The sequence below is a fragment of the Gymnoscopelus braueri genome (genome assembly GCF_963280865.1).
Source record: "Gymnoscopelus braueri genome assembly, chromosome: 6".
NCBI lineage: Eukaryota > Metazoa > Chordata > Actinopteri > Myctophiformes > Myctophidae > Gymnoscopelus > Gymnoscopelus braueri.
Window position 1 is genome coordinate 44,651,054 of NC_137607.1, and position 60,948 is coordinate 44,712,001.

A 60,948-nucleotide genomic window follows, 5' to 3' on the forward strand; every position below is an offset into this window, starting at 1 on the left:
TCCTATTTTTCTTTTTCAATATAGGCGAAAAAAAAAAAAAAAAAAAGAAAAAGGGAAAGTTCATACTTTTTTTAAATATTGGGAAAATAGCAGATCTACAAGCTCACAACACATTGCGATACGACAAGTTATGTGCTTGTAGAACGGCTATTTTCACTATTTTTGCATGACACTCTCATACGACTAAGTTTAAAATAGGGCATACATTTATGAGAAAAAAACATTAAAAGGTGAAATATGGAGGTTTCAGCCCCACAGCAACGATATAAGAGATATAAACACCATGTTCCACAAGTGCATTTCCTGGATGAGAGGGGACCCTAATTATTTTCAGACCCATCCTTTGCAGTGTTATATCACAGATGCTTGGCAAATCTTGTCCAGAGATTTTAGATTTATCATCAACTTTTACTCCCGTATTACGTTATTTCCTGTCATCGGCTGAGCAATTTCCATTCCACACAGTTGTGGAAGAATGTGAGAACACTCTATCACGGCTCTGTGAAAATCACACATCCCTGCCTTTGATACCTTAAAACTTCTTGAGTTGTGGGTGACCCGATAGCCAAGTAGTTAGGGTGCATACCTGGGTACAAAATGCCAATCAAGTCCCCGGTCACTGTCGCTTTTCAATTGTGCTTTCTGCACAATATGGCTCACATTTAAGAGAAGAAGACAATTGTAGTCCCCTGGAATTTGAAGCTTTTTTTTCTCTCTCGACAGCTTGATCATTTTGTTTTTGCACAAGTCTACAACCTTCTCCTTGGTTTTTTATAAGTTTTGGGCTACGTTGATATGAGCACACCACTCAACTAGTGAGGAGACTTCTACTGAGCTGTTTCATCATTACAGGAGATCAGACCCTTCACATCTGCAAATTTGAAGATTTTGTGAATCAGAATGAGACATGCAGTCATTAGTAAAGAATACAGGAGAGGCGACAGTCAGATAGCGCAACACTGGGAAGCACCAGTGGGCATGCCATTGACTATGATAACTTATTTTAACTGCTTCTGATGTATTGGTCAAAAAGTCAGAGATCAAGTTACAGTTCCATGAGTTGTTTATGCAGCCTTGCTGAAATAATTGTATTACAATTATTAGAACAAAAACCAATAAATAGGACTTGTGCCTCAAGGTGCAGCAGGATGGATTTCAAAATGATACAGCATCTTCTATAACCTATATTTCCCCGTAAGGAAATTGAAACGGATTAAGCATCACACAAAGATAATTGAACGCTAGTTTCTCATACATATTCAAAGTCAACGCCACAGGTCTGTAATCATTTAGGTAGGTAGGGAGGTACTGTAGCTAGGTTGGTAGGTATAGGTAGGCATAGAAAAACTACCTATCTATCCCTACCTATTAGGTAGGGTAGCGCATTCATAACCAAGGGGAAATTGAGGCATTGCATCTGCTCTTATCATCAAAAAAACGAAGAAGAAGAGAGAGACATCTAATCAAAACATTATAATAAACATCTAAAATAGGCATTTAAGAAATAGACAACCTGCAGTACACTATTCAAAGACAGTCCAAAAACTAAAACCATTCCAGTGGATTGATTTTAACATCCCCCAGCCTGATCATGCCAGTTGCATAGCATTATTGCGGCAGGCAGATGTTTTCTTTTTTTAACAGCCACATTAATACAATTACAAAATCAGCCTACTATCACCTTAAGAATATCAAGGCTTAAAGGACTTATGTCTCAGCAAGGTGCCCCTAAAATCAATCAGATGACTGTACTTGATTCAATCAGAATGCTGCTAAAGTCCGCCTTATCAATACCAAGAAAGCGGATCGTATCACTCGAGTTCTTTATAGTGGCTCCCTGTCTGTCAAATAATTTATTTAAAAAATACCACTGTTGGTTTTATAAAGCATTGAATGGTTTAGGGCCAAAATATACAGTATTTCTGATCTTGTGCTATATAATGTACCATCCATACCTCTGAGGTGGTCTGGGACAGGTCTGCTTCATGTCCCTATAATCAGAACAAAATTACGTAGAGAAGCAGTGTTCAGTTTTTATGCATCTGGAACAAACTCCCAGAAAACTGTGTCTGAAAAAACTCTTAGTTCTTTTAAATCAACTATGTTTTATTGAGTTTGTTTTTATCAGTCTTCTTCACTGTAGTTTTACTCTATTTTGTACTTATTTTTATGTTTTATATTAAAACATCCTTTTGTGTTTATTTAGCTCTGTGCCTTCATGCTTAATGTTTTGTGTAAAACACTTTGAATTGCCTTGCTGTTGAAATGTGCTATAAACTTGAATAAACTTGCCTTCCTTTGCCTATAAAATATCAATGTATTGTACAGTTCTGTCATTTTAGCAGATCCACAGACGTACCATCAAATCTACAGTAGAATTCATTTAGTTTGTTACGGAACAAGGGGTCATCAGCTTTGAGATAAGTGGGAAACCAAACTCAGTACGTGTGTACTGTTTGCCTGTAATTAAGAGTGCCTAGAGTGCTTTTTCTCCTGAAAATGAAAAACATCTTCCACCCCCGACAATGGTACAGGCAGGGTATATCTCCACTTCGGCCAGGAACTTCGTCTCAGTGTCAGGCAACAGGCGGCCTGTGGGCCAAAATTGGCAACACCCGCGATATCTGGCCCGGCAAATCCTTTTGTAAATAATTTACAATATGTGACAGTCCCACATACAGGCTAGTGATTTTCAAAGTGGGGTCTGGGACCCCCAGCGGTCCTTGAGGGGCTTCCAGGTGGTCCCTAGTTACATTACTGATAGTTTGGAACTAAATGGACCCTTTAAGGTCTGTAACCGAGAGTATACTAAATTACATTTTCTTAATTGCAGGCAGACAGTGTGAACACTTAAGTTTGGTTTCTCTCTAAAATTGGCTTTTGCCTTCTTAACTGCCTGTTCAAACGTACACTTTGCAATTTTGTGTTGGTCTACGTCCCCACTGTGAAATGCTTTCTTTCACCAAGTATAGCATTTAAATTTCCCTGCTAAACCATGGTTTGTTGTTGTTTCCTCCAGGCCGAAAGCCTGTTTTTTACAACTCCTACAAAACTCACACAAATCGGTACACATTATCTCTGAAGTTATGTGATCAAGATGTATTTGTCAGGTTTTTCAGATTCCATTCAATTTGGCTATGACTGCCTTCCAAAGTTTCGGGCCCTGAGTAGGCCTGGCGAAGACCTGTGCTCCGAGGAGCACATTTTTCTAGTTGTTACTGTCACTATCTTGTAATGTAGAGGATGCATATACAGTACTTTAAACTAAATGGATACTGTATATGAGGTCACAGTATCTGAATGTTCATCTAAATCGAGACCTGTATACTTATTCTGCAAAAAAATTACAAATATTTTATGTGATTATTCAAACGGTAGTTTGAATAATCAACGGTAGTTTGAATAATAACCAAAGAACAAGATTTTTGAGCAGGATCTCCTTGTTGGCCAGTAGGAATACACTGAGGACACTAGCTCTGGAGCACTCAACCAATGTCATTTTGACTATGCATGCACCTCATGGTAGGCCTACTCTAGCATCACAAAGACATTAAAAATCACACCCTGTGTGAAGTGGGCGGTGTCTTGCTAGCTAATCACAATACTGAATGGAGTCGATCAATCATGTACAAAGGATAAATACATTTATTGAAACACTCTTTATGATGGACGAAACCATAACTCGAAAAAAACAAAGTTTTGGTTTTTTTCGAGTTATGGTTGCTTATATAGGGCTATGCACATGTGTCATGTGACACTGGCCAATCACAGTCCTGAATAGGCTGTGATTGGCCAATCACAGCGCAGGATAATTCTACTAATTTCCTGGGCCCAGATCTCAGCGCAGGAAAATGTACATTTTTCCAAATCTCACTTATAGGGGCGGTTTCACCGCCCAAAAACAAAGCTTCAGATCTCTGAAACAAACTGGTCAGGTTACTACTTGGCCTCACACCTAGAACTCACCTATTCACATATTATTTTATGTCTTTAAATGTCTTGATGAATTGAATACACAGGACCACAATAGAAACAAGCCCTTAGGGCTTTTTGTGCTTTTTGTGTTATCCTTTTAGCATCATTGTATAATCGTACGACTGTACTAATTGCAACCTGTTAATAAAGTATTCAATCAATCCATCAAACTACTGTAACCCTTGGTTGTGGTAAGGGATGATACTACCAAGACAGGATAATCAAATAGGATTGAAATATACGTTATGTGATGAAAGAGCATCCTAAACCTTCATTTCTTTACCACAGTCTTGAGACGTCAAAGGGCACCTGTTTTACTCTTTTTGCTGATTTGCCAGCCGCTTGTGTTAGTGTTATCCTTAAGATTTCATATGATTTTCTTTGTCTGAAGACAATAATAGTAAAACTCTTGTCTACATGCCGTGACATTCAAAACCAGCCAAATAAGGTGCGTGGCTTCAAAATGTATCCCAGCTGTATTTCATTCCAACTGGGATTCTGCTGGGCTGATCTACCAGTAAATCATTAGGATTCTCACTGTGTTTTCTATCTGGCCGTTCTGTTCTCTCAAACCCACTGTGCTTCTAAAAGCCTAAATGACATGCCTAAAGCATTTTGGGTCTTTGGTTGGGAACATTTGGTTACATACACACACGATACCAGTCAGACAGAGCTCCGTCCTTCATACTGAGTGCATCTGTAATTCCCATCTTCCCATTACCTTGTGGATATTGAGCGTTCCTGTAATTTGGTGGTGTGGTGTTGAAAATGACCGCTGTGTCTGTTGCCATGAGTCATGAGTGGTTTTTTTTGTCACTGATTGCTGTAATTGACTTCCCTCTCTGCCCCCAAAAATGAAAGAAGCTCCTTACAGTAATTTGCCCATAACGTGTGTGTGTGTGTGTGTGTGTGTGTGTGTGTGTGTGTGTGTGTGTGTGTGTGTGTGTGTGTGTGTGTGTGTGTGTGTGTGTGTGTGTGTGTGTGTATGTGTGTGTGTGTGTGTGTGTGTGTGTGTGTGTGTGTGTGTGTGTGTGTCACACACACGCGTGTGCGCGCTCACGTGTGTGAGTATCTGTGTACAACAGAACTGTGTTTGGTATCTTATGGGAGAATGTGGACAAAACAAATGCTATTTTGTTATTCTCTCCAATCCCTTGAAGGCAGAAATCCAATTTTGGGGGGAGTAAATAAGTTGTATGACTGACAGAGATGATAAGTGGAGGAGATGAAAGTGAAAAAAGACTGAATAACATACTGAATAAAAGACTCAATAACCAACTTGTCACTTGTTGACAGTTCAAGTAACTTTATTTTCAAGATGAACACCAATCAACCAAGGAACAAAGGTTTGCAACTGTATTAACTGTTAACCTTACATTCCTTTCCTAGCTTCTCTCCCCAGGGCTATTGTGTATTATAGGTTTATTGAGCCTATAATGTGAGACATATGGAGGCAAGGACCTTATGCAGAAAATAAAAGAAAGTATTAAATGCTCGTGCTTTTTATTGATTCCGTTTTCTGTCTTCTTTCTCTTTCATAATATCTTCCTTGTGGGTTCACTCACTAACTGGAACTCTCCCAAGTGAGCTGTTTTGCATCCGCACACAGCGCTTCCCGTCCCCAAGAGTCCTTCCCCCCTTGTCTTCCGGGCAGAGATGAAGAATAGTGGCGGGTGTACCAATATTCTTTTCACAGTTATCCTAGAAAATATGTTACAAAATATGCCAGTGGCTTTCTCGCTGTTCAATAGAAAGATACGGCCATGGCCATAATCTCTGAAATGTAACACATCTTAAACTAAGACACCACCATGTGAAGCTTCACACACGACTTAAAAATGTTTAGTTCAATCTATAAATTCAAGAAAATGTTTAAAGATAATATAGTAGATAAATATAAAACTTCATTATAATCCATAAAATATTATTACTATGTGAAACGTCCACATTTTTGTCTTTGTTTTTGTCTTGTAGTGTATTTTGCACAAGCGTGACAATATAGCTGAAAGGAAGTAGAAAGGTCCAGACCAGTAATGTTCCCCAAGTCGATTTATTGGATAAAACAGAGTACAGAACACAGGAGTCAGCCCTGCTGCTACATGGTGTGGCCGGAACAGAACAGAGGAGCAAGAAGAAGGGACGGTTTCTATGTCCTCACAGTATTTATATGCAGACTTCACATGTGTGTCTATGTACTTGCATACATTGCCTTCGTGTGCGTTGGATGTGCACGGAGCTAGGTGTGTGTGCTGTGTGTGTGTGTGTGTGTGTGTGTGTGTGTGTGTGTGTGTGTGTGTGTGTGTGTGTGTGTGTGTGTGTGTGTGTGTGTGCTTAAGTAGTTTGGTGTGTGTGTGTGTGTGTGTTCATTGTGCAGAAGAACAACACCCCAAGATCCTAGAGGTCAGCTAAGGTCAGATGCCCTCTGGGAAGCATCCTTTGTACTGGACAGGTTCTCTGGAATGTGCGCTGTAGACCACTCAGTATCCAAACTTATGTCTCTGTGTGTGTGTGTTCAAATCTGGCTCTGTAAGTCCATAAATGTGTATCATGATACCGCAGTCTTTTGTATCGATGTTTTGCCATTGTTTCTGTTTTATGTATGTTATAAGGTAAAAAGGGTAGGCGTAGGCTTCAGCCTACACCTTTTTCGGTCCATGTGTTGTTTTTGTACTGTTAGTTGTGACTGACTCATGTACATGGTTTAAGACCGAAATAAAACCATTCATTCATTCACACTCATGACTAAGCTATAATAAAATGACATGTGCCTCAACATTTACGGGAACCACTAACCAAATAACAGGATGCACAATATCTTGAGAGCACATGGAAACAGTGATAGACTGCTGATGCAAATCCAAGACATCTGGCTCTAATCTCTAATTAAACATCATCAACTTTTTTATTTACCATATTTTATGTTTTATTTCTCCGACTGCAAAGTTACACTCTAATGTTAAAACCGTTTCTATGCCCCTAAGAGATGCGACAGGCCTGTGTTCATGTCCATGATGTAGATTACATTTTATAAAATATTTGTTTTTATTGTAAAGAGGAAGGCCAAAGAGGAGGTTTATGGATGTGGTGAGAGACAAAATGCAGGTGACATTCACCGAGGAATACGCAGAAAACAGAACCAGGTGGAAACTGATGATCCGCTGTGGTGACTCCGATGGGATTTAGCCGAAACAAAAAAGAATTATAATGAAAACTGTATTTAGGAACTTTTGGTTTCTTATCTAAGTTTGTTAAAGATTAGAATGGCATCAGAATTAGCCTCAGAGACAGACTTTACAAAATCTGGCATAATACTAAACAGTGACTTTTTACTTGGGTTTATAGAACTAGTGTTCGACTGGATTTTTACTAATAATGTTGTTGTTTAACCTTTCAAATCAGTAGTAAAGACAGTGATGGTTAATAATACAAATGTTGCAAAATTACACAGATTGTGGTGGGCCCAGTGACCACAACGTCTACCGATTTACAAGCTCAAGGCATAGTGATGTGAGGTGTTGTGAGTGAGCTTGTACATCTGCTATTTTCAAAAAGATTGACACATTTTGAAAGCTTGTGAAATGGGACATTTTGCATAATGAGTAGCTACTTACTGAACTGGTACTTTATATATTAATGCCAATACTTGTGTAGGCTACTTTTCCTCAAGTGAATTGTCTGAGTAGGCCTACTTCTTCCACCACTGGATTCACACTACTGTTACTGCACTTTTAGTGATAGCCCTCTATTATTGCAAACCTTGTTCCGTCACCTAAGCTGGAAAGGACAGATTTGAGTCTCATTGTGATTCCATGTTTTGTTTATTCTGTTTAAACAATAAGGCTCTTTGTTTAGAATGTAGAGCTATCTACCATCTATTTGTTTGTTTGTCTATCTGTCTAGTCCAAGAGTCTGATTCAATCAATTCTTGCTCATCCATTGTTGTCCCACTCGTCTGTAAAATGGTAAATAGACAACATGAACAGAACAGAACAGAACACAGACTCCAGTCCAGAGAGCAGTGGTGGAAAGTAAGTACATTTACTCAAGTACTGTCCTTATAACTAAAAGTACAATTTTGAGGAACTTTTTACTTTACTGGAGTATTTCCCATTTTCAACTTTTACTTACTACATCTCTGAGGAAAATATTGTAATTTTACTCCACTACCTTTATTTGAAAACTTTGTTACTAGTTACTTTGTAGATTTAGAGTTTTTATTACTAAACATCTAAACATACATTAACCACTTAAGTTCTGTAACTATTTCGGCTATTGGAAAATAGCAGATCTACACTAGGCAGCTTGTAGATTGGGTATTTTCAAAATATTTGTATACATTTTGAAAACTTGAAATGGGACATTCTGCATAATTTACTTTGACTTTCGGTAGGCTTATATTTTGATGCCAATCATGCCAATACACTTTTACTCAAGTAAAAAAAAAACATTGTGGTATTGATACTTTTACTTAAGTAACAATGTTATGTGAGTACTTTTTACACCACTGCCAGAGAGCATCCAACAGCACCGAGTGGACAGGAGTCATTGACGTGTGCAGACTTGCAGTTGTTTGAGTCGATGAGAGCCGATTCATGAATCATTTCCGATTCATGAGCGCTCAGTAGCACAAGCCTACTCCACAACAGACTCGTTCGTTCATTATTTTTCGCCGAACACTAAAAGAGGAGGGGGAAGCGAATTAAGTGACTTTTTGCGGTGGTAAATGGTAGACAGTTGTGTAGACAGCTGTTTCTTATGCTTACATTGTCAACTTGGATGCAGGCTGCTTGTCATCATCACTCTGTCCACTGATGTGACGATGCGTCACCGCGCTGACAGAGGACACTTCTGGAGATGGATTGGAACTAATTATTAAGGTGCGTAAAGTATCCTACGCGGCTACGCCGCTTTGCACAAAGACAGTTAACTGTATCATTGTTTTGTGGAGGAAGAACTTACGCTGTGCTACGGCGAAGGCGAGCAATGTAGGCTACTATAGACCCAGTATGTGTTTACTAACATTGAGACTGGATGCACAGGCGATTGTTTCATGCAATCAATTCTCAACCTGTTGTTTTGGGGTGCACCCCAACCCCCTTCTGTGTGTTGGCTAGTGAGGTGAGTCCTAGGGGTGCGTTCGAAAATACAGCACTGAGCGCACTGGCCAATACAAACTAATAGGCGAGTGTGCTCCGGTGCGTCATTTTCGAACGCGCCCCTAGTGAGACCTGACAGAATGGGTTTCATTTGGAGCCAGTATGACGTTTGGAGCCAGTGTGACGTCGTCTTAAGGGTTCTATTGATACATTTAATTAATTGTATATATTTGCGTATGCATATGAATCCTATAAGTATAGTCCGTTTGATTCTGTGTATTTTTTTCTATCCTGCCAAGTTTCCACGAAAGTTGGATTATTTGGCTTTTTTGTGTTCTTAAAGTTTGTTTGTTTATATGTATTTATTATTATCTCTCATCAACTACATTACGCGCAACTTAAGCCTAGTTAATTTCTTCAGAATTCAGATGAACGCGACGGACACCTGTTATTGATTAACACCGCTGTGCAGCTGTGTATGGCCTTGATGTAAGGTGAGGCGAGAAAGTGAGAGTGAGAGTGAACACACACATTCTGCAGACTGCAGACACAAAATGACACATGACTCCCAAACTGTCATACTAAGCAGACTACAGTGGTTTCAAACATTGCTTATGTTAGGGACCCCAAATTGATAGCCTATTCGTCCTTGTACCCCCATCTGAAAAAAAATTGTGCCAGGACTCTCATAAAAGAAGATTTGTGTTTTGTTTTTTTAATGATCATTACTTACTTATTTTTTGTTAAAGACTTTTCAAAATATTTCAAAAATAGCCGATCTACAAACTCAAGGCTATTTTAGATTTTGAATAGCCGAAATATAAAATAGGGATAAAGTGGTTAAACTGATATATTAACCAATTTCGCTGGAGACCCACTGGAATTCCCTCAAAGACCCCTGGGGGTCCTTGGACCCCACTTCTAGAACCACTGGACTACAGTAGGCTACAGCAAAGCATGACTCACCTTATGACATTACAATAGACATTTCATTTAGGCCATAGGCTGGAATTGGCATAATGATAGAATAATTGCAGAACTTTCAGACTGCAAGCAAAGTAAAGTAATCTTTACATCGTCCAGTAGTTAAGAAGTAACTGAAGTGGACACTGGACAAGCACTTTGTGGGAAGTTCTAAGGAACAGCTCTGTTTGAACTGTGATAATGGATTACAGGCAGATGACCTGGCTCTGCCTGGGTTCCCTGGAATGTTAACAATGAAATCATGTTGGCTATAAACATGTCAAGACAGCTGATTCAAATTAATTCCAAACACGAATGTGTATATTTAAGCGTGTCAAGTGCAGGTTGTCCTGTGTAGCCCATGGATGGATAGTAGTGGCCATAAAGTTGCTGTAAGTTTTGTTGAAATAAGTGTTACGTGTACATATTCTAATCATTGCTAGTATAGAAGTATAGTACTCTATACTGAACAAACACTATAGTATAGTAGTATAGAGTATTTGTTCAGTAACAGTGGTCTCCCTGTCTCGCCAGCTCTATATTTCAGCCAGGTCAGGATACCAGTTTCATCCAATCCGGAAAGAGAGTGCTCATACAGGACTCAGGATAAACAAGTGAAATTGGAAGTGATGAAACAAATAAATAGGCAGACAAAATTGGAACTAGAACACAAGCTGATAAATTAACTTTGTAAAAACCCAGATGCTTTTACAAAGAAAAATACCACATTTGTTCCATTCCTTTTATAACTCAGTGGGTACATTTTTTTAAAGGGATGCTTGAACTATTCATTCACATTAATTTACTTAAACCAAGCTCACAACGTGTAAATATACGACGTGTTGTGAATGTGTAAATTGGATTTTCGGCAGGCGATAGAATGCAGATCAGGCTTTATAACAGCAGATGCAGAGCTCTCAGCATGGAACATTATAAACTACTACACTACACCCTCCTTAGCTCTCCCCCACTCCTCTCAATTAAGTTCTGTGGTTCCCCATTACTTTGAATAAGAAACCAAGTACAGTAGGATAGGCTTGCAGATGATGGACATTGACGTATTGATTTGAGCTGATAACTGGGTTCTTCAGCCTAATGACACACTCACCAGGTCATGGTGGGCACATGGCGGCTGGCGCCGGCACTCTAGTCTGTCTCATATCCGTGCTCTCTCTCTCCCTCCTTGGGGGAGGTCAGTCACATAACCTGATAACTGTCAAGAGGATGAGGATGTGAGAGGAGGAGGATGCAATAAGAGCTTGTCTCCCTCCTTTCCTTCACTTAAATGTACATTAATCACTGTACATTCGCTAAGACGTTAGAAGTTTCACTGTACAGAACCACCAGTGAATCTGTCTAATTACACCAAATGTTCACTCAATAAGAACCTCCACATATGTCTTTATTGACACTCCACACTAGGGGTGTTGGAAAAAAATCTATTCATGTAAAAATCACGATTCTGATTATCAAAGATTCATAATCGATTCACAATTTCAAAAAATCTATTAAAACAATTATTTTATTTGATATATATTTTTTTTTTACTGATGAAAGTTACAGGAGTTCTTCCTGTATGGTGTGTGATCTGAAATGTGAGTTTACCGTAATCACAGTAAACATTATTATGTCCTCAATCATATTCAAGGGCTTAAGGGGGAAAACAAAACTAACTCCAGTCACTTTCAGTTCAGCACAGCAGAGGGGAGGTGTGTGTGTCCAGGGGATGCTCGTTAATGTTGCTTTTATCAAGGCAATTATGTTGTGTTTCTGCATGAAATAGAACTACACCTAATCTAAGATACCATCAAAGCCAAGAATTTTTACAAGCGACCCTCTCTGGTATTATAAAAACAATTGTTTGAGCTGTTGGAAATAACTTGGCTTCACTTGGTCGTTAAAGTCCAGATGACAACAATATGACTTGGAATTAGATTGTTAATCGTATCGTGACCCCAAGAATCGGAATCGAATAGTGAGATAGCAGATGATTCACACCCACTCCACTACCAGGCAGTACTGCAGTAGCTCCTGGGAAGAAACAGTAGAGCTACTGTACGATACACACCCATTTTTAAATCCCTGCATTCGCTGCCTGTTTGTTTTAGAATACATTTTAAGATACTTTTATTGGTTTTTCAACCACTAAATAAATCCTTTCTGTGACGCGCATTGAGTTGCATTGTGTGAAATCTGCTATAAAGTTTGGTTGATTACATTTAGTTTAGTTTGACTCGCTTCCACAGATGAATGTTGTTAAAATAGCAGATAAGCTCGTTGTGACCTTGTAGATCGGCTATTTTCGCCGCTTTCTTATATTATTTGACAATTTGGCCAACGTTTTTTTATTATTTTTATTATAGTATAAAGGTCATAACATTTCGCTGTCATCTGGGGACCCTAAAACAAATCGAGTGGGGACCCCCTGGGGGTCCTGACCCACAGGTTGAGAACCACTGCTCTACGGGGGATCGCATCGCATCGCAAGCCCTTCAATTTAATATATGTATTTTTCATTTTCAAAAACCTTCTAGCTCATAATACGTCACGATGCGATGCGTTTGAAGCTTGTAGATTGGCTATTTTCACTATTTGTCATACATTGAAGTTTATAGGACATGAGTGTTTTTAAACACCTCTTTCATTAATCAAACATATTAATCTTGAGTCACAGCCATAGAGTTGTTTTAGAAGTATAATGGTACTCTATCAGAGCTTCATTGCTGCTTAACTTAACACAGCCAAGGACACCATTGTCCCTGTGACTGATTACATTATACTGATGAGAGGCATTCCAGCAAGATAGATAATCCAAATGAAATATCCATTCACCATTTAAAAGACATTACACTTCACAGGCTTTTTTTCCCAATGTAATTTAATTTCCAACGTGCTGTGGAGATACAGGCTTATCCTTCTATACCATGGTGGATTTACTTTGCACATGAGACATTTTCAACTTCTTGCCTTGACTTCCTGTGTCAGTACTGTCGACCAAACTCCATTTCCTGACTAGATAGGATGCCCCCCCCCCTCCTCTCTCTCTCTCAAATACAATTTCAATTTGAAAACTAGAAGAAAACTATGTACAAATTTCACATCAGCTAATAATTCAAAGCATCAGCAGGTTGAACTTCTTTTACGTTTTGAATTATTAAGATGAATCAGCGATTTCAGCAACTGACATGCACGCACAGACATGGTTCAGGTCAGGGTTTTATATGGAAACTTATGACTCGTAGAAACGGGTCGCAGTCTGTGCAAAATGGCAGTGTCCGTGGAATGCTTTAAAAATATCTATACAGTGACGTTTCTAAAATAGGATGCGTCCCATGGATGCAACGATGATGAGTTGAATGTGTGTCCTTTCTTAATAATATGCATCACGGAAGCATAATGTTCAACATCACTGCTCTCTGTCCCCCAACCTCCCTCTCTCTCTAAGCCCCCCTTGGTATATCTGCCTCCCACTCTCTTTCTTGAACTCACTCAGCATCTCTCTCTTTCTGTGTGTGTGTGTCTGTCTGTCTGTCTGTCTGTCTGGCTGTCCGTCCATCCGTCCGTCCGTCCGTCTGTCTGTGTGTGTCTCTCTCTCTCTCTCTCTCCCTCTCTCTGTTTATTTGTACAAGTGTGCAAATATTAGCATACTGATCATTGTCCCACATGTGCTTTGATATGGTATCGAAAACTGACTTTTACTTCCATTACTTTCAGCTATCATTGATTGAGTTTAAGACTGTAAATAGTAATTATTTTATTTTAAGATTGGTTAGACTTGTAATTACTGCTGACTATTGAATCCGCAAGTTGAAAATTCAACACAGCAGTTTTGCCACGATTGATTCCACATGAAGTCAAAGTTGTCATTGTCTGATTTAACTTATAACAGACTCACATCTTGTGTCCCTGTTCCACAGCATAATGTTGTTTCCTTCTAGGGTTCCAGTTTAATTTATCTCGTCTCGTGTATATCCTTGTCCGTTGCTGGTCCAACAACAATTCGCCTCAAAAGGCTTTTTACAGATTGCAGGCAAATCCTTTCTCAAATCTGTAATGTCGCAGAGTAATGTGACTAATGCTTAACTTATGCTCTGTTGTATGACAGTGTCGCTGGCTGAAAATAGTTTATCAGTCTACAGTGTCCGAGTTTCCGGACTTAATCACATTTCAAACCACCTAGGAATGTGGTTCAGATCTGATTTCCATGTGTTTTTGCTGTTTAGACTTGATAAAAACCAATATGATTCCAATCTGTATAGGCCAAAAATCTGATTTACACTGCCTGCCAGTCTGAACATATATAGCCTAAATCTTACTGTTCTTTCCCCAGGGAGAAACGACCAGACAGAGGAAAGGTGGTCAAGCTCGTCCAACTTCCAATCTTTTTTCCATAAGTTTCTGAAGTGAAAACCCACCAGCCAGCAGCAGTCACCATGAACGTCTCTGACCTCCCACTGGCCAACGAGACCACCCCGCACTGCTTCTCCATCAACAGCCCCCCCTTCCGCTACAACCACACCATCACCTCGGCCTACTTCTCGTCCGTGTTCACCACGCTGGGCCTGAGCTCCAACCTCATCGCCTTTGTCGTCCTCATCAAGTCGTACCAGCGCACGCAGAGCCGCTCGCGCTCCTCCTTCCTCATCTTCCTCTGCGGCCTGGTGGTGACCGACTTCATGGGCCTGATGGTGACCGGCTCCATCGTGGTGTCCTTCCACGTCACCCACTTCAACTGGCGCCAGCTGGACCCGCACTGCCACTTCTGCAACTTCATGGGCATGACATTGGTCTTCTACGGCCTGTCCCCGCTGCTGCTGGGCGCCGCCATGGCCGTGGAGCGCTTCGTGGGCATCAACTGCCCCTTTTCCCGGTCCGCCGCCAGCGCGCCCAAGCGCCGTGCCGTCCGCATGGTGCTGACGGTGTGGGCACTGGCCGGCTGCGTGGCGCTGCTGCCCCTGGTGGCCCGCGTGGGGAGCTACCACATGCAGCTGCCTGGCTCCTGGTGCTTCCTGAACATCAGCGCCCAGGGTGGCGACAAGGCCTTCTCACTGCTGTTCTCGCTGGTGGGCCTGCTGTCCATCGGCGTGTCCTTCGTGCTGAACACGGTCAGCGTGATCACGCTGGTCAAGGTGTGCTGCGGCCAGGACAGCGGCCAGCGGAGACGCGACTACGAGGTGGAGATGATGGTGCAACTCATCCTGATCATGGTGATCGCCTCCATTTGCTGGTGCCCCCTGCTGGTGAGTTGTGTGTGGTATATGCATTTGTGTTATATGCACTAATAGTCTGATATATATATGCACTCGTTGACTTCTGTATTATGCACTAGTTAATTTTCTAGATATGTGTAGAGTCTGTAGACAGTATTGTGTATGAGCAAGCATATGAATGAGTTTATGCATGTTTATGGCTATTTGTAACTTTATGTAACCATGCAGGCAAGGCTAGATTAAGAACAAATCCTTATTTACAACTGTGGCCTGGCAAAAGACAAGTGGGGCTAAAAGAAAACAACAATCATGTTAAAACAATACAAACAGCACAATATAAAACAACCTAATGTACAGAACATTAAAATGCAGGCGAAAAAGCTAACACATTACCGCAGAGCCGAAAAGCCAACATTAAAGACAGGGCTGTTACAGTCTGAGGACAGCAGCATTTGTGTATGGTTATTTATTGGTATGCATGTATCCCAGGTACCTCGGAGCAGTCCAAGATGTGTGTTGCACAGCACTGAGCAGTGTCGTGGCGCGCATGTGCATCTGTGTGGGAGACACAATGAGCATGCATTCTGAGTCAAACAAGTTAAATATAAAGTCAGTAGTAAATTAAATATGACTGCCTGCTGCCAGGTTCAGCAGAATAGCTGCCGTGCTGATTGACAAGAAACACAATGCCAGGGGCTTGTTAGTAAGCTGCCACAAGCCAGCACTGTCCAGGAAGTACTGTTGGCCTTGTTTCAGCGTGCGTGTGTGTGTGCGTGTGTGCGTGTGTGCGTGTGTGCGTGTGTGCGTGTGTGTGTGTGTGTGTGTGTGCGAGCATGTGCTATGCAAGCGTTTGTATTTGTTTGTATAGCAATTATTGTACTTGCATGTGTGTGGGATCTCAGATATGTGTAGCTGTGACCGTGTAAGCATTGTGTTTATGCGCGCTTGTGTGTGTGTGTGCGCATGCTTTTGTATATTTGCTTGTATGCTATTTATTTATGCTTGCATGTGTGTGATCTCTGATATGTGCGACTGTGACCTCGTAAGTATTGTGTGTGTGTGTGTGTGTGTGTGTGTGTGTGTGTGTGTGTGTGTGTGTGTGTGTGTGTGCGTGTGTGTGCGTGCATGTGTGCGCGTGTGTGTGTGTGTGTGTGTGTGTGTGTGTGTGTGTGTGTGTGTGTGTGTGTGTGTGTGTGTGTGTGTGTGTGTTTGTGTGTGTGTTACTGGATGATAAGGCCTCTGGGAGAGCAGACCATCTCCGGCTGCAGTCAGGCAGAGGGGGGATATCCGCTCTCCCTCTCATCCTCCCTGCTCCATCTCTCTGATCGCTCTTTCTCTTTCTCCCTTATGGGTCTTTATGCTGCATGGACTTTGATTCAATATTAAAACAACAAAACAGTAAATTAGCAATATGGTCATTTGATCTGATCTAACCCCCAAATAAACAATGTTAATGTTAAGAACAGTAAAGAATGGTAAGAATGGTATATACTGTAAGTATGCACAAGTGTAACACACTTTGGGGTGCATATTTCCACCACATAACTCGATGAAAATGCTGATGTTGATTCAGCATTTCAATAGGTAGAACATATTACGTCTGATATGGCTAAAACATAGTGCGTGCTTTGAATAAATCTGTCCCTCAAGATAAAGAAAAGATACATGCAAACTCTCCAGATTATTGTAAATGAGTTCTTAATTATCTTACCTGGTTAGCCACTTAAACCCTTTATACTTGGTTGACCGCTGTCCCCCAGGGCTCTGTACTTGGTCCCCTCCTTTTTCCCCTCTACAGTCGACACCAAATCACTTCGTCGAACATTGCCGATCTACAAGCGCATTATGGTGTGAGCTTGTTGATCAGCTATTTTCGGCCAATGTTTGTCTATTATCGACACATGTTTGTCTGTTTTGACATGCCCAGAATAGGGATGCGAGGGTTCATGTGGTTAAATAAAGGCAAAATAAATAAATAAAATAGGAATGTAGCCGCATTCTAAGACATTTTTGTGTTCATGACAGCCTTTAAGTGCTAGGTCTAGCTCTATTTATGAGCAAATAAACACCACTTTTTACATTCAAGTGGCTTCCCACCCACTATGTGACCTTTGGGGTGCCCCATCTCCTCACTGTTAGTCTGGTGGATACCTAAATATGTCCGTAAAAATGACAGATGTAAAATATTGTTCATCTAAACGGTGGCCTTTGACTGGCTGAATTCTGTGATGTTATAATGAGCCACTTTCCCGTAAAGGGTAGAAAATGACATTGATTACTGGTCTTATCATCACTTCATGCCTCATTTCTTCTTAGCAATGCAGTCTCCAGTTTAGCTGAACAGTGAACACAGATCACCCTTGTGCACATACACAAGACAACTAAAGCCTCTTAATGTCGAGCTGAAATGGCATTTTGTGAGCATCTAACTTTAATGAGACATAACGTTGGTTGGGAGGTGTTGAGAACAGTTGAGCTCAACTGGCTTCAGAATCATTGATTTGACAGTAAAAACTATCAAACTAGGCAGTCCTGATCAAATAAATAATGAATCAAGATTATGTCATTCCCTATATTTCTCACCTCAAATGTTTTCAGAAACATTTTATTGTACTGTTTATCTGTAAAAAGGAGATTGTTTGTAACGTGGCCAGCATGTTGGATACAGATCACTGCTGTAACTGTGTACAGCACTGCCCTCTGTTGTCTGTAGCATAATGAATCTTAGCTCTGTGTGGAAGATTGAAGCTTCACAGCTCAGTAAAGCCTCATTTATACTGTGTAAAGCTCGCTTGTTGATCTGCTATTGTCACTTCTTGAAACATTTTGATATAAAAACATATTTAAATAATTATAATAATATCTCAAATTCATATAGCGCTTTTCTAAGTACCCAAAGACGCTTTCCATGGGGGGGAGGAGAAAACACCAAAATAATATATATTGTTCATTAGATATAATTATTATTATTATGTAGGAATGCATATTTACTCTTTTATCCATGAACTATAAAAAGGTGTCCACGACTCAAAATGTCACGACCCTGTGTTTGGGGAGACACTGGTGTGAGACCCAACCCTCTCAGACAGATCTTTGTCTCATCTTTTGGTCATTTGTAACATCTCACACATTGTGTCTCATCTTCTGGTCATTTGGAACATCTCACACATTGTGAGTCACTTGGATCACACCTCCTGAAATGTCTAGCTGCTCACCACCACCACACATCATTGTCTCTCACAGTTGATTGGTTGACTATAAATGCCCAGAGTCATGAGTGATGAGCTCATGACTTTTTCAGTATGGTCCGGGTATCCCCAGGGGTCCAGGGGTCCTTGACAGTGTTTCAGTGGATCCCCAGCCAAGTGAAGAAGTGTAATGTCACTACTCACTATAATTCAATTCACTTGAAATTATTATGCAAAACATTCATGATTCTAGCAACATCACCACTTCAAATCTATTTTTCATGTAGCCCGTTTATGAACAATTAGACTATCAGTAGTAATTAAACAAAAACATATTTTCAGATCAGATTCCCTACAGTGTCATTTGAGACGGGGGTGCATGGCCTAATACATTTGGGCTCTGTGACCTGAAAAAGTTTGAAAACATCTGAACTAATTTTAACACCAATAACCTACTGTAAATCGTGACAGCTCTTGACTCCAGCCAGGACCATCTCTCCTTTTCCTGGGAAATGTAGATATTTCTATCCCATTGATATTTCTATTCCACAATCTCAGAATGCTATATAGAGTCTGGAACTACACCTCCCGAAATCCGAGACAGGAAGCTGCCATCTGTTCATCTTTTCCGTTCACGAAAATATCTTAAAATATCTTAAAATTAAAAATTTAATTTCTGCTAAGCAGCCAGGTGTATATATGCTTAGATGATTTAATAAATTTGCACGACTGTTAAGACAAAACGGAAGTGGGGAGGAGGCATCACATCCGCTTTATCGCTGGATCATTTTCAGAGCTTCTGTGCGCCAGACTGTATGACGGAAGCATTAGAAAATAGTGGGAGGCAAAAGTCTGGCTCGTGAGACTAGTCTGATGATGAATGGTCACTGTGTTTTCACTTTTGCAGACAAAAGCATCTACCATCTACCTTATATTATTACCCATTCAATCCGGGAACGCATCTGTGTCATTTTTTTCTTTGGCTATTCAAAAATAGCAGATATACAAGTTCATAGTGCTGCGCTATGAGCTTGTAGATCTGCTATTTTTGACAGATCTTGAAAATGTTTGCAAATCTTTGAATATATATATATATATATATATATTGAAAGCGAACATTTGTAACTCAAATCTTTGCTCCTGGGGGTCCCTGGAACAAAACATATTGAGATGGGGGTCTGCGACCTAATACATATCTAAAACTGTTTTCTAAATCCTAACAGTATGTTGCTATGTCAGTGGTGCTCCAACTTTTCCATGTCAAGGACCCCCAAAATTATATGTATTTGGCTGCGGACCCCCATTGCAAAATATGTTGTTCCATTGACCCCCCCCCCCCCCAGAAGCACAGATTGGAGTTTGTTTAAAACATATTCAAAGATTTGCACACATTTTCCAAGATTTTTTAAAAAATAGCCAAAGAAATCTAAAATGACACAGATGCGTTCCTGGTCTTAATGGGTTAAACAGGTCTCTCTTGTTCCAAATAATGTTTGAATACAATTTTCCAATGATGTCAAGTGGGAGCAGTCTGGTCGTGTCAGGGACGAGGATCGTTGTGGTTGACTCAATGTCCTGCGTGCTGTATGTAAGGATAAGGATAAATCCTTTAACAGGTCCGTTCATGAAAGTCCTTGCGGTCTTGTTTCCAATGAGGGCCTGTGAGCAATTAGGGGTTAAGAGTCTTGCTCAGGGACAAATTTCATTTAATCGACACATTTGCTGGCCTGGCCTGGAATCGTACCTGGGGCAACCAGGGCCTCTGGCTCCCTAGGCGGGCTCACTAACCACTCAGCTATGACCGCCCCTATATGTGACATTTCAAAACGGGTCATAACCTATTCCTTCCACCACAGGTTACCAACTCATACGGGACCATCGGCTGCTGGGCGCGGGCACTCAGGGCATCACTTGACTGCCTTGTTTTCAAGTGGTGTAAAACAGTGGTTCTCAATATTTTCAGGCCGCGACCCCCCCCCCCCCCCCCCCCCCCCCCCCACAATAATCATATTTGAACTGGGGACCCCCCAAAAATAATAACTGGGGACCCCCCACCCTGAAAAGCAGTCTGACTCGGTTCCACAGATAAATATTGTGAAAATAGTCGATCTACAAGCTCACATTGCCTCGTTGTGGGCTTGTAGATCGGCTATTGTCAATATTTTTGCCTCTTTCTTATATTATTTGACGATTTGGCCAATGTTTGACCAGTTTTTATAGTATAGTTTGTTGATGACTTTTGATGCAGTAATGCTATTTTTTTAATCTAATTTATTTTTCTTTCTTTTTTTTTAGGTATTAAAAAGGTCTTAAAAGTTACTTTACTGTCATCTGGGGATCCCCCCAAAAATGATGTGGGTTCCCGACTCACAGGTTGAGAACCACTGGTGTAAAAAAAAGTCATAAATTACCCATTCTCTTAGATATTGAGCAAAAAAGAAAAAAGAGTGGCATTGACAAATGTTTGAAAGTAGCATTTTATAACCCACCGCTTTGTTTGATGTGTGCTGTCCCCGACCAGATACATATTCTGAAGGGCGCTGTAACCAAAGAGCCCGTAAAACCCCATCGTGTTTTGTTCTACCTAAGAATGGCCACCTGCAATCAGATATGTGACCCCTGGATTTACATCATGTGTCAGGAGTCCCGACTGAGGCGAGTAGAGGGGAATGAACGTAACAATCATGACAGCATCCTCATAGCTTTGGGCTGTGATTGGCTAGCTTTACCCTTTGCCTACCTAAAAAAGAAACGCTAATGAGATGGACTCATCTGCTCATCAAAGAACTCCCAGCTTCCAAACTACGTTACCCATGAGCATGCCTCAGGGTGCATCCGCTGCTGTGAATAGATAGTCCATTCCATTCCCAAGCTAATAATCCATCCACTTTGTGTGGTTTCATCTTTTTTTTCACCAATAATTAATAATGCCCTGTTATGTCTGCTTTCATAAGCTGCCCCACTAACACATATGGCTGCTCATCAAACCATAATCACCTCATCTCACAAGGAATGTCTTGAATGCATGCATGCATGTCTCTCTGTCTGTCTGTCTGTCTCTGTCTGTCTCTCTATCTATCTATCTGTATCTATATATATATATATATATATATAAATATACGATGTAAACCACAGGAGGCATGGTTGAATTTTGAGTTGAGTTTGAAGTAGAATTTTGAATTTGGAGGAACCCCAATGAAAAGCCATTTTGCAACTCCTAAAGAGGTTCGTTGGCATGTTTAGCTCCACCAGGACAGTGGTATTACTAGTAACTTGGAAATAAGTCTCGAGGCATGCCTCACATCACATGTAGCCATATGCACAGTAGCCACAGCTTGCAAGGGCCACCATCTCAAGGAGATTGCAGCTGTGCCGACCCTGAGGGGACCACAACAAACATGCGGTGTGTGTATTATGGTGATCTTGTCATTGTTGATATTTATTTATTTGTCATTTCCTGTCCCCTCCCTGTTCCTACCTTGTACCCTTCTTTTGTTTTCTTTCTCATCCTCTCTCTCAAATGTTCTTTCATGTCTTGAACCACTTCCTCTGACCGCCTCATATTTAATTTCCCCAATCTATCATCCTCTGTCCCTGTCTCCATCCCCTAATCTCTCCATCCTAATCTTGCTCTTTCTTTCTCTCTTTCCCCGTCTCTCCTTTATTTCCTGCACTACCTCCATCACTCACTCCTTTAAAATCCTTGCCTTCCTCTCTCTCTCTCTCTCTCTCTCTCTGTCTCCCATCACTCCTTCCACATCCGACTCTCATCCCTCCTCAACTTCCTCCCTTCCATCCATCCATCCATCCATCCATCCATCCATCGGTCCATCCCTCCCCCTTCCATTAATCTCCCTCTCTTTCTCTTCTTATCTTTTCCCAATCTTCCTTTCTTTCCCACATTCCTTCATCTCTCTCTGTCCTCTCCTCCCTCCATAACTCTCTTCCACCTCACTTCCTTTCCATCCCTACATGACTCCCATCATCATCTTCTCTCACCTCCCTCCATCTCTCCCTCCTTTCTCCACTTCTCCCTCCCTTCCTTCCTCGTCTCTTTTACTCACCCCCCCCCATCTTTTTATCCTGCCCTCCCATAATCCATGCATCCCCCCATCATCTCCATCACCACGCAGGTGTTTATTGCGCAGACTGTGTTGTCTGGGGGCCGACTCCGGATCATGTACCTGCTGCTCTGGGTGCGCTTTGCTACGTGGAACCAGATCCTGGACCCCTGGGTATACATCCTGTTCCGCCGGGCCGTGCTCAAACGGATCTACCCCCGCCTCGACTGGTCCCGGGGCTCCATCATGACCCTGTACCCCTCCATGAGGGACACCGTGCGCAGGTTCACGCGCGCCTCCCTGCAGGAGACGATCGGGCCGGAAGGCGAAGCGGTGAAGAGGGCCCTAACGACCTCGAAGCTCACTCGGGCTCCTCCCACGCCGTGATTCCCCTGCGTGGTTGTCGCTATAGGTAACCATTCGACAACGTCACTGGAGTTTTGTACGTTTGTTTGATTGCGTGGAGGCGGTTTCGATTGGGCCGTTGTTTGCGCCTGTGACGTTTGCCTGTGACCACAGTGACAGAGGACTGTTGTTGGACAGCATACTTGTACCTATACTGGACACTATATGATAAGACATTTAACACTGACGTTCTTATCCACAGTGATCTGTGTGGAGCAAATGGGCTCAGGGGCTTGTTCAAGGACACTTTTTACAGGACACCTCGGCTGTTGACTGGCTACTACAGGTATTTAACCTGTGATCTTTCAGTTACAGTACACAGGACAGTCTCTGCAACAATGAGACTGCCTTGCCACCCAATAACTGAATCTTTACCAGTGTTGGATTGTATCTCCTCTTCAATGACAGTGGAACAGACCCTACGTGCTATTTTGGTCCCAAGCTTTCCGTTGTTATCTCTAGACAGTAGCTCATTTTACCTTCACAGACAGCCGTTTCTGAATCAGAATGCATCCAACTTGCTGGTATTGTGTGCTGAGGTCAAGGGAGCTTATTAAGTGCTGAAATCGGAGATGTAAGCATTAAGCAGCGCTTGACAACAGCATCTGGAGTATGTCAGGCCTTTTTCCTTTCCCCGTCGTGTGTGTGTGTGTGTGTGTGTGTGTGTGTGTGTGTGTGTGTGTGTGTGTGTGTGTGTGTGTGTGTGTGTGTGTGTGTGTGTGTGTGTGTGTGTGTGTGTGTGTGTTATCTCAGCACATCATCACTGATCCAGAGCCAAACCGCACTCCAAGATTGGGCCGGCCTGTCATAGACTCAATAACTTATCAGCCCAAGTCGGCTATCATATTCCATAGATGGTGTGTGCAGCTGTTCTCGAAGACAGTATAGCGTCAGTAGCTATCTAAAACATTTTAAGACAGAGGGGGAAAAAAACTAAACAACGGCTATTATCAATTGTATCGTATTTTCCTTTTCATTTTGCTGCAGCTGTCTTAATGTGATATTCCACTGTGGTCGACCCAACCTTTCTGAGCTTAGTGGCTAAATTCAACCCTTCTACATACATATCGTCTTTGTCGGGTGGAAACCTCATATGTCCAAAACTGTTACTTTTCAGGATTCAAATTCAAAAGTAGCTAAAGTAGCAGATCTACAAGCTCAAAACGTGCCGCGTTTCGAGCTTGTAGATCTGCTACTTTTGGTGCTTTTGTGTGATGCTGTAGTATGATCAAGTAGGGCGTTTTTTTTTTTAATATGGAGATGGGAGGTTTCTGCCCGACAACAGCGATATACAAACATTCAAAGAACATTCAGAGAATTGTAATCTACTGTATGTTCGGGGTCTGGAGGTACTTTAACAGTAGCTCCCTAAATCAGCTCATTCCTATGTTCCCAGGTTCCTACGTTCCCTAGATTTATATGGCACATAATGGCAACATATCAACGGGTCCTATGTTCCCCAGTTCTACATGATATGTGCTCTCCCAGAGTCCTACTGTATGTCCACAAACCAAGGTCTAATGTTTATAGGTTCCTACTGTACTGTATGTTTGCATGGTCCTATGTCCCTAACATCTTATGTTTACTGGGTCCTATAATGCCAGGTTGCTATATATTCCACAGCTCTATTATATGTATAGCACATAATGGAGACCTGATGTGGGCTATTGTAGGAGCTTGACTTATTTATGCTGATCTTCAAATACCAATCATAACAATCCTGTACGTATACTGTAGATTGTCATTCTTCCCCAGTGGAGTGTAGTAGCCTTTGATTAAAATGTGTTAGCATGTGAATCTACAGTAATTGGAACCAAATTATGCACAAACACAATTGTGTCAGGAATATGTCAGGAAAATGTGTTTGGATGTGTGGGCATCTTCAGGGAACATAGCATGGTGTCGCACATACAGTAGGGTAGGGCTGTGGGGAAATGAGTCCCTGACAACATAAAACCTTTAGAAAAGTGTTAGTCAGAGGACCCCATGGGAACATATGACTCACTGTAGCATCCTGAGAAAATATTTGGGAACTTAGGACCCTGGAAACCAGCATGCTATAAGGCTACCTATAGTCATTTCAAACAGAAAATGTATCTGCTACAGTGAAATATTTGTTTTTATACCAAATGTTTTAAATTGGATTTGCACATTTTTTGTCAGTGTTCAGGTGATGTATGCTAGTAGAGTTATACATAAATGTGTATTGTATTGCATATTAATATGGAAATGAAAGTATTTGGTGCAATTTACAAGATTTTAATCTCCATACCTGGAAAACTGAAATTTTGAGGTTGGCATACCTTTTCAGATATTCCAGACTTGAGAGAAGCTTTCAAAGGAATTCAAATTCTTTGCACTTTACTTTCTTGACAATGTGGTTTCCACAAAAGAAGACAATTGAGGACACAATGGGTGGGGGGGGGGGTGTAGGATCAAATCATTAAAGATTTGATGCACTCTTTAGATTGTCAGTATTGCAAAATGTTGGAGGAAATACTTTATTCTCATCCAAAGATAAATACCATTAAGTGTAATAAAAGCAGTATTTATATGCAATGTATTTTTCTGCATGAAAGGTTAACTTACAATATATGAAGACTAGAAATATTAACTAGTGTTTGAAATTGGTCAACCAAGGACTTACATTACCCAGTATCCCTTCAAAAAGTATTGTTTCTTTGAATTATTCCAGTTAGGTGAGAGTATCACCTTTCTCAAAATGCGTTTCTCATGTTTGGAACAAAACCTCCATAGACTCCATAGACGTTTCAAAATGTTTCTTTAAACATCTTTGTGAATTGTTTTATTGATGTGTACCTGACATAAAACATCGATCTATTATCTAGCTGATATTAAATGTAAAAGATATTGAACATCTCTTGATTAAGATGGCATGCAATGTTCTGTGGAAATAAATACTCTAGGACTACTGGAGGTGTATTTCTCTGTTTTTGTGAGGCATGAAATATCTTGACAAATACACGTGTCGTGTCTAACCATTTTTATTAACAATTGATACATGTGAAATATGCCTTACATCTTCAGGTCTCCACAAAAGCAGTGCTGTAATATACACAAAGCATCGATTCAAAACGTTATCACACAAATACCTGTTGTAGTAGCAGGGAACAGCGGTACAATACATCACTGACAGATAAACGACCCAACAGACTTCTGAAACCAAATTTTATACATTCATCATTCAAACCTGGTACGTGAGTTTTTTTTTTACTTCACACCAAATGTTGAAAACAATACTTATTTACATTCACCTTTTTAATCAACAGCCAAGCTATGAGAAAATATAAAAGTGTCATCATGATGACAGATAAGCTAGTGAGAATATGATGGATTAAGTGATACACATGAAGACCTTCATTTTTCAGGCAAAGAAGACGGTGGAGTTAAGGAGGATGAATGGGTATGTATTTTGCCAGTTATTTTGAGATATTTTATTTGATCTTAGTTGGGTGGTTCCTTTGGTGTCTCTGTTCACCTCTGATGTACGCACAACAACATTCCTGGTTGAAAAACATGTCTGAATTCCTCATCACACTGACCGTTTTTTGTTTTTTTCACTGTGGGAACATTGAGGGGTTGTGATTCCCTGTTGACAGCAGTAATTGCTTTGGGAGATGCTGGAATGTATGTTATGGCTGTAGGCGTACGGCTTTATAGACTTCCTACATGCTATATCTGCACTCACAGCTGCAATGCCAGTGTTTGATTCTATTCCGGCTTTTCTCCCATAGGGTTCACTCTCCTGTGGGTCTAATTAAAACAGGTGGTCTTCAGTCAAATGAAAAGATCCACCTTGACAGGTAGTTCTATCAAGTATTGTGTTGTAAAGTCCTAACCTTTACACAAAGTGAAAATAGGTTGGGATTTCTGTTTCTTCAACTCCAGATCAATTTGTTTCTTGAATACAGTGACATCATGTCACTGTATTGTAAGTGTATTTGTGTCATTTGAAGATACTGTATCTTTTGAGACCTGGGAACTGCGTTCTGGTTAAAATGCCTTGTGGCTAAAGAAATCCTAATGAAAAAATGAAAAAGTCAGCACAACAGCTTTGCTCGGACGAATATTTTATTAAGCACAAGTGTCAGTACTGACACTTGTTCTTAGTAAAATATGTGTCTTAGCAAAGCTGTTGTGTGGACTTTTTTCATTTAATTTTTTTTATTTATTGTGTCCAGCACCAGCGACCAACTGGATGTGCACAACCTCCACTTTTGATAAAGAAATCCTAATCCCTGTATATCTGGATTACCAGCTTGTACAGGAAGTGCAGATTTAGTAGCTGGTGGGTTGACTTTACAGTTGTAGCATGACCCACTCAATTATCTAACTTCCTGCTTCCCTAGATCAGCTGATACTTTTCCTCTGAAGTTCTGCATCAATGTTTCTCTGCATGTTCTGCCCACCGAGTGACATGATGGATGAGTGTATTTGCATGGGAAAATGCCCTCCAGGATTTCACATGGGAATTTGGTTGTTAGTACAACCACAGCTCTTTGATCTTGTGTTAGATTTATAGAAAATTACACCATTTTTTTTTTCATTTTCTAACACATTTCTAGTAAATATGATTCATTATGAAAATTATTGTCCCCTTAAGTTTTTTAAAGGAATATCTTTTTTTTCAAATCATACTACACTTGGGAAAGTTTAACCCCTTCAATATGGGACAGCATCAGGTCTATATATAGCAACATACGTTTTTCAGAAAACGGGTGGATTTAGAAGGCGTTTTTAGAATCGGCCTCAGGTATATAAGACACTATAATTGGTAAATATTTACTAACATTCAAATACATGTCTTGATCTCTTAAGCCTCATTTATGCTCCGAAGTAAGACAGTTTTGTGTGCCGAAAATATCAGGCCTACATGCTCACAACGCGTTGCAGATGCAGCGCGTTGTGAGCTTGTAGGTTCGCTATTTTTGGCGCACACAACACCGTTGTACAATGAAGTAAAATTAGGCTTCATTATATGGGCATTTGAAGCTATTATGGCAAAGACAAGGAACTGCACGGGGAACGTGTTAGAGAGCTTAGAAAGAACAGAAGAGAAACACTGATCTAGTTTTGTCATTGAGAAGTAATCGACATCTCTAGATTCTGCCGTTCTTCACGTCTCCGATGGCGCCCCACACGTCGAACAGGAAGACGTCAGGGAAGGCAAAGTCCCCCAGAACCGAGTCCAACGCCTCCGCAAAGTCGTCAGGGTTGTTCTTGTCCTTGCCTGCCTCCACTATGGTGGTCGCTGCAAGGACATGGTGTTGAGGAAGACATTATATTATGCTATTATGGTTGTCTTACCTTTATATGTTACCATCACTTATACTTATGTAATACAATATAATATGACATGATGACATGATATCTGTGGTAACCCCCTCTAAAGGTGCATTCACATCAGATGTAGCCTCGGAAACCCATGCTTTTTTTTTTGTTACAAAAGAAAAAAAGCCTGGGAGAGCCATGCAGGAACGATGGTCTTAGGACTTTGTTATCTCCTAACCAATCAGAGTGCAGACGGGCGTCGCTCTAAATTTGGTGACGTCAGCGTGCTCCGTGCACAGGCCGGGGGGGGGGGGGGGGACATAGATTGGTGAAGCAATAGGAAGCCCCGCACGAATCCGGGCGGCTGGGTTTGGATCCTCCCTTCAAGACCATCGATTGGGCTCGTTCTCTCAGTCTACATCAGATGCGATCATCGCTTGAATCGCGAGAAATGCATGTCTCTTCTTTTGTGTTCACACCAGATAACAACAATACTTTACACACACACACACACACACACACACACACACACACACACACACACTGGCTGTCACTCTCGATCACGATTTGTGCTGGGGTGAAAGCCTTTTTTTATGTTATATCTTCACATTGACTTTGAATCACGTCCCTCACATTATTTGTCATGTCTGACATGAAAGCACCGTATGCAAAAAAAAACTAACAGTAATCCAAATGTAAGCATCGGCTGAATCCTGCCATCAGACACTCATCAGGCTTCAAATGAAGCCTCCAAATTGTTGTGAACATTTATGATGGGGTCAGTAATGATGCTGTCTGATTAGCGGCTTTAACAACATAAAGAACCAAATTCAACAACTGAATTCAGAGCAGAATCTACCAATAGTCTATAGGTTCTCCTCAGGAATGTGTTTACAAACTGCAGTCTGCATCAGGTAACTCAGTTTCATTCATTATTGATAAATGTTCACTGTTTTCTTCCTCGCCGTCAGAAGCTCAAATGTTGGCTTGCATACTCACAGGAGTCATGTTTGGCTCAAAATATTTGACCATTTGATGTGATGGTCTGTCTGTAACATTATATACAGTATTTAACATATCGGGCCAAACATTGCAGTGCTATATTGTCCCCTGTGCAGTGGGATTTGTTTTCATGTTTTTTGTTTAATAAAAATAAAAAAGAATCCCCACACAACACATCTTGCGTGCTTGTAGGATGGGCTACTTTCAGTGAGCGACGCTGTCTTACAACAGAATATAGATTAAGCAGAAGGCCTTACGGCAATGTTGCCAGGCCTGCTTATTATAAGCGACTTTGGACTAGTTTTTCTGTAAAGTTGCTTGTAAATAGTGGTTGCGTTTTTTTGGGGCATGTACAGTGTAGTTGCTTATTTGGGCTTGCTTCCTAAATGTTGGTTAAACCAGTGGTTCTTAAACATTTTCATGTCAAAGCCCCCCAAATGAATATGTATTTGTCCACGGACCCCCATCTAAAAATATTCTGTGCCAAGGACCCCCGCACCAGATTTGTGTTGTTAACATGTTTTAAAAAAATATTCTAAATGTGTCATATTTTTCACAAATTTGAAAATAGCAGATCTCCAAGCTCACAACGCATCGCAGATGTGACACGTTGTGAGCTTGTAGATCGGCTTTGTTCAAATATCCGATGCCTCTAGGTTTTTATTTATTTAAATAAATTAGGTTTAAAGTGCTCATGTGGCCTTCTTTTGGGCTTGTTTTCATAGACCTGGTTGTTTATTTCTCTCGCAAAATCTGGCAACACTGGCTTACGGATGTCAGCTCACTTACTGCAAATTGTGGGCTATATTTGTGGAAATTAAACCCCGTCTACAGGTGCATTCACAATAATAATAATCACATCACTTTTTATCACAGGAAACGCAAGGCGCTATTGCACTTTATTTTCACCCAACGCATACACTGGCAGTCATTCTGTTAACGTTTTGTAAAATTGCTTGATTAGAAGACAATTTCAACTTGCGCTATTTGCCCTGCTCGGGGCGAAAAAGCTAATTATGTCTTGATGTTGTGTCTTTACATTGACTTAACATTGAATCACACACTCAAACATTTCAGTCAAGTCTGATGTGAAAGTACTGTAGTTAAAAAACGTAATAGTAATCAAAATGTAATCATAGGCTGAATCCTGCCATCAGACACCAAAACACTGAATTGGAAACATGGTGGTCTGAAGTTGGAACATTTATGATGAGGTCGGTAATGATGCTGTCCGTTTAACGGTTTTAACAACATAAAGAACCAAATTCAGCGACTGAATGCAGGCCAGAATCTCCTCAGGAATGTGTTTACAAACTGCAGGCTGCATCAGATAACTCAGTTTCATTCATTATTGATGAATGTTTACTGTTTACTTCCTTGCCGTCAGAAGCTCAAACGGGGCTTGCATACTCAGAGCAGTCATGGCTGGCTCAAAATACAAGTATTGACTATTTTTATGTTTTACTTTCTGTAAAAATTTCACATCTCAGGCCAGAAATTGCAGCATATTAGCCACGGCGCAGTGGGATTTCTTTTCATTAATGTTTTTTTCACTAGGGGAGCCTCTCTCTCCCATTCGCCCAGAACAAAGCGGAAAAAGAGATAGAGCGAGGCTGTGTGTGTGTGTGTGTGTGTGTGTGTGTGTGTGTGTGTGTGTGTGTGTGTGTGTGTGTGTGTGAAGAGAGAGACACCAGCACTTCACAGACGCAATTAGTGTATGGCATGCACACACTTCTGGCAAATGAACATAGTTTTTAATGTCAATGTTGCAGACAGGGAAAAAAGCACAACAGGTGTGGGTTGAACGACTAAAAACAGCTGCAGTCAGTTGCCTTATTGTGAGGGTATAACGTTATTCATTCGGGTATTCGCCCAGTATGGTAGATTTATGTCCTCTCGCTGCGTAAATGGTGTCATCAACTGTCAGCTGTAGTCGGGGTAATGTGTACAGGAGCAACCTTTAACACCTTTTAACACCAATCTTTATCTCTCGACATAGTCTGGACAAGACAGTCAGGTTGGTGTGTCTGGGCCTTGAAAGACATTGAGGCTGTCCTTTGTCCACCCTTCCTGTGTTCCCTCCCGCGAACACGGGGAATTTAGTTTGTTGGAGTGCTCGGCCAAGCTGAATGCACCACTTGGCCACGACAGCGATGACCATTCAGGTTGTCTGCCTGAAATAGCTTTATTAGACACAGTACAGTACATTACTGACACTGTACCATAACATAAAATAGCAGGCCCAGCATGGCTAGAACATAAACACTGCATCATACCCATTAGTAGGCCTAGTATGGGTACGGTACTTTACCATTAACCTTGGTAGGACTAGTACTTCTCTAGACCATAGTAATGATACTTTACTAGACCAATAGACCATATAGGTACAGTGCAAATTGCATTGTTGCAGTTTGATTTAGTTTTAGTCACGTCTAATACATAAACTGAAAGTAAGATGTGATCCATGTATCACTATTTGTATGCTGGATTTAGGAAAACTAATATAGAAATCGAAAGTGGCCTTGAGTTCCAGAAGGTGCACCTGAGTGAGGCATTAAGCCAAGGAAGTGCCCGCGCCGAGCAGTCGCGCTGTGACACGTTGTGAGCTTGTAGATCGGCTATTTACGGAATGTGACACCCGTCCGAAACCAAGCATAAAATGACTCATATTAGCTCTACTGGATCTCTTCTCCACTAGTCCCTCCCAAACATTTTAGTCTAGTTTTTATTTGTTGACAAAATTGTCAGTATAGGGGGTGCCCGCTGTCCTAGCGGTTCAGGCGTGTACCACATATAGGTTCTAATGCAGCCTGATGGCGCGTTGCAGGTTCGAATCCCGATCCCGACGACCTTTGCTGCGTGTCTTTCCCCGTCTCTCTCTCCTTGTTTCCTGTCTATCTCCACTGTAAACTACCAATAAAGGTAGAAAAAAACTAAATATATGAAAAATCAATCCAAAATTGTCAGTATATATTAGTGATAGTTTTAGTCATCAAATAGCTTAGTTTTTTTTAATGTAGACGACGAACAGTTTTCGTCATAGTGTTAGACGAAATAATTAACACTGTGCAAGTGAATTCTTTACCACACAATACATTTCTCTGGACCAGTGCAATGGAAAGATGATGTTACTGTATGGTCTTACCCAGCTCTAAGTCTCTGATTCCCATATAGCTCTCCAGAAGGTCGTCCACTTTCCTCGTGGCCTGCTCCTCAAACTCGTTGGGCTTGGCATAGGGAAGGAAGGAACGAAAAAATATGTTTGCTTTGGTTCACTGAGAAACATCACTGGCATTCAGAGTCTAAATATAGATGTACTGTAGCCTGTAGGAATCAGCCTCCTCGTGCATGAAATACGTAACAGGGAAGGATATTCTGGGCTGTTGTTTGTCGTTTATCTTTATATTAGCATTCATCTTTTTCAAACGTAGATGGATGCAGTCCCCTCTGACTACCATTGGTGTAAAGTAACTAAGTACATTTACTCAAGTACTGTACTTATATACTATTTTGAGGTATTTTTTACTTTACTGCAGTATTTCACATTTTCAATAATTTTATTCCACTACATCTCAAAAGCAAATATTGTACTTTTACTCCACTATAATGATTTGAAAGGTTTAGTTAGTAGTTACTTTGTAGATTTAGATTATTACAAAACCAATTCAGCCCTATGTACATTTCAGCCATTTGAAAATAGCCGATCCGAGCTTGTAGATCGGCTATTTTTATACATTTGAAAACTTCTGCATAATGATGAGTACTTTTACTTTTGGTACTTTAAGTATATTTTGATGCCAATACTTTTGTACTTTTACTCAAGTAAATTTTGAATACAGAACTTGTAACAGACTATTTCTACAATAGGGTATTGATACTTTTACTTAAGTAAAACATGTGAGTACTTCTACCATCACTGGTTGTTTGTCATCTGTCTTTATATGAACATTCATCTTTTTCAAACATAGAGGGATGAAGTCCCCCCTGTGCTGTTACGGTTAAGCCGCTTGTCTGCAGGGTTGGGAATTAATTTCCAGCTGACAGACAAGTTCTGTTTTTGTTTTTGTGTCACTTTGGCATCGAGCCGACCATTGTGTGAGTGTTCTGTTCAATTGTTTTAAAAAACCCTGCTGTAGTTAACTTACAGGTGGTGTATTTTGTTTTGATTTCGTAGCAGCTTGTCAGCTGATGGCGGACAAAATGACAACCCTCGTTTTTTTGCTGTTGACTAGAGTGTGTGTGTGTGTGTGTGTGTGTGTGTGTGTGTGTGTGTGTGTGTGTGTGTGTGTGTGTGTGTGTGTGTGTGTGTGTGTGTGTGTGTGTGTGTGTGTGTGTGTGTGTGTGTGTGTGTGCGTGCGATTATTGATTTTGGCAGAGTGTGGGTGGTGTAGTGGTCTAAGGCAGTCAGTAGGTCACTGTCCCACAACAGAGAGTGTGTGGTGTGGTGGTCCCAGGCAGTCAGTAGGTCACTGTCCCTCAGAGAGTGTGTGTGTGTGTGTGTGTGATGGTTTAAGGCACTGGTTCTCAAAGTGGGGTCTGGGGTCCTTGGGGGGGTTCCATGGGGTCCCCAGCAAAATGTGTTATTATAGCATCACATCATTTTAACCACTTTATCCATATTTTATATGTTGGCTATTAAAAAATAGCAGATGTACAAGCTCGCAGCACGAAGTGACGTGCTGTGAGCTTGTACAAAAAAAATTCATTGGAAATGTTTTAATATTTTTTAACACAAATCTTCTCTTCTGGGGGTCCCTGGCACAAAACCTTTTCAGATGCGGTTCCGCGGCCAAATACATATCAATTTGGGGGTCCTTGATGTGAAAAGGCTTGAGAACCACTGGTTTAAGGTAGTCAGCACTAGGGCACTGGCCCACAGAGGGTGTGTGTGGTGTGGTGTGGTGGTCTGAGGCAGTCAGTAGGTCACTGGCCACTGGCAGAGTGTGTGAAACTCACCATTTCCTGAACAGTAGCAGCGCCTTTGGAACGTAGACGCAGAGTCTCCTTCCCATTGACAATCTTGCCCTCGCTGGACTTTGGCGCCCTTGTCCGCATCCCAATCATGTCTGGTCATACACACACACACACACACACACACACACACACACACACACACACACACACACACACACACACACACACACACACACACACACACACACACACACACACACACACACACACACACACGTTACAGTGAATTAGTTTTCCTAAATCCAGCATACAAATAGTGAAACATGGATCACATTTTACTTTCAGTTTATATATTAGATCTCATAAATCCAGCACACAAATCAAATTTCAGTCAGGCAACTCTTGGATTAAATTTAGAATATATTTTCATTGAGCATAATTGAGCATAGATATATGAAGCATAGTTTGGCATCAGGGCTCTGTATCTAGTCATTCACTGTAAGCATGAACATTTTAATAAATGTTACATGCCAAATAGAATTACAGGTAATGAATTAAGACCCCCAATGGGAATCTAGAAACGGAGCCTACAGGTGGATGCTGGGGAGGCGGTGGGATTGAGAATCTTCATGGGCAGCAGCAGACAGCGAGGTAAGCGACAGACAGCAGAGGAGAGCAACAGGAGATCAGGAGAAGAGTGCATGTGACTAGTCACCGGTTGGCACTCTGCCTTGAGTTGCCTGCCCGAACTAGCTCCGCAAGCTGCTCATCATGAGGAGCACATCTTACTTTCTATTTCTATATTACTTTGCCTAAATCAACATATAAATACTGAAACAAGGTGCACTTCTTAATTTGCTGCGGTGGACTGGACTGCTTTCTCCCAATTCAACATTAAGTTCTTCAAACTAACTTTGGCAAAAGAACTCTGGAATAGACCGAAAGAAATGGAGTTCACGATACCCTTCTTCAGCTGTGCACTGTTAAGTGTATTAGCAGGTGTCATCTCTGGCTTGGAGATCACGTCCACGGGGCAGACCTCCATAGAGAGGGCTAGCGGGCAGAGTGTGAAGCTTGACTGCCAGTTCACTCTGGGCCCCGAGGACTCTGGACCGCTGGACATTGAATGGAGCGTGCTGCCCTCCGACAACCAGAAGGTGGAAAAAGTGGTGATCCTGTACACAGGCGACAGGGCCTACGAGGACTACCGTCCCCATTTGAGGGGACGCGCCCACTTCAACTCCGCCGACCCCAAGAATGGCGACGCCTCCATCAACCTGACAGGATTGAAGTCGTCCGACACGGGCACCTACCAGTGTAAGGTGAAGAAGGCCCCTGGCATCAAAAGCAGGAAGACACTGCTGACCGTCATGGTGAAGCCGTCCAAGCCCAGGTGCTACGCAGAAGGCGCCACGGAGGAGGGCAAGGACGTGGTGGTGAGGTGCGTATCTAGTGAGGGCACCGATCCCCTGCAGTATACCTGGGAGAAGACCAGCGGCACCAAGCTGCTGCCCGCCTCCGCTGTTTTGGACCCTGTTGCAGGCACCATGAACGTGAGGAACGCATCTGGTGCAGCATCTGGGATGTACCGCTGCACAGCCAAAAACCGTGTTGGCAGTGAGGAGTGCGTTCTACAGCTCACTGTAACACCACCCCGCAACATGGCAGGCATCATCGCGGTGTACTGCATCGCAGGGCTACTCCTCCTCATCATCATTGCCGTCATTTTGTTATTTTCCTTGCTCGACACTGAATGGCCATATAAATACTGTATTTTAAAAGCAGATCCAGGAAGTGTATAGCTCAGTTCTACACCTGCACCATTGAGAGCGTCCTGACAGGAAGCATCATAGCTTGGTACGGTAACTGCTCTGTGCAAGACCAGAAAGCCTGGCAGAGAGTAGTCAGGACGGCAGGGCAGATCACAGGACATCTACACCAAGCGGTGCAGGTCAAAGACCAAACGAATAATGGAGGACAATAGCCACCCGTCACATGGGCTGTTCGTTCTGCTGAAGTCCGGGAAAGGATATAGGATACACAAGGCTGGTCTGGAAAGAAAGTTTCTATCCTCAGGCCATTCTGATCTTGAATGACGACATGGACCTTGAAACACGACAGAGACTTGGTCACTCACGTGCTTAGGTACGCGCATGGAGATGGGCAGTCGCGTACACACGCACACACACACACACACACACTTCCTTCCCCTTACATGGACATGACTACACTTCTACAGTTTTTATGTATTATTATGGACTGAGAATGAAGCAAGCACTCCTAAGTGCTTTAGTGGTTGATTTTTTTGTTTTGCTTTTTGTTATTTAAGTCCTGTTTGTCTTGTTTTATTGCTCACTATCCGTGGGGCTGGCCTGCATACATTTCACTGCATTTTTGAAAATACTCCTTTTTTTAATTGTATGTGACGAATAAAGGTTGATTGATTGATTGATTGATCTACTGTCTGATTGATGAAATACCTATACTACAGTATCATCAGACCCATGGACACATGGGTCTGAATTATTTGTATGATTTATTATTTTTGTTTTATACCATTGTTATTATATTTAATTCCAGGAATTCAGCATTAGACAAAAATGATGTGAAGGAAACCTGTGGCTATTTTGAGATGAAATGTAGCAGATCGTTTCTTGAAGAAATTACCAAGATTTCAAATGAAGAATTTATTAACTGAAGAAAGCCATTCCTTCCCGCTGCTAGACTTATAAGACGCTTGTGGTGTTACTGATCATATATTATCAGCCCTGGAAGCATTTAGGTCAATGCAGGTAGTACAGTCAAAGGTTATGCTAAAAGCATAACACAAAAAGCCCCAGGGGCTTGTTTCCATTGTGGTCGATTGTACTCAATTCATCAGTAACTCATGTAATACATACAATACAATACAAATAAAATACTAAACATATTGGAATAAAGCTCAGTAGAATCATACAGCATATTTACAGAGAAAGGACAGCTGGGGGCGGGGGTCTGAGGATTCTACTATCAAGGTGTTCAAGGAGATAAACTATGTTCACTTCTAAACACACACAGACAAGGATTGTGCCTGTGTTCCCTCAACCCTATGTTTCTTCAGCCGTACATTATGTTCCCTCTCCTACTTTATGTTCCCTCATGCTCTAGGCCACGGGTCTTTAACAGGGGGTCCGGGACCCCTAGGGGGTCCTCAGAGCTACTATAGGGGGTCCGCCAAATCATTGTGTGATAGGATGTTTATTTTTTTTACATTAACCACTTGAACCCTAGAGTCCCTTTTCTGAGGGGAACATTAGCCGAAAATAGCAGATTTACAAGCTCGTAGATCGGCTATTTTTGGCAAAGAGGTTTGGTGTGGAGGGTAAAAAGAGCAGACTAAGTAAAAAAATCACACCCAGTGTGAAGTGGGCGGTGTGGTCACAGTGGTCATCACAGTGATGGAAGTTCACTTAAAGAAAAGTAATATTGTGGACCAACCATTGTACACCCCTAACTTAAAAAAAAACATAAATGTGTTTTTTTTAAGTGCATAGTCCTATTTTTAGGGCTATGCACATGTGTCATGTTTCACTAGCCAATCACAGTCCTGAATAGACTGTGATTGGCCAATCACGGTGCAGGGTTAGGGGGGTACACTGGTGGCCAATCACAGCGCAGGGTTGGGGGGGTGCAAATGTCCAAACCTCACATATAGGGGCGGTTTCACCGCCCAAAAATCTGCAACACAATTTTACACAATATGTAGAGGGGGTCCCTGCTTCATCTCTCTTCAAGCCAAGGACCCCTTAGTCCTTGGCTTGAAAAAACCCTGCTCTAGGCGTCTTTTCACCACCTTGGTCTCCACATGTGAACACAGAGGGTTCCCTTTCACGTACCATGCTGACCAAGTCAACTCCATGTGGGAACTAACCAAGGTGCCATTTCCAAATACATTATTACTGATTCGCACTGTATCTTTATGCAACTTGGACGGCGTTGAGTCAAAAGTGAGGCCGTCACACTGATTGGCGCGAGCACTTCCTTGGCTTAATGCCTCACTCGGGCACACCTCTTGGAACTCAAGGCCGCTTTTGGTTTCTATATTAGTTTTCATAAATCCAGCATACAAATAGTGAAACATGGATCACCACTTACTTTCAGTTATTTGATTTCATAAATGCAGCGCACGAATCAAATGAGGAGCACATCTTACTTTCTGTATCTATATTACTTTGCCATAAATCAACACATAAATACTGAAACAAGGTTCACTTCTTCATTTGCTACGGTGGACTGGACTGCTTTCTCCCAATTCAACATAAGTTCTTCTAGCGAACTATAATTCTGGAATAGACCGAAAGAAATGGAGTTCACGATACCCTACTTCAGCTGTGCACTGTTAAGTGTCTTAGGTGTGATCTCTGGCTTGGAGATCACGTCCACGGGGCAGACCTCCATAGAGAGGGCTAGCGGGCAGAGTGTGAAGCTTGACTGCCAGTTCACTCTGGGCCCCGAGGACTCTGGACCGCTGGACATTGAATGGAGCGTGCTGCCCTCCGACAACCAGAAGGTGGAAAAGGTGGTGATCCTGTACACAGGCGACAGGGCCTACGAGGACTACCATCCCGATTTAAAGGGTCGCGCCCACCTCAACTCCGCCGACCCCAAGAACGGCGACGCCTCCATCAACCTGACAGGATTGAAGTCGTCCGACACGGGCACCTACCAGTGTAAGGTGAAGAAGGCCCCTGGCATCAAAAGCAGGAAGACTCTGCTGACCGTCACGGTGAAGCCGTCCAAGCCCAGGTGCTACGCAGAAGGCGCCACGGAGGAGGGCAAGGACGTGGTGGTGAGGTGCGTATCTAGTGAGGGCACCGATCCCCTGCAGTATACCTGGGAGAAGACCAGCGACTCCAAGCTGCTGCCCCCCTCCGCTGTTCTGGACCCTGTTGCAGGCACCATGAACGTGAGGAACACATCTGGTGCAGCATCTGGGATGTACCGCTGCACAGCCAAAAACCACGTTGGCAGTGAGGAGTGCGTTCTCCAGCTCAACGTAACACCACCCTCCAACATGGCAGGCTTCATCGCTGAGTACATCATCGCAGTGCTGCTCATCCTCATCATCATTACCTTCATTCTGTTATTATTTTGCAAGATCAAGAATGCTAAATTGGGTGCACAGCCTCTCACACAGCTGTTTGATACAGTCCAAGGTTGTTGACACAGCTCGTCCATTGTAGTGGTGTACAATTATTGAATATATATAGAGGCTATGCTTTAAAGCAAACATTTTTAACTCTGCTTCTGGGGGGTCCCTGGAACAACATATTTTGAGATGGTGGTCTGTGGCCAAATACATATCATTTTGGGGGTCCTTGACATGGAAAAGTTGGAGCAACACTGATATAGCAACATACTGTTAGGATTTAGAAAACATTTTTAAATATGTATTTGGCTGCGGACACCCATCTCAAAATGTTTTGTTCCAGTATTGTCAAGGTGGTGCAAACATAATGCCGAGATTTGATTACACGTTTTCAATTAATGTGTTTGAATCAATAAGTAGTGATTGAGCATATTAGAGCTGCAGTATGTAACTTTCCTCTTCTACCCCGGATAAAAATTTGTGTCAGATCCTGTGTCTAGGTGAGACTGAGACAGAGACACAATCTAAATGTCTCAATAAGAGCAGGGAGACTAAAAACAACCACCCCAATTGTATAAGTTATATTGTATTATCATACTCTACCATACAGATTAACACTAACAGATTGTCCCTGTTGGAGAGACAGAGCTGACTGTACATATTTGTACATATTTTTTCCCCCTCTTTTTTATTTTTTTTGTTGTACATAGTGTTATATATTATTTTTTTTGGCTGTTTATTTTGTAATGATATTTGAACTGTGGTGCCACTTTATATGCCTATGAATTAAATACCAAGGCCCTCATTGGAAACAAGTCCGCAAGGACTTTTATGAACGGACCTGTTAGACAAAGTATTTTAAACTGTGCTGTTTTACATTTTTTGCCTAATAAAATATTCAATCAATCAAATGGGGCTGGATTGTGAGAAAGGAATATAAACCAAGACAATTTCCACCCATCCATACGAGTTATATCAAACATATAGCTCTTCAAAAGAAAGTATGCTCATAGTGCTTTAAGTTAGATGTTTACAGTAAGACAATGGCCTCTTGTTGCAACTTATGTTATTTATTGGAAGCATGACTGATGCATTGGCAACACGTGGCTTTTATTGCATTATTTTGACAACTCGGTCTATGTGCTCTATCGTACTTTTCCCAATAAATATGAAGAGGGACATCATATTTCTCAGATATACAGTAGTTGTCATGATGAGCGATATTGCATCAGTCAGATTTGCACAAGTTGTCAGCAGAATTATTCTGAACCACATCAGGAACACCACACCTGATGTGGTCACAGTTCCCAATACCCATCAGTGCTGATGGGATCATATTTCATGATTTCATATTTCATTTCAACAACAATTAAAAAGGCTTTCCTTTTGGTTGCCACATAATAGTCTCCTTTCAAGACATATTTATAGTGAGTGCTGTCTATTAAACCATCAAAACTGTGTGCGTGTGTGTGTGTGTGTGTGTGTGTGTGCGTGTGCGTGTGCATGTGCGTGCGTGTGCGTGTGCGCGTGTGCCGCGCGCGTGTGTGTGTGTGTGCCACACAAAAATGTGAGTACTTCTTCCAACACTGAACATGACTATCCGGGCAGCCATCAGCTGGGTGAAGCTGAAACTGAATATCCCTCGTGGGATCAATAAAGGTCTTAACATTATTTTCTCTCTCTAAATGTCCTGGGAAATTATTTCTTGAAAAGGGTGGGAACCCTGTATACGGGTGAAGTATTTTGTTAGTCTAATCTTCATCATCTTTGTCATGTTTTGAACAAACTGCCACAGCAGGGAAGCTAAATAATAAAGTTTTAAAAAGCTATTGCCCTCAGTTATTCATCGCTTTCTTGTAATCCCCCTCCCCCACAATGTCCGGAGGCTGTGGTGACACTGCCATTAGTCAGCCTACCCTTAGTTCCAGATCATTGGTGGAGATAAGCCAGCATGATGGCTTTTCACTTGTGTCTGGTGGTTATGTAGCCTCCCTGCCTCCGCAACCACATGCATGCCATCTGGCCAGAGTCTGTTCACAATGTTCTCCTTTATCATTCCCCTGCTCTCCGTCTCTCTCTCTCACGAAGGTCTGAGTTATACTTTGCAGTCATGCTTCGTCAAAAATAGCCGATCCACAAGCTCACAATGCGTGGCATCCACAACCAATTGCGGGCATGTTGATTTGCTATTTTCAGCGAGAGTATACAGTAAATTCCTCATAGGCCTTTGTGCCGTCTCCATGAACAAAAAACATGATGGGAGACTGGAGCTCTTGACTGTCGTTAAAAAAAGAAAGTAAAACGACCTTTCATTTGTGACCATGAGTCCTCCAATACTGAGACAGACTAATGCGTCTGCCATTTTGCATGTAATAATAACCTCTGATGTCTGTTGGTTGTATTCGCCTCTGATATGCACTGTGTGTATTCAGGAGTGTAATTAGTGTAATAAACCTTTTAATGCATGAAACCTAATCCATCAAACATCCAATTAAGAGGATGCTACAGCTATCATCGTAGAGGGGAGTTTCAATTATTAATCTACTTACATGAGCCAATGGAAAATATGATTGGCAGGTTTGCCTTTTTAACAAAGGCTGTGGGTGTGTGGGGTCCTGTCAAATCGCCCTTCTATTTATGTATTTTTCTTTTAGATTGAGGGCGGCTCAGGATGTGGCAGTGACTTAAGTAAGCCCTGGTTCAATCCCGGGCTCATCCTGGCTTTGTGTCAAGACACTTGACCCCTAACTGCTCCTGGTGAGCAGGTTGGTATACCTTACATGGTTTCCCGTCAGGATGCGATCCTAACATACTGTATGTGTTTGGAGTTGTGGAGAGGAGCGTCTTAACTGCTATGCCATCAACCATAAATGCTCACGCTACTTTTGCATGTGTTGACTTCACCTATTGGCCATGTTAATACAGCGGCCACTCTTACATCATGCTTGGGGTAGGGAGGTCAGTTACTTAACTGCTATGCCATCAATCAAACATAAATGCTCATGCTACTTTTGTATGTGTTGACTTCACCTATTAACATATTAACACAGCGGCCACTCTTACATCATGCTTGGGGGTAGGTCAGTTACTTAAACTGGTAACTGTTAACTGTTAACTGTTAACGGTTGACTTTTACCTGTCTTTAAATCCCCCATGAGTTGCGATAGCATCTACAGTAGCCTATAAGAGGCATGTGACGTGAAGTGACGTTTTACACCAGATAGTGTCTTTAAAGTTCAAACACAAGCATAGGCTACAGCAGGCTTTGAAGGCTTTATCTCCATAACTTCACTGGACATTTTTGCACACACATCACACATCGTAATGAGCTGTGAGCTACAGTGTACTTCAGACGTCTTAGCGCATTAAAGCCATTAGCTTGTCCACAAAATAACCTTTGAACCTCGTTTAAAAAGGTCTTGTGATATTTGTTCAGCTGTTTGAAGCTTGTTGGACGGAGTAAGGACACACATTAATTCCAAATGCCAGGATTACAAAACTACAAACACTCTTTACAATAAAGTATGGATTTCTACAAACATTATCTTTACATAATATCAAGTCTAAAATAGTGCAATAAAATCTAAAATAGTGCAATCATTGGTCTTTAAAATTCTACAAACATTAGTAAGTAAAAGTCAGGAATTCAGCATTTTAATGAGTAAAAGTACAAAAGTATTGGTATCAAAATGTACTTAAAGTACCAAAAGTAGAAAGTACTCATTATGCAGAATGTCCCGTTTCACAAGTTTTCAAATGTATAAAATGTATCTTTTGAAAATAGCAGATCTACAAGCTCACAATTCGACGCATTGTGAGCTTGTCGATCTGCTATTTTCAAATGGCCAAAACGTATATAGGGCTGAAGTGGTCACTGTATGTTTTGTCATAATCTAAATCTACAAAGTAACTAACTAAAGTTTTAAAATAATTGTAGTGGAGTAAAAGTACAATATTTGCCTTGAGATGTAGTGGATTAGAAGTAAAAGTACTGAGAATTGGAAATACTCCAGTAAAGTGAAAATACCTCAAAATGTTACTTAAGTACAGTACTTGAGTAAATCAATAAATAAAGTACTTAGTTACTTTACACCACTGGTCTTTACATTACTAGAAAATATTGTAAAATACTACAAACGTCTTTACTTTAAAAGAAGATAGCTAGCCAGTATCTGTTTACCCCTACTTCCAACACCACTCACTCGGACCATACAAATCAACAACACCACATCACTTTGAGGACCACATTGGAAACAAGTCCCCAGGACTTTTTTCTTATCCTTTTTGCCTAAATGTCTGACTGTACCTCGTGCTGTTTACATTCTGACATAAAGTATTCAATCAATCAATCATGTAAAGCTTTGTGACTGCATCTTGCTCTATTGTGGTGACAAAGTCTGTCCACAGACGTAAACACCAGACTCACAAGGTGAAAACAATACCAGCCATGCTGTCGTGACTGGTAAATAGTCAGTGGACACCCTTTCTCATTAGTGTTTCTACTTACTGCCTTTTGTTCCAGTGAATGGAAATCTTAATGCTACAGCTACAATTACATTTCTAGTGCTTCCAATTGTGTGTCAGCAGTTTGCAGAAGGCTGTGTCCTGACTCCTGTTTCATGACAGTCCCCCCGCCTCCCCCTCATTCTCCATCCGACCAAACAAACACTGTTGCAATTAATTGCAACGCCAAATGCGAGTTCAGTCTCTGGCGTCAATGCTCTTGTGGTGGAATGGAAGCAGATCATCATAGACGGGACCGTACCTATGTTCCCCAGGTTCTATGTTCCCCAGGTTCTATGTTCCCTGCTTTCCTAGGAGAGCGGGGAATATAGGACCTAACCTAAACCTAACCCTAACCATAACCTTAGTGGGGGAACATAGGTCCGGGGAACATAGGTATGACCCCATCATAGACGTCGATATGGCATTGATCCCCTGGTGCTACTATAACTATTCTTCACTATTCTGGTACAGCTTTTCACTAGCTGGAACACTGTCTCTGCTGCAATTCTAAATTATCTATAGTATACCATTCAGCCCCAAGAGCATTATTGAGGTCAGAATGGTCATTCTGAAATAGGAAGGTACCTTCCACGAACTGTTGCCCCAGAAATTGGAAACCACACAATTGTCTAGAGAGAGACTGTCACTGTAGCTGTAGCATTAAGATCCCCTTTAACTGGAAGCCACTAATTTGGGCACTAAATAGAAACAGTAATAAGAAAGCTGTCCACTGACTTTTGATCATGGTGTAGTAGGCCCTTACAAAACCGTAAACGCTAAGGGATCACTTTGTAGTTAAGGCCTCTTCAAATGTACATAGCTGTGTGCATTTAGTTCCAATAATGTACGTTTAATTAATTGTATTTTTCCACAGCAACATAAGTAGGGCTTAGTGATTGTGAACAAAACAATATGAAAAGATATTAGCAGGAAACCAACCCACAGGCCAACGGATATGGCTTCCTGTCTGATAAACAAGGGTGTAGGCGATGTGGGGCAATTAGCTGTGGTCTCCAGTCACCTATACCAAGAGCCTTTTCCCCCATCCACTTCCTGGCAGATCCAGTTGGGGTAAATAAAGCTTTTGTTTTGAGCTGAAGCAGTTCATGAAATGGGAAGCTGATGTTAAGAGTCCTTAGCGGCAGATAAAATCTAGGTACACTTTGTTTAAAAGTTGAGGGACTGAGTGTCGTGGCACAGATGAGCGATTTGGCTGAAGTGTGCTGGGTGTATGCAGACGGAACCTGGCATGTACAGCATGTCTTAAGTTCACAGGATACAAATGTTTCACCTCATTGTCCTCTAAAATGTTGAGCAGATTTCAGTAACAAAACTACAATTTTAGGTGTTTAATTTTTGTGTGTTAGGGGAAACTTGTTTGACTCCTAGATCTGTAGTACCATAGTGAGATAGCTATCATCCTGGACCTAGGGTTGGGCGATACGACTTCAAATCAATATCACCATTATTTGCCTCGATTACGATTAATGATTTTATTTTTTATAAAATTGCCGATCTACAAGCTCTTTGCGTTGCGATGCGACATGTTGTGAGCTTGCAGAACGGCTAATTTTGCTATTTTTGGACGCCACCATTGTACAATATATACAGTATAATACTGGCTTAAGTGGTTAATCAGGCTAATCGATTTAGTTGATTATTACAAAAGAATCTATTAGGATATTTTGTGTCTATTTGTTAATATATAAGAAGAAAAAACCTGCTTCTTGATTATTCAGTTAACCTAAATGAGTAAGATTAAGTCGGTTATTGCTTCTAAATATTTGTTTCGATAATTTTCTGATAATTTCCCAACCCTGTATCATTGTATATACATTTCCATATTCGGGCATGTATTTGGGAGCAGCAATACTGGTGTGCAGATTTGTATTCTTATACACTTTTAGCCGTTTATCAGCTTCTCTCCTCCAGCCCTGTATCATCCCATGCATTTCCCATTGCTATAATCCAGCTCAGACTGTGCTTCGCAGGAGACATGACTGTTTGTGAACACACTGGGTGTTGAAGGGAAAGAAATGACCTTCCGCTCATGGAACGCTTTCTAAATACTAGTCCACCCTACTGATATATTATGAACATCCTGCTGTCTGCCTGCCATCACCTCATGGTCTGCCAGTGAACCAAGGCTACGTGCTAACCACTTCAAATCACACTCATCTCTGATTGATTACCAAAGAAAAATGCATTCCAGAAAACACTTCAAGGGCTCCTTCAAGGGACAAAACGCATGGGTTTTAAATCGTGTTGATTCAGTGAGATGTATCTCCCTCGTAAAAGTGACAATATATCGTGGCAAAGAAATACATTCTGATTATAATATGTGTATTTCCCTGGCTAATTGAAATTCTGTCATAGTTATTTCTCAATAGCCTATTCCATTGAGTTTTTATGTCCTACTTTATACATGGAGTTGTAATTACAGTAATGATTGCAATTCTCTATTCCTGTCAGCAGAGGGGGTCATTGCCTCACCAGATCATATTTTCAGTCACCATACTATTGTCTTCTCTTGAGTTCACATAATATAATTTTCATTTAGGATTTCTAGGCCATGCACAGCTGTCGTGTTCATGTAACAACAAGTAATCTGTTTGTTATTATTACAGTAGGCCTACTTCAGAGCATTTAGCCTGTTTTGTTTTTTATGTAGAATAAAACTCCAAACACCGCATTTGCATTTCTATAGTACCTTTATCCATAGCGCTTTCACCTTCTCATTCACCCATTCACACAGTAACTAGAGCAGTGTTTCCCAAAATGGGTCCCGAGTAAATACCACAAAAATGTTTCCCCCTAGATTTAGTTTTGAACTATTATGATTTCATAATATTTTCAAAAACAAATTCAAACATTTTTCAAAAGAATTCCTTAATCCATGAATTAGAGGGGGAAGATACTAAAGTAAAAAAAGTTGAAAAGTAGTGAAAATAGCAGATCGCATCCCGATGTGTTGTGAGCTTGTAGATCTGCTATTTTCACTAGTTTGGGTCCCGGGGAGACATAACATTTCTTTTTTGGGTCTCGAGCTAAAAAGTTTGGGAACCAGTGAACTAGAGGAAACCATACAGACTTGCAAAGCTCCTCATTCTGTTTGCAGTACGTGTGGTTTTGGGCTAACTGTTCTGTTGTGGTGGTGTCTGTGTGGTTTGGTGTGCTGTCTGTGCAAGAGGTGAAATGCAAACTGAACTGCATGAGAGCATTGGTAATGGTATCGACCATTAACCACATTCAACCTGGTCTCCCTTATTTTGGGTGTGACGTTATTTGTGAAAAGTTAAATTTTAGATTCAAACATAGCAAAAATAGCAGATCTACAAGCTCACAACGCATTGCGATGTGAAGGGTGACTGTCATTTTGAAACAGGAAATAGCCGTCTGCAAAAACAAATTTGGAAGCAGAATGTCTTTGTACAAAGTTTGTAGCTGTAGAAGATTTCCACTCACTGGAAGAAAGGGCACTAATTAGAAAGGGTGTCCACTGACTAGGGATTTCTAGGCCACAGCTGTCGTGCTCTTATAACATAACATAATGTTTTCATAACATAATGTTTCATAACATAATGTTTCATAACATAGGTCATCTGATTGAGGCTGCTGATATTACAGTGCCTCAGCATCTATTTTTATAGGTGGTCCCAATTAGAATAAAGCCCCTAACACTGCTGCATTTCTGTAGCGCCTTTATCTAAAGTGTACAATGTACTTTTACATCTATTCATTCACACGCGCACGCACGCACACGCACGCACACGCACACTCTGTTTTTTGATGGTTTAATAGACATTACTTTCTCACAGTCCAGTCCCACAGTCAGCTCTGTCTCTCCAACAGGGACATGTCAATCTGTTAGTGTTAACTAAAACTATACATTACACTGCAGCACAAATGCACATTGTGAACTTTATGACTAGTATCAATAGATTTAATATAGCAGTCATAGCATCAGATGAATAGCTTGTTAGTTTGAGCGGATTAAATAAAACCGTAATCTCAGCAGAATCTGTCAGCACCACAGCCCTAAACATGTTATTAGTAGGAATAAACACAAAAGCACCCGGGAGGAAGTGGACTAAGAAAGGGGCGGAGCCAAACCGAGTTCCTGTCTCTACTCCCTACTCAAAAAAGGAGGTGGTTCCCCCCGAGGCAAAAACAAAAGGGGGGGGATCTTTTTTCAACTGATAAAACCGTAACCAACCAGCTTCTTTTTACTTAAAGATTTAAGATTTAAACAAATTCATTGAAAACAACATCTCGGCATTATGCTTGCATAACTTTGACAAACAAAAGAGTAGTAGAGTATAGAGCATTGTTGATTGTTGTTAATGAATGAAGTGATGCTGGAATGAAGGCCTATTGTGATCACTGTTTATGTGATGAGCACAAGGGATGAAACATGCGAACATTCTGCAGGCCTAGTATAGAGCCCTGGGGGATTCAGGGTCACCTATAGAACACTAGAGGCTAGAGAGACAGTAAACTGAGAGCAGGGGCGGATTAAGGACACGCAGCACAGGGCTCACCGGCTGGAATCAAACCTGCGATCAAGCGGCTGACTTGACACACTATCCGGCCGCCAGCCGCCGCCGACACGCCCCAACAACTCCTGGGCTTATAAACTCACCGAAAGCCTTCTTGGGCCCCACCAGTCGCAGCGTGAAGGGAATCCCTCTGGGTTGCTCCTTCAGCATCTTGGCCACCTCGTAGTGCCGACAGCCCACGATGCTCTGGTCGTTGATGGCCTCGATGTGGTCGCCCACGCATACCAACTTCAGGCGGTCTATGGTGCTTCCTTCTTTTATCCTCTGGTGAAGCAGACATATACACAGTTTGTGAAATGGTGGTACATAAACAACAAAACAAAAAGGTAGAAGATCACGAGGTTAATCCATTAAGACCAGGAACGCATCTGTGTCATTTTTAGATTTCTTTGGCTATTCAAAAATAGCAGATCTACAAGCTCAAAGTGCGGCACCGAGTGCCGCACTGTGAGCTTGTAGATCTGCTATTTTTGAAAAAGAAATCGTGAACGTGTGCAAATCTTTGAATATATATATTTTGAAAGCGAACATTTGTAACTCAAATCTTTGGAACAAAATATTTTACAAATCGTCACCTTGCTAAACTAATGGCCTAAGTAATTTTTTGAGGAAATTTATATTTTTGCCTAAGTCAGCTCCTCATGACACTGGCCACCTCTGGTAAAATCGCCTATCTCCTAATTGAAAAGGATCATGCTGTTCCCTCCCCTTTTAGTATAATGGCCTAACTCCCTCGTGTGACTTAGGCCAAAATAGGATTTTTTTTTGGCCTAAGTCACATGGTTTTGTGATTTAGGCCAAATTATTTACTGATCTAGGCCATTTAAAAACTTTTTTTTTGGCCTAAGTCAGATTTAATCCTATCAAAACCTATTTAAATCTCTTATGTTATATAACTGACAGACAGTGTTATTTCTATTTAAATAGTCATAATTTGTTATAAACGTTTTGGGTGAAATGATTAAGAAATATCATATAGTTTTGTTTTGGATCAGTTTTTAATTTTTCCTGAAAAACAAAAAAAAATGACTTAGGCCATTAGTTTAGCAAGGCGACAAAATGTTCGCTTTAAAAAATTCATATTCAATGATTTGCACACATTTTCACGATAAAAAAAAATAGCAGATCTACAAGCTATGAGCTTGTATATCTGCTATTTTTTAATTGCCAAAGAAATCTTAAAATTACACAGATGCATTCCCGGTCCCAATGGATTAATGACATTCTTGTTTTTATAATGAACTAGTGCAGTACCAGTTATCAGGGTACTCGGAGGGCACTCTAGAGCCGTGTGGGTGTTGAACTCCATATTTGGGAAAGACTGACGTCATTTGATGCTGCCTGCCTAGAATCCGGATGTTCTCGCAGCTCTATGACATCGTCAATATACGTCATTTTCATATTCGGGCAGAATTTGTGGAATTTATCATATATCAGCTTGTCAGCTTCGGATTATTGCACTGACAAGGCAGGGTAAAAGCGTTGTGGTGATCAGCTGTTACAGGTTTTGGTACCCAGGCATTGCTCGGATTATTGCTTGGGTGAAATTGTCTCACTCTCTCCCTTTCTCTCTCCCCCTACCTCCCCCTCTCACTTTCTCTCCCTCCATCTCTCTCTCTCGCTCTCCCTCCACTTCTGCCTCTATGTTTCTATCTCTGTCTCTCTACCTCCCTCCTCTCCCTTCCTCAGTAGACTTGTGTTATTATGGTTACATTCGGTTTGACAAATATTTAGTGTGTATATACGTATTCATTAGAAGTAAACATATTGGACACGCCCACTCATTCAAGGGTTTGTCTTTTTCTTTCTTTTACATAGTAGAATTTTATTGAAGATCAAAACTATGAATTAACATAATGTAATTATGTACAGTAGTAAGTGGAAAAGTGTTAAACAAATCAATGTATTTTTGATTTTTCAAAGTTTGATTTGTCACTTTTGTGGTTACTACATAATTTCATAGGTACTGTATGTGTCATGTATTCTCATGTGGGATGGGATGAAATGTGTGTACACCGAAATGAAATGTGTGTGTGTCTAGTTACAACTTATTTTATGTATCGGAAGCATGACTGATGCATTGGCAACACATGACTTTTATTGCATTATTTTGACAACTCGTCAACTGTCAGCTCTATCGTAGTTTTTCCAATAAAGAGGAAATGGGACATCATATTTCTCAGTTAGATATAGTTGTCATGATGAGCGATATTGCATCAGTCAGATTTGCACAAGTTGTCAGCAGAATTATTCTAAACCACATCAGGAACATCACACCCGCGGTGACAGTTCTCAATACTATCATATTTCATAATGGTAAAAGCAATAACACTGAAAAAGGCCTTCCTTTTAACTAGTCACAGATAATATTCTCCCTTCAAGTCATATTTATAGTGCTGTCTATTAAACCATCAAATGTGTGTGTGTGTGTGTGTGTGTGTGTGTGTGTGTGTGTGTGTGTGTGTGTGTGTGTGTGTGTGTGTGTGTGTGTGTGTGTGTGTGTGTGTGTGTGTGTGTGTGTGTGTGTGTGTGTGTGTGCGTGCGTGCGTGCGTGCGTGCGTGCGTGCGTGCGTGCGTGCGTGCGTGCGTGCGTGCGTGCGTGCGTGCGTGCGTGCGTGCGTGCGTGCGTGGGTGCAAAAACATGTTATTGCGAGATTCACCTTAATGAAGGCGTATCCGGCTCCGTTGTCTGTGATGGTGAGACCCAGGGCGTCCTCCGTCTTGGTGACCTCCACCTCCTTGGTCTCTCCTCTGACGTGGGCAAAGATGAAGTCCTCCAGGCCGATCTGTCCTCCCAGCAGCTTCTGCATGTCCACCTTATGGGAGTTCAAGGTACAGAATAGGATCTGATGGAAAGACACAGGAAACAAGTTCGTTTTTTTCTTTCTTTCTTTCTTTCTTTAAAGTCACACTGTAATGTTCATTTTAGTAGTCTGTTTTAGCGACACGCCTTGTAGCTACATTGTCATTACAGCGTTTGCCTATATGGAAGCAACGCCGAAAAAGAATGCTGCCGGGCCTGTGCACCCGAGGATATTTTGGAAAGCAACAACAAGTCATCAGAAATGGTATTTATTAACTCTGAAAGACTCTGAATTTCCAGTGCCCACAGCATTTTGGCTCGAGTGTCTGACTTTTTTGCTTGTTTTTGCTTTAGTTTTTTTCCTCCCCAATTCGTCGTTATGTCAATTGGTTTCTCTCCACACACATTTCGGTGTTGTCACTGCTGTTGTATACTGACTCACCTACCAGTGAGGAGCCCCCACGTGTCGTAGAGCCTTCGTCCTACTCCCCCCGCCCAACACTCCCTGCTGGCAGGTGCCGCCCCAGCCCATATACGATTACGTGCAGTGCCAATTATCATCGTCCCTGCCCGGCTTCCCTGCCCCGAACACAGGCTAATTGTGTTTGTGTAGAGTAGACGCTCGACAAAGCCGGATGCACCACGGTGGAATCGAACCCACAACCTCCGCGGTGGTGGGCAGGCACTTTACCACTCTGTCACCCGAGCGCCTGGCCCCCGACATTCATGAATATAAAATAATGTTTAATATTGTTTAGAGACGTTTAAAAACGCACACACATTTATGTGGAACCGTTATTATGAAAGATTTAACAGCGAAAGATTATATAAAAAATAGCATGTTTAATTGAAAAGGTTACACAGTATGTAAGGTTTTATTTGAAAAGACAGTATAGTAGGGAGGAACAGAGTAAACATAATATAATGTGAGCTGATCATAAGTTCTACGTTACACTTTCTGCTTGAGCCAGCAGGGCTACATTTGAAGCACATTCATCATGGTCTCAACAGTTGTGCTGTACATAATCTCACCAGCAGAGAGCAGTTGGTAGTCAAGGGGACTAGTCTGCCTATGTGGCCATGGCTTGTATTCAGATGAGTTCTGGGATGGCTGATCTGGTCATAAAGCTCTGTATTCAAATATATTTATCTAGCTTTCTTATTCAGACAAATGAGTGCAGCAGTAGAAGTATTTTGAGCACACAAGCATTCATAACAACAACAAGAGAAATAAGTTGGAAAATCCCGATTCAGATAACTGAGTTATAACTGGATCAGTGAATTAGCAACACTACAGAATCATCCACTTTACTTTACTTTTTTGTTTATTTAAACGGGAGATTGCATATTCATGAACAATACATATCAATGTAATGTAAATACACAGGATTTAGCAAAGGTGCAATTTTACATCCACAGTCCCCACAAAAAAAACATAAAACAAGCAACAATAGAGTACATTACATTACACCAGGAAAACAAAGCAGCGGAACGAAACATGTACAAAGTATATCTATTTAAGGCTAAGACCACACTACATTTTTACTTGGCTCATGTTATTGCACAAAAAAAAGCGTTTTAGAGGGCAATATATATTTGTATACTAAAGTAAGTTGTGTATTAAGTGCAGTATTACTTTCAAGTAGTACAGTGCACAAAATCTTAAAAACAACAACAACGAACCATCCACTGGCACCTGAATCTGAGGTTTTTAATCTACTACTATCTCTTCACACAATGCAGTAGTAGGCTATACTTGATAGGTATACAGACAGACGTTGTAGTGTCTTGTGTTGTGCTGTCTGACTGGAGTTCAGGGTCATCTGACACACTGACTACGTGAACACGGTAATTGAACACGGCTGTAGAAGAGCTGCAGGGCAGGCAGCCCAAACAGGCCCGAGGAAGCGACTGGCTGCAGCAGTCTGTCCACAAATTCACTAACAATGACGTCTGAGCCTAAGGCACACTCAATGACCTCTAACAGTATGTATAGTTTTTACTCCAACGCGACAAATCAGGGTTTTTTTAGCTTGTCGATCTGCTGCTTTTGCTATTTTTGAATTTGAATCCTGAAAAGTAACAGTTTTGGACATATGAGGTTTCCACCCGACAGAGACGAAATGGTCTCTCTTGACATTCCCTCTAATATTGTTTTGTTTTCTCTGCCTGGTTTTCATCTGCCCTTTTTTTGCAGCATTTTACAGGGAGAACAGGGTAAGATGAGCCACCCTGTGTTTCAAGGAATCTAAAAAGAATATGCAGTGCCAATTAGAGAGAGAGTGTGTGTGTGTGTGTGTGTGTGTGTGTGTGTGTGTGTGTGTGTGTGTGTGTGTGTGTGTGTGTGTGTGTGTGTGTGTGTGTGTGTGTGTGTGTGTGTGTGCGCGTGTGCGTGCATGCGTGTGTGTGTGTGTGTGGTTTCATCGCATTGAAAGTTGTATTGATGCATCACAGTACCAAGTGAAGAATGTAATGCTGAGTCTGACGGATGGCATGGAAGTATTATTCTACTGTTATAAAATAATATTTCACATAACTTGATGGGTTCTGTTCCTGGAGAAACGGTGTGAGTATGACCTCTTGACGTCTGACAAAAGATGTTACAGTTAAAAACAGATAGCGTCATCCTTTCCAAAACTCTCCCAAGTTGCTACGGCACATAGCCTATATATTGTTTTTGTTCAAAAACAAATGTCAAAAGGTTCCTAATAACAAAAAAAGCTTCTAGGTGAAAGTAGCCTATAGAAGAGCTACAGTGTGATTTATGAAAAATAAATAAATAAGGATTAGTGATAGCGACAATGATCAGAATCAACTTTATTGTCACATCACGTTTACAGGTATAATTAAATGCATTTTTGTGCAAGAAAGGAAAGCAAACGGTAAATAGAAACATGTCAGGGATAGGCAAAAAGGTGGTAGCACTTCGGTAGGTCCACATAGCAGCATTGTGCATGGCATAACTAGGCTCTCAAGTGATTTGGTGCCCAGTCAGCCCACTAATAATATATGATTATAATGAAGTTATTAGGTTCTTGTTTTGTAATGAACCTCTGTATGCTTGCTAAGATACAGTGGTGTAAAGTAACTAAGTACATTTACTCAAGTATGTATCTACAAGCTCACAACGTGTCGCATCGTGATGCGTTGTGAGCTTGTAGATCTGCTATTTTCAAACATTTTAGTACTTTTACTTTTGGTACTTTAAGTACATTTTGATACCAATACTTTTGTACTTTTACTCAAGTACATTTTTTATTCGGGACTCTTACTTGTAACAGAGTACTTCTACATTGCAGTATTGACACTTTTACTTAAGTAAAACATTTGAGAACTTAGCAGTCCACCACTGCTAAGATAACACTCTCAAGGACAGCTGGAATTGAAAGTGTATGGATTCATATCTGTTCATCTTGTTGGTCCTTGACACCTCCTCCTACCTGAATACAGCTTGGATTCAAGGACCAGAGCTTTGTGCAGAATGGGACAGAATGTGTTTGCAACAGCTCCCACTGCACAGGTGATAAGCGTTCAGATAACGCCAACGTCAATGCTACGTCTTTACTACAGTGGCTGTCAGGGTTATAACATAATATCTGAGAGGTTTATGATCACCGTAGCAGTAAAGCCATTTGTAAACGTGCTTAGAAACATTATACATTATATTTATTGATATAATATACCTTATTAATTCAGTCAGACCAAATGCGAATGTCTAGTGTCAGACTATTTATTTTATTTTATGTTACTTTTAATTTGTATTTCTGATTCTTAACTTTTGCCTTAACCTATCCTGTGTTTAGTACCTTTATTATAAGGATAACCCCCTTGAGATGCATCATCTCATTTCATGCTTAATGCTGTTGCTACTATAGCATAACACATGAATTTCCCTATGGGGACCAGTAAAGATGATCTTATCTTAAAAGTAAACCTATACTTGGGGTGCCTGGTGGCTCAGCCAGTTCAGTGCATAGATCATACATATTATGCTCCTAAGAGAGCACAAGGAGGACCGTGCAGGTTTGAATCTGACCCTCATCTTGCCCCCATGTCTCTCTGCCCTTCATTTCCTGTATCTCTACACTATCCTGTCTGAAATCAAGCATAGAAATGCCCAAAATTATTAATTTCCAAGTTCTACTGAGCTCAATTAATTCAAGGTACACCTACATATAAAGCAACCCAAACATGAACAAGACCTAAAAAACTGTTACCGTGACATAAAAAAAGTAAAAAAAAACACAACAGTGAGCCATTAGGCACCAATAGTTCTTTCCAGGACACCACCATTCAGTCCCCGCTGTGGCTGTCCTTGTGGACTCTGGCTGTTCTGGCATTAAGAGCAGCTGTGTGAGCATGCATGTGCGTGTGTGTGGTTAGGCCTGCTGGCCCTGAACTAGTAGAGGTTCATTCAGTACATTTCATCTCAAGGCCGTTGGCCTGGTGTTCCATGCAGCTGCCTGCCTGCCGTGACCTCACAGCGAGGATGGGTCCTGCTGGAGACCTTCTACATTCTAGAACACAACTGCAGGTGTTCAGGTCAAGGCCACAGACAGGCTTGTTCTTAGCTGGTGTGTGGATGATGGTAACATGCAGTATGGCTAACCTAGGTTTATGTAACTGAGTGAGTGTTTTAGAAGATTGTAGCTTTTTACATGCATATCGCAAAGTCAATACTTTTAAGTCTGTAGTTATCTCAGGAAGGGAGAGATGAGGGGGAGGGGTAGATGTTTTCACCGCTGTTTGACTGTGTGCGTGTGCATCAGTCCTTTCGTCCGTGCGTGTGTGTGTGTGTGTGCGTGCGTCTGTGTGTCTATCTGTCTGCCTGTTTGTGTACACAGCTAATCTCCGAAACTGCTGCACCAGTCCGTGTCAAACTTATCGTGCACACTCCACCCCAAATTTGTCAAATCGGCCTCATGGTGGCGCTATACCAGCCAGTGCTATGTTTTGGCCTGCAACTCTTGAACCGCAGGTAGGTAGGTTGTTTATTTTCCCCTGGATTCCTTGGATCATGATGCAACTGAACTCCCCATATAGGCCATATTCTGTCACAAATTCACACAAATTAGGCTACTACACATGATTTCAGTTGTCATGTGATGAACATGTATCATTCCGATTTGTCATACTCTGATTGGCTACAATTGCCGTCCAAAGTGTGCGGGAGAGTTTGCCTAATTTACAAAAAATAAAAGCAAAAGCAAAAAAGCTAAATTGAATCACACATGGAGGAGCCTCTGAACAATGCAGAGCCTAAAGCGATTTCACTTAGATCCATAGGGTATGCCACAAATGCTACAAATGTCTTTGTTGCAGAAACATGATTTATTTATGTATTTAATCAAATTAGGTACAAATGATCTTTGGAGCCATGTCTATAATGTTATTGTATTTTATTAGTAGGAGGGCCCTTTTTCTTAAAAAAAGAAAGAAGCCATATATCATGAACGCAACATGCAATCAACTCCAAATTTGAATAGCATGTTAAGCGGCCTCTATAGAGCCCACGTCTATAAACTCTATTCACTTCTGCCTATAGGGGTGCCACAAATGCAGAAAGTTGCACCATATGTCGCGTAAATGCAATTTCCTCCCGAAGCTTCCTCAGGCCCTGAGGGCTGCAACCCACGACCTAGGGTAGGACACCTGGCCTGATAGAGATATACTGTCTCAGTCTTTCCTCTTATTTTTACATTAAGCCTTGTTTTTATGTGCAGGTGTTAGTGGCTAAAACAAGATTTGATAATCATCTAACTGTTACCATATGAATATGAAGTCGAAAAGGAATCATCCCCTATAGAGATAAAAGAAAAGAAAGAAAAACTGATGAGATCATGAGTTTTAGCTTGAACTAAATAACTAAACTAATTCTTAGAATTAGTTTGCCAAGTTTCAAAGCCAACCCAGCCTCACTGTTTTGATACAAAGAGGTAAAAATTACCTCTAAACTTACATGCTAATACTGACTCTTCCGTTTATTTGCAAGGGGCGTACCACATTTTGGGGTTCTTGGAATATGTATAAATCCCTGATGTTTGGATTTGAATACACATTAGTATTTTTTATGAGCAACCCTTATACTTTTCTGGGTGGCACTGGCTATGGTGCTTGGAATCAGAAGCCCCAGGCAGCCCGATGAGCATGTTGGTGCCGTCAGTCTGGGAAAGTGTGTGTGAATGGGTGATGTAACGCACATTGTAATGTGCTTTGCATAAAAGTGCTATATAAACGCACCATTTAACATCATCTCAAGGTCTGTTCGACTCTTTCAACATGACTCATCTATGTCATCTATGTGGTGATTACCGACAGATGATCATTATCTGGTGATTTTGTTGCCATTATTCATCAGGATCAAGGCTCACATGGGTACAAAGTCTGGCGAAACAACAGTAACCAGGCCAAATGATCTTTTACAGTGCATCATGGAAACTAGCCTCAATAGAAATATAACACCCATTTCACAAAGGCTAGACTAGGAACAGAAGGAAGAAAAGAGAATGTTAGCTCATTTCTTTGAAAGAAATGATGATGTAACTACTATATAATAAGTGAATAAACCCGACACTGTACCTCTGAGGCGGAGATGTTGAAAACCTCGGCTATCTTGGCATAGAGCTCCTTGACGTTAGTGAATCCGTGGATGCGGCCCGTGGGGCTGCCGTGGGCCAGCTGGGTGTGGAAGACCAGCCTGGGCCTCGGGTACTCCGGAGGGCCAGGCGGAGGCGGCGAAGGAGGTGGCAGCGGCGGTGCCGAGGGCTCTGAGGTCCCCTGAGTCTGGCTGTGGTTGTTGGCCCTCTGTTCCTCGGGGGGCCCCGCGGCTGCGACTGCCGCCTTGGAGTCCTGCGGGCTCATAGCCTCTCCGTTCTGCATCGGGCCCCAGCTCTAGATATGGTCCTGCTCTGGGAGCCGTTCTGGTGGTGTGCTGCTCTGGCCTGGGCACCGAGAGACGATTGTCCTTTTCCCCCACACACACACACACACCCAGCCAGTCAGCCAGCCAGCCATCCAGCCAACCAACCAGCCACCCACAGCTCTGGAGCCTTGGCTGCTGAATTAGTGATGAGAGTCTCCAGGTAACAGCAGCCCAAGGAGGCCTTTCGAGGGCCCTGCCAGCTGGAAACCCAACACTCTGCAAGCCGAGGATCGTATGGGTGACACCTGATCATGTGGAACACAAACACAATGCATCATGGTAAAGACTTCTTTACAAATATGACACGGCCTAACATCATTAATCCCCTGCAGCAGTCTGCTGTGAGTGAGGCATCACACTTCCTGTGTCATTTTCTCACTGTTAAACGAGTGAAGGTTTGTGCTGCTTCTGATATCAAACAGAACGGCCACCGAAGCATGCCACCTGGAAATGGCCACAGACAGACAATGTGTTGGGAGGAAAGGTGATAGCCTTGTGCAGGGAGTGAAGCCCCCGTCAGTCTCACTGAAAGAGATATAGGCTGTTGCTGGGGTGGATCCCTGATGATACGTTGACCTTTCTGACCCCGCAGACAGCCCGTCAATACACAAGATGTCAGTTCAGTCTGATAAATGGATATTTAATTAATGGCTGCGTGCTGGTGTATGTCGTGCTTTCTGAGGACCAATTTCCTACCTGGTATTGTAATGAGGTAATTGACATGAAATGGAAATGACGGTAAAGACATTATGGATAAATCTACAGGCATAGCTCTGGTGCATGACTTAATGACAGGATTTTGGAATGGTTCATTTTTAGACCTCCTAGATTATAATTTTACAGTAGCCTGTAAATTGAGATTTAAAAATTGATATTGAGAAAGATTTTTTTTTTAATACAGGATACAGGTTGTATACATGTTAAATATGTATTTGGAGGTTAAAACAAAGTAATTCACTCAGTATCTTAAAATGATGTGATGGTCAAACCTGTATTTTGTGGCTTTGTCAACCAGAGCTGTGCTGAAAAAAGGCAGGTGCCCTTATGGCAGTACCACAGTTGTGAAACACAGGACAGATACAGAAAAGAGGTTCAGCTAAGAGTAACAAGTAATATTAATAGTACGCTAATTGAAAAGAGTATATGCAGGGAGTAGCACACAGGGATTAGGAATAGATTACCAGTAACCAGGAGATTTAAGTATACTACAGAATTCTTGCTTGGCCCTCTGCACTTGGACTGCCTAGGATTAGCATGGTGTCTGAGCTATTAACAGGTATATAGATATAAATGTAGTCAAAGTGCACTAACCGTACATTAATAGTATATTAACAGGTATACATATAGTCAAAATGTACATAGACAATCCACCCCACTGTGGATAGAAATAAACAGTCAATCCACAGTGGATAGAGAAATATACACTGCTCAAAAAAATAAAGGGAACACTTTGATCCCTCAATTATTTTGAGTTTTTCCATGAACTGTGTACATAATGCTAACGAAAACTGCTCAAAAGAATTAAGGGATCAAAGTGTTCCCTTTATTTTTTTGAGCAGTTTACAATATACAATCTACCCAGTAGATTGCTAAAAATGCATATATGAACGTATAGTTGTACATATCTGTCAAAAGGATAAAACAAGAAAAGCCAGAGAGCTTATTTTCATTGTGGTCCTCTGACCACAACACCCACACACGTGTCAGTCAATTCTGCAGAAGGCCTAGGTCTGTTTCCTGTGTTCTGCTGCTGTGTGACCGTTATTCAAAGTGTTACGCAAGTGCTGATGACTGGATTTACTGTCAAGGCTTTTGATCATGCCAGCGCCCTTGTTTCTTGCTAAAAAAGAGATTTATCATGAAGCGAAAACCAAAGTTGCAGGTTGGACCGCAACTGTGGTTTTGCAAGAGAGATATAAATGAGAGAAATTATGTAGGTATAAAAAAAAGGGCACTTTCTCCTATGAAGGCAATTGGGCAGGTGTTCGGGCACTGGTTGGCTCCTGTGTGTGCTCGTGCCCGTAGTCAACTAACGATCAATGCCCACTATCGTTTAGAAACCACCAGAGTTTATTTTAAGTGTGTGTGGTTGTCTCAGTCAGTCATATTATAATTGTGTTGTTGGGGGCAGGGAGGGCAGTTAGTGTCTCATTTTGGAAAGTTTTTGTTCCAACACCACCAATTTAAAGATACCCCACAGTGTTCTTGTTTTTTTGGTCCACAATCAAAATGGTCACATTGGTGTTTTTCCACCAGTGGTGAACTGTTTTAGATGTAATGAGGTGATTCAAACCATCTCGATTTAAAACCATGTGACATTACTCATGACAGCATGTCAGGGAGAGATTAGTTTGCAAAGCTCCAGAGAGGAGGACAGGACACAAAACACCATCTATCTCCTCCTGCACACATGGAAATTCCCAAAGAATTCCAGCCAATCTTTGTCACAACAGGGTACTTTAATCATATGAATGGACATGTCTGTGATAACTATGTGACTATGTGTCAATGAGGGCTTTTTATTTTATATCTGTCCTCTCTGAGTTACATGTTTTCATGGTGATAAAGAGAGTAAGTTTAAACTGAGAGCCATCATTATTTGAAAATGTTCACTTTCTCTACCAATATGATTGGTAGTACACACTCATTCAACCCATTCAATCCGGGAAAGCATTTCATTTTCTATATATATGAGTGTGTGTGTCACTATTTTTCAGAAATAGCAGATATACAAGCTCATAGCATGTCAATTCATGCCACGCTATGAGCTTGTAGATCTGGGTTTTCTTTATCGTGGAAAATGTGTGAAAATCTTTGAATATATTTTTAAAGCAAGTTTTTTAGCTAAAATCTTTGCTTCTGGGTGTCCCTGGAACAAAATATTTTGATATGGGGCTCCGCGGCCAAATACATATCATTTTGAG

General features: G+C 41.4%; 4 protein-coding genes across 5 annotated transcripts; 3 read left to right on the plus strand and 1 right to left on the minus strand.

Moving 5' to 3' along the window:
* Nucleotides 1-8,626: 8,626 nt before the first annotated feature.
* tbxa2r (thromboxane A2 receptor) lies at nt 8,627-24,262 on the plus strand. 2 transcript variants are annotated; one of them, XM_080431298.1, is made up of 4 exons: nt 8,627-8,852; nt 14,365-15,274; nt 20,954-21,087; nt 22,566-22,889. In XM_080431298.1, exons 2-4 carry the CDS (start codon nt 14,468-14,470, stop codon nt 22,741-22,743), a joined length of 1,119 nt encoding a protein of 372 aa, XP_080287424.1. In that variant the 5' UTR covers nt 8,627-8,852; nt 14,365-14,467; the 3' UTR covers nt 22,744-22,889. The 2 variants fall into 2 exon arrangements, with proteins under 2 accessions (XP_080287424.1, XP_080287423.1); XM_080431297.1 differs by lacking the exon at nt 20,954-21,087 and having other exon boundaries at nt 8,628-8,852; nt 22,566-24,262.
* Nucleotides 24,263-28,018: 3,756 nt separating this feature from the next.
* On the minus strand, nt 28,019-57,981 carry gipc3 (GIPC PDZ domain containing family, member 3; the record flags this gene model as incomplete). The annotated part of the gene is made up of 6 exons (XM_080430792.1): nt 28,019-28,170; nt 32,338-32,419; nt 34,149-34,258; nt 48,383-48,563; nt 50,960-51,145; nt 57,682-57,981. 6 exons carry the CDS (start codon nt 57,979-57,981, stop codon nt 28,019-28,021), a joined length of 1,011 nt encoding a protein of 336 aa, XP_080286918.1.
* Nucleotides 35,054-35,908, plus strand: LOC308086369 (coxsackievirus and adenovirus receptor homolog; the record flags this gene model as incomplete). The annotated part of the gene is made up of 1 exon (XM_080429890.1): nt 35,054-35,908. One exon carries the CDS (start codon nt 35,054-35,056, stop codon nt 35,906-35,908), a length of 855 nt encoding a protein of 284 aa, XP_080286016.1.
* On the plus strand, nt 38,449-39,452 carry LOC308086370 (coxsackievirus and adenovirus receptor homolog; the record flags this gene model as incomplete). The annotated part of the gene is made up of 1 exon (XM_080429891.1): nt 38,449-39,452. The coding sequence occupies one exon, from the start codon at nt 38,449-38,451 to the stop codon at nt 39,307-39,309; it is 861 nt and encodes a 286-aa protein (XP_080286017.1). The 3' UTR covers nt 39,310-39,452.
* Nucleotides 57,982-60,948: the final 2,967 nt, after the last annotated feature.

What these genes read in the sequence shown, in the direction of transcription:
- tbxa2r (XM_080431297.1), top strand. Translation starts at nt 14,468, where the DNA reads ATGAACGTCTCTGACCTCCCACTGGCCAACGAGACCACCCCGCACTGC. An exon ending in TTTGCTGGTGCCCCCTGCTG is followed by an intron (nt 15,275 to 22,565) that starts GTGAGTTGTGTG and finishes ATCACCACGCAG; the next exon opens with GTGTTTATTGCGCAGACTGT.